We start from the raw sequence: 72,089 nt of genomic DNA on the forward strand, positions 1-72,089 counted from the left end.
TCCTTAGGGTTGGCCTCTTTACAAGCCCCTATCTCTTTTAAACCTTAAAATCGACCTTAAGCCTCCATTGTTGTATTTTTGAGCTCTTGAGAAGTATTTGGTGTTTCTATTGCTCACTCTGAAGGGATTGAATAGAAGTGAACTTACATTGCGGTGTGAAGTTTATAGATCTAGAATCATCACTCATCTTGCAAGCCTTTGGAGGTATCAAGTTCATAACTTGGCTTTTGTATGATTGGATCTCTTTATGCCTTGATTTTTTATGCTTTTGGTCCCTTTTTGGGTTGGTTGATGAGTTAAGACGTTTGAAGGGCTTATTCTTTTAAATTTGAGCATGTTATAAGGTTCTTAGGCATAAAGGTGCAAGCTTTATAGGGTTTATGGTTTCATGTATATATTAAGTAAGCTATTAAATTCTTTTGAGCTTTAAGAGCTTCATTTAGCCATGCATGAACATAAAGTTAGCAACTTCATGTGGTTAACCAGCTCATGGAAGTCAGATCTATGTTGTAGAGCAATGTCTTAATGGATTAAGGGTTAAAAGTGGAAGATGGCTGAATGGGGAAGTACGTTGGGTGTACAAGCCAGTACGCACCACATACAAGCCCTAAATCATGTACACTTCATGTACAGCAGAGTACGCCCCGCATACTCAGCATGATTGTGTTGGGTTATGAGCATTCTAACACTCCTAAGTGTACATGCAACCCTAAATACCTTGGATCTATGTTTTCTCTATTATACATGCAAATATGAACATCCAAGGTATTATCCTAATCTAGCATACAAAATAATGGATATAACAAGATAGAATACATACCTCTTTGATAGTATTTGTCTTCATGAAGCTTGAGTGCTTAGTGCCCCAAGTGTGACACCTCAAATGGTTCACACAACACCATAAACACTTGGAATAACTTAGAGAGAATTCTACACTTCATGAAATCGGCTAGCCCTCTCTAGAATCATCTAGTCACCGATTTTGGGAAGAATAATATCTTTATATAGTGTTACAATTAGGGTAAACCCTAATTGTCATGACTTTCCATTTCCTTGGATCCATGGGTTCAAATACACCATGGAGCATCCATGGAGCATCATATGGGTTTTGGCCCAACTAGATAATCCATGGAGCATTAGCCCACTATATAAGTATGGATGATTTACACAATCAACCCATATATTTAATTAGTCTTCTTTTGATCACTTAATTAATCCTAGATTAATTCTTGATCAATACTAATTAAATAATCTTATTATTCTTATTATTAATATACTAGAACTTATAATATATTAATAACCATAAGTTTCTTATTTCTCTCATTATAGTCTATCCAAGTGCATGATGCCATGCAACCCAAATGGACCATGTCGGGTCGGGTCAAGTCTTACCAATTATAGTTATGGACTTAGACATTAATCCAACAGTCTCCCACTTGGATAAGTCTAAAACTATTATTGCGTATGACTTCAGGAACCAACTAGCAATCGTAGCTCTCAAAAGCTTCTGTCGAACTCTGACCTTGTAGATGAACTCTGATTTTTGTCAACGACTTGTCCATTAGATAAGGGATCATATATTCCTCCATTCTAGATATCATATAGACTGAGACATGGATTATAATCATTCTCTCTGTCCATTTGTTGTTTCCCGATTTCCGATTTATGACGACTGACTAATTGAACAAATCAAATTAGTCCTGGCCCGGCCGAGCACTTCCATTTGTCATCATCAAATCATCGAGGGGCCCACAGATATCGCTTTCATCCCGAAGGTAAAAGGAATGGATAAACTTCGACTCATATGGCTTGTTCTACTACTTGTTGAATCATACACAAAGGCACGTTTTATAGCACCGAGTTACCAAATGCAGTTTCGTGCAATCAATGTACAACCAACTCATAGTAACAACTCATATCTCTAGGTTTGAAGAATATAAGATATTATCGTCTCATGATCACTCGTGATAAAATCCATGAAGTGATTCCAATGAGCGCGGGTTGAATCCAATACTCAGAACTTATGAGCACTCATGAGTGTTGTAGCCATTTGTCCAACAACTTAGACCTCTACAAGCCAACCCATGACAGTCTTAATTCATATCTACTTCCAACATATGACCGACTGTGGATGGTTTGAATAACTTAGTCATTCCGGAAGAATAACCTAGTTTATTCAGGAAGTCAAAACATGCAAAGTGAAACACAATAATAATTGAATCCAATATGGTCTCAGAACTTATGAATATAAATAAAACTCCTTTTATTTATCACCATATGATTACACATTATTCATTGTATATTGTTTCAGCTATCAACATTATTCTTGAATTTAAAACAATAGTTGTCCCATGCTCCAAGCATGCACACTATGTTTTTCTAAACAATAGTCATGCCATACACCAAGTATGCATACTATGTTTGTCTATGATCTTTATTTTGTGAACTAGACCAAATGAGCATAACTTCAATGATTCTCTTTTCACACTCCCAAATCCTTACTGCAAATGCAAGAATTCCAAATTCATGTCATTTACTGAAATCTGTTAGATTCTAAACTTATATGCATCGATCCTCTTGTAATGATTATGCACAAAGTCAGAAAGACTTTGCAACAATCATTACAGAGTATTCCAAAGGAAATCAATTCCTTGGAAACATCCTTCTTGCATTAAGTTTCCTTAATCTTAAACAGATTGGAAAAATTCTAACTTTGAAACATTTCCAGATTCCATTTTGACTATCACTTCTGAACAAGAGTTGCCTCCTTACAGATTATGTCAATATGGTCCTTCCAGAATTATCACTATACTTCCAATTGTCCTTGAGAAACCAGTCTTTGGTAAACCTTAGATTGTCCTCGACAATTGTTTAATCCTTTTAGTCATATCCAGTTCTAAACCTTTTCCCTTCTTAATCCCTAGGCATTTGGAAAAGTTTAGAAAGGATGAATATAGCACATGTAATCGATCCTATATCCGAAGCATATGGGACACGATTCATGATGTCTCACATAAAGACTAAACCAGTCTTTTGCTATAACATTTCCATTTCAATTTGCCAAGTTCTCATAATTCAGATTATGAAAAGGGATGCCGTAATCATAATCGAATTTAAGAACGCAAATAATGGACCCATATACAGAATTTCCTTATGTTAAGCCATTCCAACATGAAATTCATATATATCCTTGACTAAATGATTAAAACCTCACGATCTAAGCTTATAGATTTGAGATCAAAACAACTTTTTCCCAGTTGAAACTTTTGTTTTCTATAATTAACATTGCTAGCTTGCAATACTTATCGTAATTATCATGCTCCCACTAACATGATGATTATTAGCATAACACTTATGCTCCCACTAGCTTTGACATATACTCAGAAAGCTCGACTTCTAGAAATCAATACTTTATTGACTTTGTTACCAAAGTTCAGATTTCTGATACTAGATTGTTTTGATAAGACTTTATCAAAAACATACACCTTCCCTTAGATAGCTCATGGGTGTGTCAAAACAATTTTAAGAACTATGAAAAGGGATGCCGTAATCATAGTCTTGATCGTTTGACCTTTGCCATTTCTCACAAGTCCAAGTTAGTGTGCCGGTAAACCACACACGCTCCACTAACGACTTTGAGAATGCAAATATCACAATTGCTATCTAGCTAAAATCTACTTAGTGGAAGTGTTTCCTCACCATCATTTTCATGAATCGGAGAGAAACTCTATGACACTTAGATTTAATGGTGTATGTGTTCTTATCCACGTGAATTGTCAAAACCATAGTCACAAGACAAGGATAATGACAAATCCAAACTCATATGGACTGAACTCAATCTTAATTTCTTGCCACCTGGTAGCTCAAGGGCCTACCATTGCTTCCAAGTTGTTGTGCAACACATTGAGAACTCTAAGAACTCATATGCAAAGCCAACTTTAACTAGAATGGGCACAGAATATGTCAACACGATAGGTTATAAACCTCAAGTCGTGTGCTAGTGAAGAACTTTAGGTTTCATTCTTGATTAGTTCTTGAGACTTTCAAGACCTTTAAAGACTCCCACTGTCCTCTTGACCTATAAGACTTCCTTGTCAAACATCCAAGAGATAGTGTGGATTCTAATCAAGACAAACACTTCACACAATTGGCTGAAGTTGGTCTTTGTTTTATCCAAAACATCACAACTTACCAATTTCAAATGTACAAGAGTAGAAAACTTTTACTCTTACATTTGTCAAGTGTTTTAAACCTTATTTAAGACATGTCACTCATATTACAATCTTGGAGTATGACTCTAAGACTTGTATTGAAACGAAGTATGACTCGTCTTCTTGATTTAACCATTTCAACAATTCAAGATCCCTTCTTCTTAGTCATAAGAATGCACTAAGACTTTCTTAGAGAACAAATTTTGATATGGTTTCTTAATCATTAAGATGATCACAAAGCTGATACTAAAGTACTCTCCCATCTTTTCAGATTTGAGAAACTTTTATCCTTCTGCCTAATTTGATTCTTCTTATCCGCTCTGCTATGCATTGAAGCCTTTTCCAATGTCTCAGAGTTACACTTAAGCTTGTAAGTATAATCATATTTACTGAGCTTTAGTAAACTATGACGAATAGCCTTACATCTTTTGTGGTGGACTTAATCAGTGCACATGACTATGTGCTCGATCCCTTAGTCCATTACTTGACTCACACATCCATGTGAATAAGTAATTAGTCTTAATTTTCCAATACTTGAAAGTTCTCATTCATCATGCTATACAACTTGCATGATTCCAAGTCCCGGTCCAATTGAGACTTGGGTGATGAGAATCTTTCCTTTATTTGATAAATTTAGACATTACCACAAATGAAAGAATCAATTTCATACTTCCACTCTTGCTATTAATGGAATCATATAAGCAACAATTTTTCCTCAAATGCCATTGTAAGGATATTTTTAAAATAAATAAAATCAAAATTTTCTTTTATTTTAAAACTATGCGGAAAAACTTATCCTTACAATCCATATGAAAACTTGTTGTTATCTATTCCTAAGCAATATCTCATAACTCCTAAGAAGTAGCTCAAGAATCCGATCTTCAAACTACGCGATAGAAATCCATCTACGCGATCGGTTCAGCATATTCTTTCTTTAAGTTCCTTCACATTTCTTTGATTCTTAAAACATTACCATGTGACCCAGCCACATCATGTATCAGGAATCTCAGAATAGAAACTTAACAGAGTTAGATTAGTGGACTTTTACCTGAAGTAGAGTCAATCTTATTGACTTTAACATCCTTAGGTAAATTTGGCAGCTTCACAAATAATGACCCTTTCTTTGGCAATATAAACATATGGACCCTTTGATAATGGTACACAGGACTATTACAGACTTAGCTTTTCTCTTTACCATTTGTTCAACCGAGTTGACTATGGCCGATCCCTTTCCATTGGGAAGAGAATGCTTTTTCTGTATTTCCAGTGTCACCATTGTCAATGTCCATAAAGTTTCAGGAAGTTGATCTTAACAATAGATAAGATCATTAAGGGTCTTGTCATAGTCTATTTCATAGGTGTCCCAAAAGAACTCACTATGTGACTTAGAAAGTGATTAAACCACCAACTTTCTCAAGACTTTGACACCCAACTCTCCCGGCTTGTCAATATGTGACTACATCTCCAAGATGTGACCACACCAAGACCTTTTCTTGCCAATAGGGCTCGAGTGACTTTAAACTTTTAAAGAACTTGTGGGGTAGGGAGAATAATTTGGAGGAGGTGAAAGAAGTATGAAATCCATGGGACATCATCTTCATTTAGGAAAGCTTGTTTCAAAAGATTTGGGAAGATCATAAATGTCTAATCCAGACATGTTATGGGAGATATTCAAGATAGTTGATCTTTGAGTCCTTAATATGACACCCAATATGAAAATATTAAGGCTAGGACCCAACAAACTATTTTATAACTTAGAAGAGGTATGCCGTAATCCAAGCTATAAAACAATTTGAAGGTAGGTGAATGACGATTCACCAATTTCCACCAAGATAAACGAAGTGTATTATTAGGTTTTAATTGGTTTTGAAACTCCTAGATCTTTTGAGATTCATTGAACTGTTCAATGGCATGTTTCAATCTCGAGTGTGCCCTTCAGGTTTTGTGACTGGGATGCCGAGGATCACAAAACAAGGTGTGAAGTAACCATGCAAATTACTGGGTACCCTTAGGTGTTTATCCCTCAATCGATGTGCCGGTTAACCACACACGCTCCATCGATACTATGATAAACATTAAGTTACCCTTTTCCTACCTTGTTAAATACGAGTTAGTGTGCCGGTTAACCACACACGCTCCACTAACCGACTTAAACAAAGTGCAAAGTGTAATTTCATGGATTAGCACCTTATTCACATTTTTCTAAGTAACTAAGATTGGGTATTATTAAAAGTTTAGTTACTTAGTATTTATCATTAATACTTTTAATGAAGGGAGAATTATAGTCCTGTCAAACCCGTTCGGCTAACAACCCTCCACCAGTCAAGCAAGCGGTGGGTGAGAGTGGACACCCATTAAGTTGCCATTTTATAGGCAACAACCTTATACCCACCTTATAGACCGGCTTCGTGAATGAGGCGTACTAGCGGTAAGACCGACTTTACTCTTATACATATAAATATTATTAACTTATAATATTATAAAGTATAAGGGTTGAATTTTAACTTTTAAAATTCTAAGGGCTAACTTGGAATTAAAGTATTCATAAGAGAAAACTTTACAAATTCCAAAACTTGAGGGCAAGTTTTGAAACTATTCAAAACTAATTAATTCCATAACTTATGTATTTAAAGTAGTTTTAATCCAAAAACTCTTCAAGTTCCATAACTTGTGGACAAATTATGGAAGACTTTAAACTAATAAAGAATTAACCTTTTTCTTTATTTTATAACTTGTGGAATTAATTAAGGTTACATATTTTATTTATTTATTTATTAATGAAGTGACTCTTGAACCTCCATAACTTAAGGACAAGACTCTTCATCTTTTTTGTAACCTTTGCCAACTTTATGAGTTTTATGAGTCTTTAATGTGACTCTTCATGTAACTTAAGGATAAGTTACACAAACACATTTTATACTCAACTCTTAGATTAATTTGGATTGAAAACAACTTTTTCACTCAACTTTTCTATTAATCTAAGCAACTCATAAGATCAAGACAATTCAAATCAAACTTTTTCATGTAATTAGTCTAACCTTTAAACTAATACAAAACATGAATCTATTGACAATTATCTTGAAAATGGATTAGCATGAACATTACCACATTTAAAAACAAGTTTATAAGTTCAAAACAACTTAGGGTAATGTTCCTAGTCCATTTCTAGCCAAAAACCTCGAAGATATGCTGTCTGGGGTCCAACTCGTCGAGTGCATGAACACAACTCGGCGAGTTGGATGCATTTTGCCTTGGACTCGTCGAGTCCCTTCATGGACTCGGCGAGTCAGCTGGGCTGACAGCATCAAAACTCGATTTTTCAGCTTCTATTGCAGGTATAACAAGAAAACAAGCCTAGGCTCTGATACCACTGTTGGGTTATGAGCATTCTAACACTCCTAAGTGTACATGCAACCCTAAATACCTTGGATCTATGTTTTCTCTATTATACATGCAAATATGAACATCCAAGGTATTATCCTAATCTAGCATACAAAATAATGGATATAACAAGATAGAATACATACCTCTTTGATAGTGCTTGTCTTCATGAAGCTTGAGTGCTTAGTGCCCCAAGTGTGACACCTCAAATGGTTCACACAACACCATAAACACTTGGAATAACTTAGAGAGAATTCTACACTTCATGAAATCGGCTAGCCCTCTCTAGAATCATCTAGTCACCGATTTTGGGAAGAATAATATCTTTATATAGTGTTACAATTAGGGTAAACCCTAATTGTCATGACTTTCCATTTCCTTGGATCCATGGGTTCAAATACACCATGGAGCATCCATGGAGCATCATATGGGTTTTGGCCCAACTAGATAATCCATGGAGCATTAGCCCACTATATAAGTATGGATGATTTACACAATCAACCCATATATTTAATTAGTCTTCTTTTGATCACTTAATTAATCCTAGATTAATTCTTGATCAATACTAATTAAATAATCTTATTATTCTTATTATTAATATACTAGAACTTATAATATATTAATAACCATAAGTGTCTTATTTCTCTCATTATAGTCTATCCAAGTGCATGATGCCATGCAACCCTAATGGACCATGCCGGGTCGGGTCAAGTCTTACCAATTATAGTTATGGACTTAGACATTAATCCAACAGATTGGACTTCGGTGTTTGGGATTTAGGATTAGTTGTTTTGCGTCCTGTTAGGCTAAATTTTCCAAATTGGGCCCAATCCCATTTATGGGCCTTCTCCTAAGAAAATCTCAACATCCTAACCAAAGAATTCTAATGGCCCAAAATGGCCCAAGACAACCAATCCTACTCAAGCCCAAAACAAAAAGAATACAACCTGTTGAGTACTCGGGGTGTACTCAGACTGTACGCTCAACGTACAACTTAAAGGTATTGTACACGCAAAGTACATGCTTGTACGACTCTTGTACTCACATGCTTGGCCAAAATTTCCATTTCAACTCTTAATCCATTAAGACTTCGACCCAAACTCATATTTGACTTCCTTAAGGTGGTTAATCAGATAAAGTTGTCAACTTTATGTGCATGCATGACTTAATGGGGCTCTAGAGGTCAAAGGAGCTTAATAAATGACTTAATACTTGCATCAGGCCAAAACCAGCTTAAATTTTGTACCTTTATGCATAAGGAACCCTTAATATGTCCATATATATAAGGCTAAGCTTGAAAAATGGCCTTAACTTCCACTCACCAACCAAAAGGACCAAAATAACCAAAAACAAGCCAAGGAGTAGATCTAAGAAATGAAATGGCAAGGTTTGAACTTTATACCTCACAAACCACCAAAAGAAGGTGCTAAAGTTGGATCTCAAAGCCCTCCTCCAAAGAAAGAGTCTTCAAGTTTCTTCTTTCCCTTCAAGATGCACAAAATCCTCCACATAAGCTTTAGAAGAGCTAAAAAGCATCAAACAATGGCTAAGGATCAAATTAGGGTTTTTAAGATGTGAAGGTTGACTAAGAAATGATCAAAAGAGGCTATTATATGGCTTATATAGGGTAAAACCCCTAATATTTGGGTTTTCATCATGCTCACGTACGCTAAGCGTACTCCACGTACGCCCAGCATACGTAGATGAGCTCCGCGTCTACCACCTTCTAGTACTCCCAGCGTACTCCATCTATCCTGAAACTGTCACTTTTTCTCCCTAAGGATTAAATCCGCAAAAATTTCCACCCTAAGGGTCTAGACTGAAAAGCCCAATTTTCCAAGTGTTACAAGATACATTTTGGCTTTCAAAGATTCGTTACAAACACAGTTTTAAGTATAGATTTACTTATACAAAAATACATTTCGACTTTTAAAGACTCATTGCAAACACTGTTTTAACTATTGTTATACATATAAATAAAATACTTTTAGACTTATTAAAAGTATTATTGCTATTACTAGAAAACCAGTAACTCTCACCAACCTTGTGTTGACCCTCAAAACTACATGTATTATCAGGAAATCACTAAACAGACATTCAAGACGGATTGGATTATAGGTGACATAGTTTATTTGTTGTTGTATTATATGCCTATCTGTTAAGACAATTCATGTACTATTGTTATTTGTAAAAACTTTGTATTCGAACATAAGGATGGAACAAGAATGCTATTTTTTTTATTGTTGTACTTGTGCTATATACTCAGTTTACCACTTACCTATGATCCATGAACTTAGTCGCACAGTCCGGCGTGTTCCGTCGCCTCGGCCAGGGGTGTGACATATTTGTACTATATGTGGTTTCTCCCACTTTGTAGAAGGCTAGCACAAACCCACCGTTTTTTATGATCTCACCACTTCATAAGAAAGGAGTGATGGATTTGAATTGGAAGAATTTCTTTCGTGTGGACCTCATAGGGAGCCTAATAAAGTAATAACTTCCCAATTCCCGTGTAATCATAGAAAACAGTTAAAGATTAGATGCTTTTATAGGGCGGCGGTGGTAATATAATGTTTGAATAGAGAAAAAAAAAATGAGAACTAAGAACAATAAAAAATATGAACTTGCTATAGTTGTCTGGTAAAACTATAGCTTTTTTATTTTCTCTTCAACATTGTTGATTTTGTGGATTATTATTGATTATGATGATGTTGAGTCAGATGATAAGTTATGGATTGGTTGCTCACTTTCCCTTGTATGGTTTGAGTGCTCAAGCATCATTTATTGGAGGTATGTCCACATATCACTTTTCACTTCCAACTTTAAAATTTTCCCTATTATTGGCTATCAAATCTTATGATCACTTCTAAACTTAACCAAACTAGTGTGCATATATATTGGTGTACTTGAGAAAGTAGGCTTTGAACCACAATTATAAAGGATTGATAAAGATAAGAGTTTTGGTGATTGAATAAAAGTTGAAAGAAGATGGATGGATAAAAGATATAAAATACAAAGATTAAGGTAGAAAATAAAATCCTATGGAATTATTGTTTGTTTTATGGGCCAAGACAAGTCAATGGTGAAGAAAAGGCCATGGTCACCTCAACAAGATACTAAGTTGAAGGACTACAATACAGACAAATGTTATTGGAGGCAACTGGATTGCTCTTCCACATAAAGCAAGTATTTTTAAGTCTTTAATTTCATATTTTCTTACTTTTTTTTGTTCTATAACTTGATACTTGTGTCTTTTATAAGTTGATATTAAAACTTAAATAGGATTCAAAAGATGTATGAAAAGCTACTGATTAAAGATGGTTGGACTACCTTAGACCTGACATCAAACATGGTGAATTGTCTGATCATGAAGATCAACATGTTTCAATTTTATTTTAATTTGAAACTAATAGCTTTCTGTGATTCTTTTTCCTTTCAATTTGATGATAAACAAAGTAAGTAAAACTTTCTAATATGGCATGGAAATTTGTTGCAATCATCGGGGTTTAGTTAATTTGCATCTTTCTTGAAGCTGTCATTTAACTGTATATTTCTATAAAAAGAGCCACAAGTTGAAAAATATTATAGCAAAAACTTGAGAAATCAGATGATAATGATTGTTTCTTTTGAATGTGATTTGTTTTCAAAGTGATGGATACAATTTTACTCTTGCCTCTAAAATCTCCCAACATCTAAGTTATGGTACAAATTTAAAGTAATGGATTTGTGTTGAACAATATTTATTTCCATAATTTATTTGAATAAACCAATATTAATCCTTAGCAAAACCATGCACGTTAAAAAGAAAAGGGAAAAGGACCGGTGTTAATCATCGTTTTAATTTTGGACTTGAAAAAAAAAATCATTTGATATGGTTATCAAATGTTTCTTGAAACCTCAAAGACTAAAAAAATGTATGACTAATTATGAACTTAAATGAATAAATTAATGAAAATAAATAAATCCCCTTTTAGCATTAGAATGATCTTCTTTATCTATACAACCTATATATTTTGGAGAAAAGTCATTTGTATTATTTATTAATTGAAAATTTTCATTTCAAGATTTGGGACAAAGTAAGATGCTCCTGAATGAATGACTTAATGTAAAATACATAAATAATTTTTAAGGTCTATAGGTTTTATGGCTCAAAAGGGTTAATGACATCAATATAATGATTTTTTCATTCTGCGTTCAGGAATGAATTTTAGCGATTTTCGTTTCTGACCAAAATGGTCCTGAACCATATTTTTTTTCTTTACTGGATTGTGTTTTTTTTTGTGTTTTGTTTGTTCATCAATGGTGATTATTTAATTACATTATTCATATTCATTAGATTTTTTTACTAAAATACATCCCTGTGTTTACGAGTTTTTAATTTTATTGATTTTTTTTACATATACCATGGGATCATGGATGGTTTTGCTTGATGATGCAAATGTTGCTCTAAAGAACCTCAAGAGTCGGATTTATCAAAGTTCAAGGCGTTATTTTGTTGTCACCTCATTTTACAAGGTATACATTTTCAACTTCAATTAGTAAATAAAATAAGATGACCCATAATCTCTGTTGGGATTATTAGATTGCATCATGGGCTCGGTCCTTAGCCCAATTTTGATTGCCGGTATTGGGCCTGTCCAACCGTGCATATTTTGTTCTAGGGTTTAGTATATAAGTTGCATGCATGCAATCTTTGTAGTTAACACTTTTCATAATTTTTCTCTTTGAGTTTTGTAAACCCTAGCTCGCCTCTACAGTGGAAGTTCATCATCGAGCTCTGCTGAGGCGTGACTTTATTGAATCATAAGCACATATTTGATTCTATTATGTACTCATTCTCTTATTGTATTTGTCTTGTTTGATTTTCGTTTTCTTACCTGTGAAAGATCTAATCGATCTAGAGTTTGATTATCATCAATTGGTATCAGAGCAGGAGACTGTGTAATTCATACACATCTCTTATGTCGAAGAAGTTATTAGGGTTTTTAATTTCGCATTGATTGATATTAATTGAGTCGTCATTCCATATTGACGTATCTCATTAATCGTAGATCTAACCCTAACGATATATTACAAGTCTGATCTTTTACAGGTAATCGATCAAAAGTCATTACAATGTCCATGGATGATTCACAAACCCATCCGATCAACATCTCCAACAGCATTGGTTCTACGACAAGGATAGCAATCTTGTATACACAAGACTATGAAGTTTGGATGCATCACTTTGAACATTATGTGATTGGATCGGAGGATAATGGATACTTGATCTGGGAAGCGATCACTGTTTGCCCATTCGCTCACTCAAGCACCTCTAAGATTGTCAAAACTCAAAAAGAGTACAATCAGCTTGTTAACGATGTCAAAGATATTCCTCAGGATGAGAAGGAAATGTTTCAATGCAACATCAAATCCCTGAGGATGATTAGGTTTGCGTTGTAGTCAGATACATTTCGTTTGGTAAGTTCTTATGCCACGGCTAAAGAGATCTGGGACAGATTGAAAGAATTGTATTCCACTGACGAATATTTGGAACATTCAATTCAAACTCTCTTGCTATCTGAATTTGGAGACTTTAAGTAGAAGCCTGAAGAGAAACTTGTTCAAGCCTTTGATCGCTTCAATCATCTTTTAAGTAAGATGATAAAGCATGGGATTGAAAGGAAAGTTATCGAACAAAAGTTACTTTCATGAACGGTCTCAGATCCGAATGGATGACTGTTGTATCTACAGTTAAAGCTCATGAACAGTTCAAGTCATATTCTCTTGCGAAACTAGTGGGTATTTTGAAATCCCATGAAAGTGCATTGTCTAAGGAAACATATGTGGTTTACAGTCTGGGTTCTTTAGTGCTTGTCTCTAAAGGAAAAATCTCGGCTGAAGAAGAAGAGGAATTGGATCTTGCCAATTATGATCTAACTGGTGAAGAATATGCCATGATGGTGTCTAATCCCAGAAAATTTATTAAGAAGAAATTCCCGGCCAACAAGAACCGAAACTGGCAGGGTAGTTACAGCGCCGAAAAGATCAAGGAGGAACCGAAGATGGTGTTAAAGTATGAAGAGTCAAAGAAAGAAGCGAAAGTTGGAGGAGACTCGGGATTCAACTGCCATTACTGTGGAGGCAAGAACCATTTTGCAAACGATTATATGCTGAGAAAGAAAGAAGAAAAGATAAATGAAAAAGATGAGGAAGCGAGCCTCCTAAGAAGATTGGAGGAAATCAAGAAAAGAAAGTCTGCAGCTGACAATACTACCATGAATGCTTTAATTGTGCAGGATACAAACAACTGTGATGAATTCAGTGGTGTGGAAGTTTGGTCCACAGATTCAGAGATGAAGAAGTCAGGAAGCCCACTCATAGGAAGGCTATGTTGGTATAAGAAGAACATGTAACAGGAAGGTGCTTTGTGGTGATCGAAGGTGTGTCTCAAATGAGAGGTTATATAATCGACCGGGGAGTAGAAGGCGAGAAGGAGTGAGAGGATAGGTGTTTTGCTGCCAAACCTGTCAGCGCACAGATCAACATATGTGATGACTTGATCAAAAAGGTACAAAATATTCTTGCTTCTCTAAACATACCTGTTACTGACTATGAAAAGGAATTAAATAACTTAAAATCTAAATTTTCAATCATAAGTAGCAATCTCACCCAAACCCGTGTCACAAATTCTAACCTAACTGATCAAATTAGCAGGATTTCATCAAAGAGTGAGGAAAGGAGGATGTGGATCGAGCAAAAGGAGAAGGAGTTGATTAGGTCTAAGGATGATTCAATTTATTTACAATGAGACAATATTAAACTTCTTAAACAGCGAAATGTGTTTTGTTTAATTTCTAAAAGACTCTATTTTAACATCATTCAGTTGCATCTTGATTGTGAAATAGGAAAGAAGATACATCGCATGATTTTACCCTTCCTTGAGTTAAAGGAGGATGGAATCGATGCTGAAGCCTACAACTATGAAAGCGTTGCATCTTCTGACGAGGTTTCTCCAGCATATAAAATAGGTTTGGACAAAATTGAATCCTATATAAAGTCCAAACACCACAAGGACATGCTCAAAAATCTGTTAGACGAAAATGATAGATTGAAATTAAGAACCGAAACCGTACATAAATTTGACTCTTTGAATGCCAAATTAAGTTCAGAAAATAAAATTGATGTTGAGAATGAATCTCAACTTAATGAGGATGATTATCTGAGTGAAATCTCTGTAGAGGATGTGGTGGACTGTTCAGAATTTGACGAAAGCGAACCTAAGTCACGCAAATACCTGATTTCTAAAAACTCTGTTGAGTTTGCTCGCTCGTCTACTGACAAAACCAAAGTTCTCAAAGCTAAAGTTGTTGTGTACCAAAAGGTACAAACCACTCCAAATCAAGTCTACATAGTTTCGGGTGTCACTCCACAACAAACTGCAGAATTGACAATTATAATGGAAGAAGATAATGCTGGCGGATGTGACGAGTTTTTTGGTCAGCCCCAATAGACAAAGCTGATGAGACTAAGGGCCTATCTCAGAAAACCTCATGGAGAGTGAAAGGTAGATATGTACTAGAACCTCTAAATGAGCCTGCAAGATATGATGTGCCAAGCACAAGTGGAACCAAAACTTCAACGGGCGAACCTGTTCATACCACTAGCAAAACATCCTCAACAAAGAGTGACAACTATACTCCTGCTTCAAGGAAAAAGTCTAACATCCACAGGAATCCAAAACAGGTGGCTGATCAAAAACACAAACGAAATCTGAGATACAAGAAGAATCTCTCAGAAAGGAAACAGTTTTGGAGATCGCAAAATCCACACTATGTAAGGATTGAAAAGAAGCACAAATCCCAGGAGGAATCAAGGAACAGAAAGGGCAGTTTCGGTCTCACACCCGAAAGGAACCGAAAGGATAGTTTTGGTTCTCATGACAATATCAACCGAAAGGGTGGTTTCGGTCCTTCGAACGAAAGGAACTGAAAGGGTAGTTTCGGTCCGTCGACCGAAAGGAGAGTTTCGGTCCTCCATCCTATAACAACCGAAAGAGCAGTTTTGGTCCTCCACCCAATAGCAACCGAAAGAGAGGTTTCGGTCCCCCATACAATAACAACCGAAAGAGCAGTTTCGGTTGTCATCCCTCTAAGTTTAGTCAGACACACAGAATATCCAATGACACTTCTAAACCCAACACCTCTAATTCTAGTTTTCTTTCGTCAAAAGATTTAAAGGGAAAATGAAAGCTCTTTCCAAAAGATAACAAACGTCCAAAAGAGATCCAAAAGAATGTTGACGTCAACACCACAAATCCCAAACCCACTGAATCTAAACCAACCAAAGTTAAAGTTTTCACCATAAAAGAAAAGATGAAACAACTTTAATTAAACATACTTACTTGGTTGATATTTCTCTTATTATTCCCTGTTTTGTAAAAGGCTCACAAGGACCCAAGAAACTTTGGGTTCCTAAATTTGCTTAAAATTTTGCAGGTTATTCGTGATGAGCAGTTTGACGAAGAATGTTATATTGATAGTGGCTGCTCTCATCACATGACAGGGAGGAAGGAAGAATTAAGGGAGTTTCGATCTCTTAAGGATGGTGGCATTGTGAAATATGGCAACAACTCATTTGGTACTATCAAAGGCTATGGATTGATCACTAATGGCGAGTTCTCTATAAGAAAAGTGGCTTATGTTGAAGGGCTCCAACACAACCTTATCAGCGTATCACAGCTGGTAGTTGGCACTAGATTGAAAGTATCATTTGATGATGAAGGCTCAGAGATTGTCGAGAAGAGATCTAATAATGTTCTGCTGAAGTCAAAGTGAAAGGGGGAAATGTACCCTTTGAACCTCAACCCCATTCGAGGCAAACCAGCAGTTTGCTTACTCACTAAAGCTCACTCAAATGAAAGTTGGTTATGGCATCGAAGACCCTCCCATCTAAATTTCAAGGATATCAACAAGTTGGTTTTGGGCGATCATGTTCGAGGACTTCCGGTTATAAAATTTGATAAAGAACATCTTTATGCAGCATGTGAAATGGGAAAGCAGAGTAAGCAAAGTCATCCTTCTATTATCAATACTAAGGTGATAGAACCATTGGAGTTGTTACATGTTGACTTGTGTGGTCCCTCGTCCATTGAAAGCATTGGGGGGAAAAATACATTCTGGTTATAGTGGATGATTTCTCTCGTTTCACGTGGGTGTTCTTCTTGAAGCAAAAATTTGAAGCTACTCCAAAGCTTAAGCTCTTCATAAAATAGGTCGAGACTCAACTAAGGAAAATTATTCGTAACGTGAGAAGTGATAATGGCATGGAATTCAAGAACAGAGATTTTGAAGACTTTCTTGCTGAGAAGGGAACGACTCACAACTTCTCAGCCTCATACACTCCACAGGAGAATGGTATCGTTGAAAGACGAAACCGATCTCTATGTGAAGCAGCTCGCACAATGCTATGCTTCGCCTCCTTGCCGTTGTATTTTTTGGCCGATGCAATTGCTGCTGCTTGTTATACTCAAAACAGATCGTATTTGAACAAGCGATTCTCCATCACTCCCTACAAGATCTTGAACAATCGTAAACCGAATGTGAAATTCTTTCATGTGTTCGGTTCAAGATGCTTCGTGTTCAACACTAGAGAGAATCGAAACAAGTTTGATGCTAAGGCTGATGAAGGAATATTCTTAGGTTACTCCCTGAATTCCAAGGCGTATAGAGTTCTCAATAAGCGCTTAAAGAAGATTGAACAAACATACTATGTCACCTTTAACGATAGTTATGTTAAGAAGATGAAATCAACAGAAGATGCAACACAATAAATCTTTCCAAAGAATAGTCAAGTTACGGCCTCTATTTCAAATCTTTTCAAGCAATACTTGCTTTTGTTTGATGAGCCTCAAAAGGCAATTGACTCTGAATCAATGTCAAAAGACAACGAAGTTGATAATCTAAAACAAATTATTAACGACGCTGCTCAAAAGATGGTTGATGATCAAACCAAAGAAACCAAAAAGCCAGAAGCAAGTAAACCTTCAAGTGACCGTCCTAATGTCCAGGGGGAGGGTCCATCTCTTTATCATGATCAAGGTTCATCGTTCCAGGGGGAGAGCTCATCGTCTCATTCTTCAAGCTCTTCTGAGAGTCCAATCAAAGAAGGGAACACCAATCCAGGTACTGAACAAGCGTCATTCTTTGAGGGGGAGAACACTAATATCAATGATGATGACATTCTATCTGAATTAGAAGAAGAAATAAATGCAGAGTTGGATCCCACTTATGATCTAAATTACCCACATCTTATCAAATGGACCAAAGATCACCCTCAAAGTCACATTATCGGAGAATCTTTAGAAAAGGTGTTAACTCGATCTCAAATCAAAGTGAAACAAGATGCACTCTTTTCTCAAGTAGAGTTTTGCATGTTCAACTCCTTTGTTTCCAAAGTCGAACCGAAGACCGTTAACTCTGCATTTGATCATTCAGACTGGGTTCAAGCCATGCAAGATGAGTTAAATGAGTTTGAAAGAAACAAAGTATGACGTCTTATTCCAACTCCAAAGGATGCTTCGATTGTCGGTCTTAAATGGGTATTCAGAAAGAAGATGGATAGGGAGGGAAATGTCATACGTAACAAAGCACGGGTGGTAATCAAAGGCTACAGTCAGGAAGAAGGCATCGATTATGAAGACACCTTCGCTCCAGTTGTAAGATTAGAGTTTGTTCGTATATTTCTTGCCTATGCAGCTCACAAGAACTTTGAAGTCTATCAGATGGACGTCAAATGTGCCTTTCTCAACGGGGAACTTGAAGAGACTGTATATGTTGAGCAACCGCTAGGCTTCGTGAACGAAAAGTATCCAGATCATTGTTACGTTCTTGAAAAAGCGGTATATAGCCTAAAACATGCTCCCAGAGCATGGTATGAAACTCTCACTCGTTTCTTAAAAATGTCCAAATTCAAACAAGGTTCGGTTGACCCAACCTTCTTTCGCAAGCGAGAAGGTAACCACCTTATGATAGTCCAAATTTATGTTGATGACATCATCTTTGGCTCCACGGATCCTAGCTTAACAGCTGAATTCAGGAAGTTGATAGAAACTAAATTTGAGATGAGCTCAATGGGTCCAATTAACTTTTTCCTTCAATTAAATATTAGACAGGGACCCGAAGGCATTTTTATTAATCAGGAGGCATACACCAAGACTCTATTGACTAAGTTTCCTTACTTCCTTTTGTCACTATAAAATTTATCCCACCTACTTGTTCAACAGATCACAATGATCTCACAAGTACTTCATTCAGTTTCGGTCTTATGTCAAGTATCGAAATTATGAATTGAAGCGAAATCCACCCTTTATAACCTTCAAAAGATGCCTTTCAATACTTCTTAACAAGTTATTGATCGTTATTTAATGGGAAACCAATCAAGCACTTCAATGTCTCTCTTGACTTTGAAGGAAGTGATTCGTGCCCATAATCCATTGTTTTATGTCTATTTAAGGCATCACAGATTATCCCAGATCATTTTCTTTATTTCTTTATCTTTCACACGCTATGCACAAATTTTTTTAATTTTCCACACTCTGGTTCTTTCAAGGTTGTTCAATAAAGCATCATCGGCAACGACGATTCAAATGAATTTTGGAGTGACGATTGGGATAAAGTGGAAGCTGACTCATCGGTTTGGCGATTTGAAAAAACGAATTTATGGAATGACGTGCAAAAAAGAAACGTCCTTTCTCTTTCCTGCGTCATCATCAGTATGCCAACTGTTCATCCGTCAAGTCGGGCACTATTTTTGAAATAATCCAAGATCTCAACCGGATTTTTCTCTATCCTCTTTGTACATATAAAAGGAATTGGAACGGTAATCTTTAACCTTTTATCACTTCCCAAACTCTCTCAAAGAACAACACCGATTTCACTTACTGTTCATCATCTTCTTCAAGCTTCTACAATGGCAGACTCTTCGTCCGTTCATGATACTTCTATTCGTTAACCACTTCTCACAATCAAAACCCAACAGAACCTGATCATCAATCTCACTCTGTTTGTCTACGAACCTTACATGCTATACATTGTTGAGTGTCTCAAATACTCACCTCTCGTCGAAGCGCTGACCAAAGTTGAAGTCGTACCAATGTCGTACCTTTCTCTTGTCTACTCCACTGCCTACTCGACAAGGTTCATGAAAGGATTCACTTTGAAATCCATAATGAAAAGACCTCTCTCTCCAAGCACCGCTTATGCGCCCTAATTGGTCTTTCTCAAGAACAATCTCTGGTAAACCCTGATTCCATCACCACTGGTCAATTGTTTTCAATGTTTTATCAGATGGGGTATACTGAAACCCTCACCACAATCACCAAGTTCAAGAAGTCCTACCTTCCTCCTCAATGGAATGGCCTTTTCACATTACTGTTCAAGGGACTCTCTGAGCGCAGTGTCGGCTCAGATGGTGCAAGCAAGTCTTTTATAACTGTGCTATATGGGATGTACCATGGGACCAACTTGGATTTTGGAACTATCATCTGGCAACAATTGGTACAAAGCTTGGTCTCTTCATCCAGGCACTCTGAGATCTCATGTGGGCGATTTTGGTTAATCATCACCAACTGGGCAATAGACCGCCTTCATGTTCCAATCATGGCAAACTCTCTTCTCTCCTCCATTGCTACCTTTCACACAACCAAAATCATTGTCACCGATCCCACCAAGTACTCATTTATTGGATCTATTCCTGAATCTATGCTTGCTCCTATCTCTGCGTCGAGTAACGTTCTCCAACAATACATGAAGCATCCATCTTCAGGTCAAAGGGAGCTTACCCCATCCATGGTTCGCTCTATTGATGAGGCTGACAAACCACCTAAAAGGAGCAAGAAGACTGAGAATCAGAAGGAGGCACAGGTTTCCAAACCTACCAAGGGGCAAACCCTTAAGAAGCGAAAGTCTGATAAGGTTGTTACATCACCTGCTCAACCGAAGAAACAGAAGAAGCCCGCTAGGAGGCTTATACTACAATCCTCTTGTGATTCAGATTCAGAGTATGTTCCTCCTAAACATAAGAATGCTCCTCCTTCAGAATCTGAGAGCGAAAGCTCCGATGATGAGGCTTCGGGCTGAGGTGATACTCCGCCTCGCTCCCCTACACCAGAAATACAAGTTCGCTCTCACCCTCCGTCACCTCCACCTGTAACCATCCCAGTATCCATCCCTCCAATTTTCCCCATCCCCACTACACAACCTTTCGCTTCTATACCCATCCCTACTCCTATATTCACAAACACTACCACCACCACTATCACAACAGGTGCTCATTCTACCGCCCCCACTCCACCTGTTACAACCGAACCACCTGTCACAACCGAACCTACAACTACTACCAAACCCTTATCTCCTACTCCATCCACAGAAACAACCCCTGTTCTGGGCGGTGAGGACTTGGAATTTGATTCCACGTATTTTAGTCCTTACCGTGTACAGAGTGACGATGATGATGATGCGCCTATTACAAAGCGTCATCTCAAGGCAGTGAACAAAAAACTTGATCACCTGCTCTCATCCTCTTCCTCCGGAGCTCACTCTGAAGATGCTTTAAAGGCCTTGTTCTCATCAGTTGTTAAAGAACACAGTGTCTCACTCTCTGCTGCAACAAAAGCCATTGAAGCCTCTACTTCACAGTATCAACAAGCTCCACTTCCTGTTGATGCTTTTACTAAGGAGTGCAAGGAAGCGACCGCAAAAGTCGATAAACTAGTTTGTGAAGCTCAACTCTTTCTAGATTCCTTGTAGGCTACTGCTAAGAAGAATGCTCAAACCATCAACGCTTCGGTGGATAATATTCAACGGTCCCTTCGGCCTGAAAGATCCAACCTTGAAGCTACACACCAAGAGATTGAAGTTGCAAACATGTCTCTACATGCTAATTTTAATGATCGTCTTATTCAACTTGAGGCCGAATTAGATGTAGAGAATCGCATCATAGATGAGCTTAACAGGAGAACCTCACAGCTGAAAATGCAATATCACAAGCTGCGTACTACTACTGCTGAGGTCAATGACCTGAAATCATAAAGGGAGGCCATTCGGAGTTCTGTTGTTGATGTTCACTCTATCCTCCTTCATCTCCATGAAGGGAACGATCCAATCATCACTATTACGATCAAACGGCACTTGGCTGATAAACTCATGCCAGCATTGGACATCCTTAGTCGTATTGAGGGTGTTCGGGTGACTGGTGTCCAGCCGAAACAAGGGGGAGAAAAGAAAACTCAACCTCCTCCTGGACCGAAACCATCTACTGAACCGAAGGGTAATGAAGCTTCGGTGAGTAACAAGGAGAAAAAGAAGAAGAAGATTGGAGAGGATGACACAGACAATGAGGATGATGTCTATGCTAAGAATCCCGAAAACCCTTTTTCAGAAGATAAAATCCTCTCAGAAAGAGCTGGAAGAAAAGTACAAGAAACAACAGGCTGAGCTCGAGCAAAAGAACAAGGAGGCGGAGCTCCTACAAAAGAAGAAGTCCATGTTTCCTATCTGGACAATAGATTCACTTCAAAGGTGTGCTGTTAATGAGCCCATCATACTTTGGCTTGAGCCAGTAATTTCATTTGGGCTCGAGAACTCCAAGGATGCACAGTTCGACATACCAATCACACGATAGGCATTTATCTTCCATTGCTTCAATTCGACTGCTGCTATTCCTTCCCCATACCCGAAGGTAGATAGAGATCTGCTGGAGTTCTACTTGGAGTTTGCCCAACCCCAATACTTAACCTGGAGTTTGAAGAAGATTACTACTGTCAAGGTTTTGAAGCCCTACTCAGTGGGGAAGTTTATTAACGTTCAATTCAAAGTGACTCGAGGCATCGAAGGCTCAGTTCACAACTTCACCCTTGCTGATCTACCAAACCTTAACCCCCACGACTGGATACTCCTCAAAAATATTCTATTGCCAAATCCACAGGAGTACTAGCCAATAATTGACCATGTCAAGCGAATGCTTGTGTGCTACATTCATGAGGTAGCGAAGATGGACCAGGAGATTGCCTCTACCATTCACAAGCGAACCACGATCAAGCCTATGGGCAAAGCATGCAATGTCAACACTATGGTCAAGGGGAAGATTGATACGAAGTACCAAACTGTTATGTTCCTCAGGGGCGAAGGTCAGAAATGTCTGTTCGCTCTCGTTGACAAACACCTCTTCTCAACATCGTGCCTGCAGCATATCTTAGAGATCATTCAGAGGTGTGATCAGAACACTGCATCTGACAAGAAGTTGTTCACTAATATGCTGAGATGGTATATCCAGTTTCGGCAGACACTTCTTGCAATAATTCCTCGACTGTTCAAAGTAATAAAGATAGTGAAGCCAACACAGAAGAAATAATCTCTCGCCTCATTTGACGCAAAAGGGGAGATTGTTGAGATTATTAGATTGCGTCTTGGGCTCGGTCCTTAGCCCAGTTTTGATTGTTGGTATTGGGCCTGTCCAACCGTGCGTATTTTGTTCTAGGGTTTAGTATATAAGTTGCATGCATGCAGTCTTTGTAGTTAACGCTTTTCATAATTTTTCTCTTTGAGTTTTGTAAACCCTAGCTCGCCTCTATAGTGGAAGTTCTTCATCGAGCTCTGCTGAGGCGTGACTTTATTGAATCATAAGCACATATTTGATTCTATTATGTGTTCATTCTCTTATTGTATTTGTCTTGTTTGATTTTCGTTTTCTTACCTGTGAAAGATCTAATCGATCTAGAGTTTGATTCTCATCAATCTCATATATTTTTTTATTGTGACTTTATTTAAAACAACATCACATTTACTTTGGAAATTTTATCCAATATTAATAATACTGCAATAATTACGTAATTTTCAAATATAATGTCTTAATAACAAATAAATTTAGGATACTATAATAAACAAAATAGTAAAATTATGTTTCTATTTCTAAACTTTTTCCCATTACAACAAATCTCCAAGCTCTATTGTGATACAATGCCATTCAGTAGTAACAAAGTAAGATTTTGTATTTATGCGTCATACCTATTTTTTTTAATAATGTTAATATTATATATACCCTTTGAAATTCTATATAAATTTAATTTCTCTTAACATGATATCCAACAAGAATTTTGTTATATTAGATCAATATATATTGTCACCACTTGTTGTAAAAAAAAAACAATTATACAGTTATGAAACAAGGATTTCTAGGAACAAATTAGGCACACCATCTTTTTTGGTATGAGGGAACCAAGGAGGGAATAGAATTGATTCGTTTCCAGATGGACTGGAATAGACCATTCCGTTCTTCCAATGTACATTAGAAGTCATAAGCAAAGTACATTGTTATTATGTGACTTTTTAATGTTTGTTATATTGTTAATTCTGTAAAGAGGCATTATTATCTATTTCAAATGTTACAAAAATGATTTGTCTCCTTTATCTTACATCATTGGGTAAATTACACGGATGGTCCCTGTGGTTTAGGGTAATCTGCGTGCTTGGTCCCTAACAACTTTTTTTTTAACTCGGACCGTCCCTATTTTATATTTTTGTTGCACGTTTGCCCTTAATAAATATTTTTTTAATATTCTTTTATTATTTTCATATTATCAATATTAAAAAAAACTATCCAATAATGCCCCAAAAGCCTAAGCACGCCGTCAACTCTTCCCCTTCTTCTTCACTTCGTCTCTTCTTCCACTTGCATCACCTCCAAATCGACGAAATCATCTCCATAGCCACCATCGACTATCGACCGTTGAGTTATACTCCACAATCCCCTTATCCTTCTCATTATTGCTATATATCACCAACACCGAAGAACAACCTGTAACCAAGTGTCGATTACATCCTAGTTTTTGTTGTCTGCATCTCCCCCTTGGTCGATTACATCCTAGTTTTTGTTTTCAATGAGCCTCGATTACAAGTCAAGAAAAAAAATACTATTTACACACACCCTGTCTGAAGGAGAGCCACAAAAACAGTCGTTAATGGTGAAGATAAGTTCTAGGGTTTCTGAAGATTAATTGGGTGTTTATTTGGAAATTGAAGGATATGAAAGCAAGGATGGTGCATGTCGACGACGACAAGTGACCACTCTTTCTCCCTCCCCCCCCTCCCCCATCTCTTATCTCACCGATGGTCAATGGCATCAAACTGGTGTCGTCGATGACCACGTTTTTTTTCCCTTTCTTTATTCAGTTTGAACCCACTGAATTCCCCCTTCTCTCACATGGATAAAAAATCGATTTGGTTTGTCACTGATCTTGTTGGTCTCTAAACTATATTTTGGGTTTCAAACATCAATTTCTCGTCATCGATCTTCTTTATTTTCTTAAACTTCGATCTTCGTCTTCGAGACCACAATTACTTTTTAGGACTCATCATCGATTAGATTTCAAACATCTTGTGTTTTGTGGTTCAGATGCAAAAACTAGAACACCTGAATCTCGTTTTGTTCCAGGATTCATCATCATTTTCAGGTTTTTATTTTGGTTTTGGATTTGAGTTACAGGTTTGGTTTTAGATGTATATTCAGATTTATTGTTGGAATCTTAGATAGCTTTATGTTGAGTTTTGGGTAATTTACGTGGTAATGGATCTATGGCCGGAGATGATTATTGAAGTTGGTGCCGATGACCGGAGGTGGTGGCAAGACTATAGAGGAGTAAGCTGGGATCGGTCATTTTTCTAACAATATATTAATAATTTAATTTATTTAATAATAAATGGAAAAATATGAAAGGAATTAATAAAATAAAAAAGTTATTAAGGGCAAAATAGTATTTTTTAAGTTAGATATAGACCAAACGTGCAACAAAAATATAAAGTAGAAACGTTCCAAGTTAAAAATAATTATTATGGATCAAACACGCAAATTACCCTAAACCACAGAGACCATTCGTGTAATTTACCATACATCATTCAATCGAAACAAATCTTGAAAAAAATCATCCAAAGCAGCGCCAACAATGCAGCAGACCTTCCCTAGTTTAGATTTTAATACTAAAATGGATGTCACCACTCAAACCACCTAGGTGTACAAAAATAAACATTTCGGATACCATACTCATTATTTTGTAAGATCATTTTTGTGAGTATCGTGTTTTTAATCCAATTAAGTTGGTATAGTATAATATGTTTTCCAACCTAATATTCTTTTTGAAAGTATCAAATGAAATCGCTCACATTACTTGATCAACGTATGCCTGGTCAAGTGAAATGAAGTATGAACATGATTCAAAAAAAAAAAAAAATTTGATGAATTATGAATTTATGATTGTCTTTGTGATAAAACTTTAAAGCAAAATGTCCACAAATGTCTAAAATTTCCATAAATGTATAGTTAATTCAAATTGGGTTTCATCATCCCTTAAAAAATAAACCCCCACGAACCTCCCACTCTTCTGCACATCATGCACCAAACGCTATAGACAAATGTTAATTTGATGCTCATGGTCATGGTGGCCAGATTCAGATTTTCAATTCAGACAGGGTGGAACCATTTGACTTTTGGTGTCGCTGCCTACTACGTTCAACTGCTCTAATTCTTCGATACATCACAGGAACATAGAAACAACTCGGAAAAACCCTACACCGATCATCAACATCTCTGATTTCTTCAAAAGTTGACATTTTATTTCTGCTGTATTGGCATTATGTCGATCAAATCCAGGATTTAGGGTTCTTTACTAAACCCCCGATAATTAAGCAATGGGTTGGAAAAACCCATTTAAAGATGTGGCGAACTCAAAGCCATTGTTCTTGACGGTTTATGGTACTGTGTTGATCGGAATCGTCTTCTCTGCTATTTATGTCTTCTCCGCCGTCTACTCTCCTGAGTCCGCCTTCTCATGGAGCGTATCACAACGTACATCTCTTCCTTTCTCTCTGTGAATACACTTCTAATGATCTATGTCTATGTATTATACCGATGACATAAGAACTACGCATTTTCTTTAACTCTTTAATTGCCCTTTTACTTGAAATTCATCTGTCTTCCAAATTGGGATTAAAGTCAACTACCTTGGATTGATTTCTAGCCTTCCCTTAGCTTGTATGACACCAAAATCTTGTTGAATTAGGCATTCAAGACGAAGTATTTAGCTTTTCTTCTATGGTTTTCTTGTGAATGTTGCCTGTTAATCGGTGCTTTAGAACTGCAATTGAAGCTCATTCACTTCAAATCTTGAACTAATTTCAATCCAATTCTACTTCCATAGTTCCATGCCAGTAAATTGTTAAAAAAAAAATATACCATTTTAACATGTCTTCTCGTTTTATGTGTCATGATAGATGTGGCACCTTCTTCCCCAAATCAAACATTTGATTCTTCTTCTCCTTCGCTAAGAGTGGGTGGTGGTGTAATGGCACCGATGCCTCAGCCCCAAAACGGGAAACGAAACCCTATTTGGAAACCTCCCCCATCGGATTCAAAGATGCCCCCATTGGAGACATTTCGTTTAACAAAAGAATTGGTTCAAGAAAGAGTGAAAGATAACGTTATAATAGCAACATTTGGTAACTACGCTTTCATGGATTTCATCCTCACATGGGTTAAACACTTGACAGATTTAGGCGTTGAGAATCTTCTTGTTGGTAAGTTTTTTATTTTCACATACATTTACAAACCAATTAAAAAAAAAAAATACTAAAACCCATTTTCCAATTTGTTTTTATTTTCAAGGTGCAATGGACACAAAACTATTGGAGGCTTTATATTGGAAGGGTGTCCCGGTTTTTGACATGGGAAGTCATATGAGCACAATAGATGTTGGATGGGGTTCACCAACATTTCACAAAATGGGAAGAGAAAAAGTCATTCTCATTGATTCAATGTTACCTTTTGGTTATGAATTACTCATGTGTGACACCGACATGGTTTGGTTAAAGGTAAAATTTGTGACAAAATAGCACCATACTTTCACTTTATTTCCAATTTGATCACTAAAAATTAATTAACAATATCATTAATTTCACAGAATCCACTTCCGTATCTTGCACGTTATCCTGAAGCAGATGTGTTGACTTCAACCGATCAAGTCACACCAACGGTTTCTGATGACCGATTAGACATCTGGCAACAAGGTTAATATTGTAATTTCAAATTGGATTAAGGAGTTGTTTCTTTTTTCTTTTTTCCTATAACGTTAAAGTGGTTGAATAGGTATTGATAGGATAAAGTGTTGTATACATAAGGTCTGTTTGTTTGTTTGTTTTTTTTTTTTTTTTTTTTTAAGACTAAATGACCATTTTGCCCTTATATTCCAAGAAAAAGAAACATCCCCTAACATAGTTTCTTTCTTGAATTTTTTGGGGGTGGAAAGTTGGGGGTGCATACAATATAGGTATCTTCCATTGGAGACCAACAGAATCTGCAAAAAAATTGGCAAAAGAATGGAAAGAGATGCTTTTAGCAGATGATAAAATATGGGATCAAAATGGTTTCAATGATCTTGTGCATAGACAATTGGGGCCTTCTGTTGATGATGAAAGTGGACTTGTTTATGCTTATGATGGAAGTTTAAAGCTTGGCCTTCTTCCTGCAAGTATATTTTGTAGTGGGCATACTTATTTTGTTCAAGTAAGAGCTTATAACAAATACTAGAAATAATCTTTTTTGAAACTTGTTCATTTGATTATTTGATTATTTATCTTTTTTGCATTTGTGTAGGCTATGTATCAACAACTCAGATTGGAGGCGTATGCTGTGCATACCACATTTCAATATGCAGGAACTGAAGGAAAACGTCATAGGTTACGTGAAGCTATGGTGTTCTATGATCCACCAGAATATTTTGACTCACCAGGTACTTATTTTGTTTAAATTCTATAAATATCTGTTCATTTGTGGATTAAATAGGATGTAAAGGTGAAATTGTTATGATTTAAAATACAAGTTGTATTTGTTGTGTTGATATACAGGAGGGTTTTTGGCATTCAAGCCATCTATTCCAAAAAGCTTGTTACTTGATGGGGAACATAATCTTGAAACTCATTTCACTCTTGTTAATTATCAAGTATGGATATATGAACATATTTATGTCATGATTCGAGTTATTTGATGTTGAATTGATTTATGTGAGTGAATTGCAGATGAAGCAAATAAGGAATGCTCTTGCCATAGCATTAGTTTTGAATCGTACATTGGTGAGGAACTATTACAGTTTACTTTTTTATGTTAAGTTTTTTGTTGTTTGATTTTGAGCTAAATGCAAGAAATAGCAAAACACTTTCATTGATATTTTTTTGCATTTAACCTTTGGATTTTTAAATTCTAATTTGAAATGTTTTGAATTTTAGGTTATGCCTCCATTATGGTGTAGGTTGGATAGATTATGGTTTCCACATCCTGGAGTTCTCATAGGGTCAATGACAAGACAACCCTTCATCTGTCCTTTGGATCATGTATTTGAGGTACATTTTTTTGCAAATTCAGTTCTGAAAAGACCAAATAAAAACAACTTTAATTACTTGTTTTATAAGTACAATAAACTATAAATTATTAGTTAACAAAAAAAGATGATCTGTTCAGGTTAACGTTATGTTAAAGGCAATGCCTGAAGAGGAATTTGGGCATGGAATCAACATAAGAGAGTATTCTTTCTTAGATAATCCATTGATGCCTGCAAAGGTATGGATATAGGGAGAAAATGGTAATTTCACTTCAGATTCAGACATCGTTTTTCCTAAATTTCGTGCTTTCAGGTGAAGGATTCATGGCTCAATGTACAACTATGTCAACAAGGATCGGAAAATTGCCAATCAAACATTACAAACACAACAGGAGTACTCAGATTTCCCAGACACAGCAACGAAGAAACTGTATGCACGATTAAATTTTTGTCTGTAAATGCATCATCATAACTGGTAAGAAATTTGAGCCTGATTGTGACCTAATAATCGTATAAAAATATTCAACAGTTGAAAACGGTGTTCTCGCCATTGAAGGATGTGAAAGTGATCCAGTTTTCATCGATGCAAGATGCCTTCGAAGGATTCACTGACAAGGCAAGCAATCGATTTAGGGTTTTTAGTTTTGACGTGATGAGATTGCTGAAATTGATGAAATTTTTTGATGTGATCAGATCAGGGAAGAAAAATTCAGGAAGCGAGTGAAGCGATATGTTGGAATCTGGTGTTGTGTTGACAGTCATACGCCGGGTCACATATATTACGACATGTATTGGGATGAGAAACCCGATTGGAAGCCTCTCCCTCCTCAAACCCCAGAAGATGATCATCCTCATTGGTGAATCGTGATCCATCCATGTTCATAGATAGAGAACTTTCATGTATACACAGAGGGAAGGGTGATCGTGATCGAATGATTGATTGATTATTGGGGATCGGTTTTGAACAGTAATGTTATAGTAATTTGTAGCCTTCTGGATTTGATCTTCTATATTGTCCCATAATTTAAGGGATATGCATAATCATATCATAACCATGGTTTCTTAAGATAACATAAATGATGATGAGCAAGGGTTTTAACTTGGGCCCACCTAAAAAATGGGTCGAACTATTTACTTAATAACCCTCAATTGTGGTTTAACATCGGGTTTCATTAATAACTCATGCATAGAATATGTCAATTGTGTTGCTATAAATAGAAACCTAACAAAAACCAAACATATATACAAGAGATCCTATAAATTCGTCCCAATAACATGCCAACCACAAAACAATTTCACGTTAAAAAATATTAGTGGTTTGTTTATCTTATACACAAAGTTAAATGGCAATAAATGAAAATTAAGACCTCATTTGTTCTTATTGCAATAAGGTATTAGACTCCCTTTTTCCTCTTAATTATTCATGTTTGAGAACTCCATGATTCTTCACATGGTTTTATAATTTTTAAAATAGACGTCTCGTATGATCTTTGTAATCCTTTTCAAAAAAATCGGGTTTGTATCATTAAGGACAATATGTACTTGATTAGGAGGTTGCATGCATGTTTTCCTATAAATATGTGAATGTTATCTTGTTTGATGTTTTTTCTCCTTTATACCTAATGGTGTGAGGATGTTATGTGATAATTTGCAGGGTCCTTGTTTCTAAATATATAGATTTTTTTTTACTTAGTAACGGGAGGCTTTGTAAGTGGACTTCGATAATGGCCAATCAACCTAACTCAAGTGGGGCGGGTGGTAGTGGTAATCCCCCATCATCGACGCAACCTTCACCAGGGGGATATCCTCCGCCCGGAGAACATACTGCACAAGGGTATCCACCCGGAGGAAATCCTCCATCATCTGGGCAACCTTCACCTGGTGGATATCCTCCACCTGGAGAACATTCTCCACACGGGTATCCACCTGGGGGATACCCTAAGCACGGAGAACATCCTCCACAAGGGGGGTATCCACCACCCGGAGAACATCCTTCACAAGGATATCCACCAACCGGATATCCTCCGCAAGATTACTCACAAGGGTACCCACAAGGATATCCTCCCCACCAAGGATATCCTCCTCAACAAGGATATCCACCACAAGGATATCCTCCTCAACAAGGTTATCCTCCACATGGATATCCTCAACAAGGCTACTCGCCTTATGGGTATCCACAAGGAGGTCATCCTGGTGCTTATCCACCTGCAGGTTATCCTGGTGCCCCTTCTGCGGGTGGATACCCACCAGCGGGTTATCCTCATAGTGGATATCCTCAAGGTGCTCCTCCTGGTCAACATGGAGGTACTCCTCCCGGTCAACATGGAGGTAAGTGTATCGAGTTTACTGTAGAGGAAAATAATTCATTTACCTTAATGATTCCAATGAGCAAAATAAAACAATATATCTAATTCTTTACTATGTAATTCACTTATGCATTTAGCACAAAAAGGAGACAAGCTCCCTGGTGGCGTAATGGGAGTGCTTGCTGGTGGAGCGGCAGCATACATGGCTCATGGTCATTATGGGCATGGTGGTCATGGTCATGGTTATGGCCATGGAAAATTTAAGCATGGCAAACACCATCATGGAAAATACAAGCGTGGGAAGTTTGGTAAGCACAAGGGTCATGGAAAATTCAAGCTCTGGAAGTAAATTATGGAAAATCTTGGATATGGTGAAATTCTATACATGACATGAGTTACGTAAATTAGCATAGACACACATATTTTCTTTTGAATTATAAGCTTATTTTTTTTTTTTCTTCATATTATCATTGTATATAAACCGACTACATGTTGTGAAATATTCGATGATAAAAAATGCAACATCCAATATATATATATATATCAAATTCAAAATTACAACATACATACCATGATGTTATCCATGATGTTCAAATCGTTTACTATGGTACATATATGTTCAAAATGTTTTAGCGTTGTTGTATTAAATGAAAATATTGATAATCTAACTAACCGAAGTCTAACCATGCCTAAGAAAATGACTTAAATGAGACATTTTTAATCTAAAAATATAATTACTAGATATGTATGGAAAAGAGAATGACTTAAATAAGACAGCTCAAAAATATATGTTATAATGTAGTGATCTTATTCCTAACATAATAAATCATCTTTGTATTTTCTAATTTAATAGGTGCCAACGCAAAGTCCTTAATTAATAACCAATCTGTATAAGAAAAAAGAAAAAACAACATACTTAATACGCAAATGTCAAAATACATAAACTCCAAGGATCAGACTCACGGAGTTAGATAAAGTTGTCTAAAAAAATATAGATTATAATTAAATAATACTATTTTCTAAGTTTACCAGCAATCCGTTGTAGTCTAGTTGGTTAGGATACTCGGCTCTCACCCGAGAGACCCGGGTTCAAGTCCCGGCAACGGAATTTTTTTCTCTTTCGAATTTATTTTGGATGAGGAGGATATGTGTCATTTCACTATCATTTGGCAGTCGACCATTGATTTTTATCGAGTTTTTGGCAGTCCAAAACTCTCTCTATAAATAGATTATCATTGACAAAACTACAAAATTAGTCCTTGTGGTATTCAAAAAACTTTGGATAAGGTCCAAAAAGTTTTTCGTTTGCATAGACGGTCCATAATCAAAGTTTTTTTTTATTGTTTTTGGTCTAAAAAAAACTTGAAATGATGGTTATACCCTTTTACATTCATTTTCATATATTTTTTTAATTTTTCAAATACTATTTTAATTTAAAAATAAAAAGAAAAGAAAATAATTACTCTCTCTCTTTCTCTCTCTCTCATTCTTTGCTTTCACCCTTTTAAATCACGAGATCCCCATCTCTTTCATCCCTTTTCCATCCTCTTCTTCTTCTTCTATGTTATTTTCCGACGGATTTCGCCGATGGTTGTATTTTAATCTCAACAATAACAGCAGCATTGCCGACGACATTAGTTTTTGTCTTTGGAGCTAAACCCTGAAGATTTATTTATATATCTCCTGTTAATTTCATTGCCAGAGAATAAAATATTAGGTCTGGAATGGCAGATTCTGGTAAGCCCATTTCGAGTTTGGGATTTGATACACTGTCCGATCGCCTCCGAAAGTCACTGACCTGCGACACTCATGATCCCGCCGATAATACCAATAAACCTGACTTCAGAGAACTCGATTTGGGTTCTCCAGTTTCGCCTTTGAGGGCTGGACCTGGACCTCTCTCTCTCTCTCTCTCTCTCTCTCTCTTTCTCTTTCTCTTTGTGTGTGTATGTGTGTGAAGATGCAGATCTGATGAGGAGAATAAAGGAGAAGTACACACATATCAGGGTTAAGGATATTTAAAACAGGATACGTTGTCATATATCTATTTCTTAAACATCTGAACAAAAAAATCGACCCCATCGAATGTGGATGGAACGTGGTAGAGGGCCGGCGATCTAATATTTAGAGCAGCGCCGACTATGGCGATGTTGGTTTCACCGGACGGTAAAGGCGGCAACGTCGGTTTGGAGGAAAGAGAGGATTGGTGGAGTAGAAGGTCTGGATCGTTTTTCAGCATCAACAGGGGAGCACATAAACACAACTCATTAAGAATCAGTGATGATAGATGATGAAGATCGATCATAAGTGTAGTACCGTAGATACACCAGTATTGAATTCCAGTAAAGACGAAGGTGTGGTGGTAATTTTGCTTGAATGAGATGATGAAAGGGGAAAGATAATGGTGATTATTTTGTTAAGAAGATGGTGGGTGATTATGAATATACACCCATAAATCAATTTGCAGAAACAAAACGTACACACAAATCGATTTTAGGAACCATCATCAAGAAAAAAATGGAGTATGTATGTATATGTTATTGACTTTGTTTTGGGTGGAGAGAGAGAGAGAGAGAGAGAGAGAGAGAGATTTATATATTTTTTAATTATTTAAATACCAAAATAAATAAAGAAAATAGAAAAAATAAATGAAAAAGGGTAAAATCGACTTTTCAAGTTTTTTTGGACCAAAAACAATGAAAAACTTTGATTTTGGACCTTTAGTGCAAGCTGAAAACTTTTTGGACCCCATCCAAAGGTTTTTGCAAACCATAAGGACCAAATTTGCAGTTTTGTCATTATCATAAATAACTTCTTTAAATAAAGGGGTTGAGATTCTCGATCAAACCTAACATACTTAATAAAGAGACTTGTGGATGGGGATCCGATTTCAACAAATTTATTAATAGGTGTAAGAGTTTATTTAATTATCTTTTTTTATTTAAATGGTTCAATCCATTTATTTAGTAGGTTTGTTTAGGAAAAATAAAATGGTCAATCGATTTCAAAAATTGGATATATTCCTGGCATCTCTCATCCCTTCAAGTCCATCTTAACAAATAAACCCAACTTTAGGCTATGGTATACAAATGATAGAACATATTGCATTAATATGTCAAAATCATTATAAGTTAACAAGATGATATATGTAATTTTCCATTAAGATTTTTGTGCATGATATTCATCAACAAAAAAAATCTAGTTCATGGGTGTAGTGGTTTCACAATGAAAGTACTTGAGTTCCATTTTTCATGTCAAATCTAGAGCTGTGTTTTTAGCGAAGATGCTACGAAACGTTTGGTAACTTCAAAATAAAAAATGAATTTATATAAGAGAATCATACATAATACATGTTTTGTACATAAGACGACTAAACAGATTAGAGACTAAAATATCCGATCTCGGCTCCTTCCTTGGATTTCACCTTGTTGGGATCCCTATCCCATGCCCCTAAGCGGCACCTGGTTTGACAAATAATATCCAACACCGACTAGGGCGGGTCAAACTATCACACCCCTAAATAAAGGATGACAGAAACGTCCGGGGATGGAAGACTTCATTTATAGTATCACAACAACGAGTATAATAGTGCTCAAAGTAAATACAACTATTATAAATATAATCGAGAAAGTTACATAGTTTCATGAGTTACATGTTTCAAAATCGTCTAAATTATAATGATAAAATGTTTTGCCTGACGCCGTAACGTCCTATCATCAAAAGCTGGTAGTTACCTGTTTTATTGATTATGTAGGGATGTGATTTAGAACCAGAAAACCGGAGCGGAACCGGAATCGGACTAGACCTGAAACAGTTAGAACTGGAATATATAAAACCGGTTCCGGTTCCGGGTTTAAAAATTGACTTCATCCAGGTTCCGGGTAATCCGGGTTTGGGTCCATCGGGTCCGGGTAAATCGAGTCTAAAAACCGGAACTGGTGTTAGGAACCAGAACCATTTTTAGGGTTGGAACTGGTTTTTGTGAAATGTTTAAAAGATGCATATATCATTCGTTTTAGCTCCAATTGACATGCGGTTTTTCCAACATGTAGTTTAGAGTTTGTATATGATTTTAGACTATAAATTTGTCATTTTTAGTTTGATATTCATTGACTTATAGTCCCCCAAAGTCGAAATATCAAAGCTGGAAGTTTTTAGTTTTTCAGTTTTTTTATATTCAATGAAAGTTTTAAAACATACATATCTAATTCGTTTGACGTCGGATTGACATGTGGTTTTTTCCAAATTGTAGTTTACAGTTTGTACATGAGTTTAGACTATAATCTTGTTATTTTTGGTTTAATATTCAATGATTTACAGTCCTCCGAAGTTGGGATATCAAAACTGAAAATTTTCAACTTTTCAACTATTTGTTTTTGTACTTTGTATTTTGTGAAAATATTAACACATGCATATCTCATTCGTTTAAAGTCAGATTGACATGCGGTTTTTTCTAGAGTGTATTTTAGAGTTTGTACATGATTTTAGACTATAATTTTATTAATTTTGGTTTTATATTCAATGATTACAATCCCCCAAATTCGGGATATCAATATGAAAATTTCAAAGTTCAACCCACTAAGTAGTAATTACCAAAAAAAAAAAAATGATTTTTCCGGGTTTTCCGATTTTATACCCACTTTATCCGGTTACAACCTACCAACTTTGATGTTTCTGGATTTTCCGGTTCTAAACCCATTTTACCTGGTATTGTACCCGGAACCGGTTCTTATATACCGATCCGGTTTCCGGTTCTAAAAAATTCCGTTAAACGGTTCCGGGGTTTCCAGGTCCGGGTCCATCCGTTCTGGGATTGGACCCACTTTCATCCCTATGATTACTTGAGAATACAAATAATTTTGAAAGTGTGTCAACAATTAAGTTGATGAGTGCATAATCTTTTAAATGTAGAGTTTGAAAACCTTTGTTTGTAAATGTAGTGTATACTCAAGAAAAGTCCAATATTTTCCTTATAAAATGATATGTATTCTTAAATCCCAAGAGCGAGTGTATGTGTGTTATTTCGTACTTGTAATAGTGTATGCAAATTTAGATTAATAAAACCCCTTTTTAATGTAGAAATTCCCGTAAACTATATGTGTCTTTATCTCCCTATGTGAGTCGCTATAACCATACTATGACAGAGTAGACCTGCTGCGACGTTCTTCAGTCGTCGGAACTGTTATGACATTTGTCACCCCCGACCGGCCAGTCAGGTTGTTGCAAACAACTTGGGTGTGGGTTGTCAATCCCAATATAGATCTATATACAATTATCACGCTCTCCCTACAAGAGACTCCGGTTATGACTTTTAGGAATTTTAACCCGTACTCTAAGAGTACAATCCATATACTCCCGTACTTCGACACATAATAGTGTCAAAAGGACTTTATACATGACAATACTTCTGGCACATTATATTACCATGATATGGGTAGGGCTCACACCCCAGATCATAATAATAACCCAACACAAGCAACACCTGAGATGCAGAGCTTTGAAAAAGACTTGGTACATAGAAAGTATTTTTGTACATATGACATACTCAATCGATCATCAGTCTCCTCGAACAGAGTTTCTACTATTTATTCTGATCACACACGTACCCCTAATACGATGTTACCCAATATCCAAACTTAATTGTACTAAGCATCTCTTTTAAGTCTTATTTCATTACTAGGTAAGCCTACAATGCTTATAATCAACTTTCAATACTAACTCTGTTTCGGCAACACTATCCTAATTTAGTGTAATATTTTATACAGAGTATTAAGTATTCTTATTCAAAATACTTCTATAATTATTATCATGTAAATATATCTTAACACATATAGAACCAGGTCTGGTTCGCATAGTGTATATCATCAAATATGCATATAACACATATTTCCATATAATAAGCATATAACTCACATATATATTTTCAACATATATTTAATACTTTTATTAATACTTGTATTAAAATCATGTTCATGAAAGGGACTATGTACTCACCTATTAAAGTGACGACTTGAAATTCGGGCAGCGCTTCGCTTCTAGCAACTGTCTTTTCCTTTGACGTAACCTAGTGTCATTATCACTAAGTTTTAGTCTAATATTTATTACAACTAATTATTAGTCTAGATTTATCATTAACTCAAAGTCTACGTCCATATTTATTAAGTAAGGAACAACTAGGTAGGATCATATTGGAGGTAGGGTCCGTTTGATATACGAAGTATATTGTTTGGAAATCCCACTTTAAACACCTTACTAAATCACAGCCTAGACATCATCACCATAAGTAGATCAATCAGTATAACGACTTTGAATCACTAATAAATCTTGTTTATATGTGCATAATAACAATAATGTCACACCCCCAAACCAAGGATGGTGGAAACGTCCGGGGGTGGAGGACTTCATGTATAGTATCATAACCACAATTTCAATAGTAATTTAAGCAAACACAACCAACATATATATAATTGAAAAAGTTACATCACTTGTATGAATTACATGTTTCAAAATCAATTACAATATGTTGACAAAATATGAAAAGCTTGACGCCTTAACGTCCCATCCTCAAAAGCACTTGATTACTTGTTTAGTGTTTTCCTGAGAATACAAGTTGTTTGAAAAGTGTCAACACAAAGGTTGGTGAGTTCATAAGCTTTTATTAATAAACTTAGTAGAAGTCTTTCACATGTAAATGTCGCGTTTGTTTCAGAAAAATCCGATATTTTCCTTGAAATCCGAAAAATGTAGCCTTATAACCAAAGACTAAAATGTATAAGAAATCATCATTTCTTAGTAGAAATGTCGTGAGTTTAAAATGATATGGAAAGTAAATTTCTTTATCAACCTAAAACCTACTTCGGTTTTATGAAACCCCGCAAACTTTATGAATTGTTATCTCCCTAGGTGAGTCGCTATAATCATACTGTGACTATGTGAACCTGCCACAACGTTTCTCAGGCGTCGCGAAAATGAAATGACATTTGTCACCCGTAGACCTGCAGGTCCCACTGTAGCTAGCAGCAAGGTGTGGGGTGCAAACCCAATATAGATTTATATACAAGTATCACGTTCTCCCTCAAGGAGATTCTGATTATAACTACCAAGAATTATATCCCGCACTCGGACGTACGGGGATAGAGAGAGTCTCACAACATAGGTTAACAAGTTTACGTGAAATGTGTGTGGATATAAATCTTTCTTGTATGAATGTACCCTTTTTGTACGAGTGTGTTGAGTGATGTATCATAAACTATACCTATTATAGTTTATCTAAAATGTATATAATATGTATGAATTCTTTTATGAAAATGTATTAGTGTTGTGAATTTATCAAACTATACTTTTTATAGTTACATAATACGTGTTCTAAATGAATGAATAATATTTAATATGAATGACTTAGTTTCAGTTCATAATGATAAACTAACAAGGAAACACATTCAAATATTAGAACTTATGATTATCCACTTTGCTCAACATATTACAAAGTGTTATGATATTTACATGTCGTTGGCTAACTTTAGCAATCCTGCCCTGTTTTGGAAAAATCATAGAAAAATCATACAAAGTCAAAAACTAGATCCGTAAATTCTGAGAGTTCACAAAATGTGTCTAGTTTACTCATAATTTTTATCACGATTTTAATGACCTCCAACTTGGGTGAAAATATCCATAATCACAGACTGGTCCGGATTGTTGTTCGAAATGATAGGCAGTTTTGTAAGAATCACCATAAATTGTAGAAAAATAGTATGGAGATGTGCAAGTAGTCATTTTAAAGCTACAAACTTGAACTATTTGCACCTTGTACAGTTTTGAAAACAAAAATGTTTAAGATGCCCAAAACAGTCCGTGAATGGAGTTGAACTTTTCTGATGAAGGCTGTTAGAAAAATTTAGTTATGTTCTTAGTGTTTTAACTTGTATTCCCCCCCCCCCCCCTGAAAACTTGAGAAAACATGAAAATGTAGGGGTATGAACTCACCTTAAGTGATTTCAGTAGATGATTGTTGAAGAATGGAAGTGTTTAATTCAAGAACACTTGGAGATGCCTTGAAGGTTTTCGAGAATCTAACATTATAGTTATGGAGTTTGTGTAAGCAATCAAAGATTTGAGTAGAAGGAAGTGAAATAATAATAGGGAGGATGAATTTTTACTTACCAAGAGTGGAAGAACACTTGAAATCAGCCTTGAATCTCGAAAATTTGTGTAGAAAAAGTTTGAGAGAAAAGTGGTGTTTGTTACTTAGTGGAATGAGAGAAATGAGAGAAAATGAAGAGTGTGGTTGTTTGTTCCAGCTCAAAAAAAAACGTGGGAGTGAGTGAAATTTGAGTGTAAGGGGACATTGAAGTGACATAGGTAAGGTGGGGAGGTATGGCTGGTCATAGAGTGGGTGTGGGGTGGTTGCTTGTGTCATAAGTTAAGGCAAAGTCAACACTCCACCTTAAATAAATCCCCCATTAGATCTTTATTATTTAAATAATGATTTTCATCAAAATATGTTTAAATTATGAATATTTAGAGTTTATTATGTTAAAATATAATTTCTAGAGAAAATCCCGCTTTAAAATCACGAAAAACGGGCTTAAAATGTTAAAAATATCAAAAATGGGCTAAAAGTGACAATTTCCCGAAGTCTGGCCGAGGTTCGGCCTTCTGGTGCTGAACCGAGAGAGAGGGAGGCAGAAACCGAGAGAGAAAAAGAAGGAAGGAAGGAACCGAGAGGGGAGAAGAGAGAACAGAGGGGCGCGAGTAGAGACAGAGCGAGGAGCGAGCGACAGAGACAGAGCGAGAGAAGGGAAGAGACAGAGAGGCGGAACAGATGAGGCGACCGAGAACCGAGGCTCGGTCCTCGCGCCCTTAGCCAACAGAGGCTCGGTTCGGAGATAGAAGGCAAGAAGTCAAAAACCGAATGAACTGTAGTGAACAGTACCTTCGGTTCGGTTCAGCAGCCTTCTTCATCAGGAGGGTTCGGTTCCTAAGAGGGGTTTCGGTTCTTAAGATCTGTTTTTCGCGTTTTCGCCCCGTTTTAAGCCGTTTTTGACCCGGTTAAGAGCCGGAATGACCCGAATGATTCTAAAAAGTTACGGGAACTATTTGAGGGAGATTTGGGAGAGATTTCTCATACTTGGAGAGATTTGGGGGAGATTTGACATTCTTGGAGAGATTTCTCATACAAAGAGGTATTTGAGAGAGATTTCACATACTTGGAGAGATTTGGGAGTGATTTGACATTCTTGGAGAGATTTCTCATACAGAGAGATATTTGAGAGAGATTTCGCATACTTGGAGAGATTTGACATTCTTGGAGAGATTTCTCATACAAAGAGGTATTTGAGAGAGATTTCACATACTGGGAGAGATTTAGGAGTGATTTGACATTCTTGGAGAGATTTCTCATACAGAGAGATATTTGAGAGAGATTTCGCATACTTGGAGAGATTTGGGAGAGATTTGACATAGAGAGAGATAGAGTGAAAACGATTGAGAGAGGATCCATGTGTGACAATTGTGAGTGTCCGGCATCGCAATGCATGGTTCGTAAACCCTGTTAAGCCTTGTTTAAGGATCTTACACACTCCCGATGAGTATGCATCATTGTTTTTATCAGTTTAGTTCATTGATTAGCACTAGGGCTTAGGAAATTTTTAACACAAGACTTTTCTCAAGTGATGTTTTCCCATTAAAATAGCAAGTTATACAGTATGAACATAACACAAACCCTAATACACAAGGTTTAATCGAGTTGACCGGCTTGACTTGATGACTTGACTTGACTCAAGATTGACGATTGTCACAAATAATGAACTTAAACATAAATTATACTTAAAGTATTGTAAGCATAACTCACTTACAAGGGGATTTAGCGAGGAATTGGGCTCTGCACGGGCAGAACCTCTGAGCTAAAAGCACTTATTCTTTGGGCCTTCTGACTCTCCGGTACTCGCTACTAACACCTAAGAGGTGCTAGGGAAAGGCTTAGAGGGTTTGGGGGTGCTTGGGAGAGAAATGGGTGAATAGGTGTGGAGAAACGAGGGAAAAACAACTTCTATTTATAGGCTGCCAACACTCACGTACGTTGGGCGTACGCAAGGGCAAGCTGGGCATACTCATTACGTGGGGCATACATAGAGTCATGCTGGGAGTACTCAAGCCATGTGTTGCCATATCGTTCCAAGCCGTGGGGAAGAAGGTGCAGTCCAAATCTTGTCACATGTCACTTCCGAAGCTTAACCCAAAAATTAATTATCTTCTAAATTTTGTAACATTCGCATACGAGCTACGTTTTTAGGTTCTTTATACCCACGCATAGGTAGAGACTAGCGACGTGATCTACAACTTTCATTTAGACTTCGTCGGCTAATTTTGATTTAATTTTTAAAGTTATATTTTAACAAACTTAGACAGTTAAAGTCCGTTAAAAATTCATAGCTTTGTCATCCGACATCCGTTTTCGACTATATTTATATCGTTGAGCTCTTATTAACGAGATCTTCGATTCGTGTTTAGGTTGTGTCGGCTAAAAATCGATCGATCTAAAATTCGATTTCCAGACTGTGTACTTTATGCTAAATCTTAGAAAATTAATAACTTCCTCAAATGGAGTCATATTTGGTCTTTATCTATATGCACGATCTCTGTTTAACGTGTACTACAACATTTGTTTAGGTCACTAAGGCTAAAAAGTATCCTATCACAAACTCACTTTTTACGTTACACAGAATCGTGATAGTTTAATCGCAAAACTTCGACATATCACAACTTTTTCGTTATAAGTCAAATTTCAGCGTTCTTTATATGTACAAAATCCTTGTGACAAATACTGTAACTTTGGTTAAGATTATTTATGTTAAATAATATTCTATTAAAAAGTTAGTTTTAACGTTTACTGTCTCTAAATTGACTAGCCCGAATCTGCAGACGTTACATCATCTGAGTCTCTCACCCATCCATTTCAAACCCATCATTTTTCTTACTTGAAAAGATTTTGCAGGTATGTTCCCTCCCTCCCCCCCCTCTTATTTATTTGTTAAATAGAATATCTTATTACGTTTGCTTCTCCTTTTCACCCTTCTGTTTTCTCTCGTTTGATTTCAAGGTGGGTAACATAAATCGGGAAGATAAACCACACATACCCTTTTTCTCATTTATTCACTAAAACAATGAGTTCTTATATATCTCTTGTTTGATTTGCAGGTGGGTAACATGTGAGATAGTGGTGTTCAATGGAATGATAGATAGAGATGGAGTGTTTGATTTTTGATGGACATGAACCAGTACATACTGTTGATGATTTATTATCATCAATATTATTTAAGTGTAATAGGATTAATTTCTTTTTGACCAAAAGTGATCTTGTTGAATATTGAACAAATTAGGATGGTGCAAGAGTGCACACATGTTCAAGTTTTCAAGATTCAAAGTACATTGTTATTTAGGGGTCAAAGGGGCAGAGCCCCTGGCTGGGGTCGAGCTACCAGGTTAGTGCATAATTTTTTTATTTGGGTTTTGTTGTTATATTACAAAATGCGTCAAAAAATCTGATTTTTAGAAAATGGACTCATTTTGACCCTATTCCCTAAGATCTGTTTTTATGAAAGTTTTGGTAGTTTTATGAAAGTTTGTAACTGTCTTGTGACAATATTCGGACATGAATCATATAGTCGTACTTTGGTTATTTTCTAGGACACTTATTTAAGAACATTTCACATACATTTTCTTATTTCATAATATTTGAATTTCATCTGATTGAGTGAATCACGACATTTAGAGAATCCAAGCAATCTGTTCATCACCTATTTCTAAAACATACCAGAACACAAAAGAAGATTACTTTTAAGATCAAGCTTTGTTAACAAAATCAATTACTGGGCGGAGGACAATTTGATGTTCCAAGATTCTTCAACCCTCTACCGTCTCTACTACCGATCAAAAATAACCTTAACAATGTATCCTCCAAAACCCTAACAAGTTGTACCCTCCATCCCTTGCTTTCGCCTCTTTACTATCACCAATTAAATATTCCACCACTTCCATTTCCCCTGCATCAACAACAATCATAAGAAAACAATATTCCTTCCATTCTTGCTATTCTATCTCACCAAACTCCAACCTAGTCACCCAGAACCCTATGCCATTGTCGTTGGTGCCAAGCTTTAAAGTGATTTCAGTGCAAAACTAGAGAAAATTAAGCATTTGAGTCATAATGTTTATCCAGGTCTGGAGCATACATGTATATGCTTAAAATGTTGCAAGAAAATTGGTGAAAGGTAAAGGAAATTGTAAAGACACTCATAAGGAATTGCGAAGATGCTCATGAGGTGAACAATTTCTTCTAATAGGTTTTATAAATCATCATATTTATGGTTAAATTTTTGATTGTTTGAATTTTACATAATTAAGCTTCATTTTGCCTTTAGTATATGTAATGATGGGGATCTTGTGGAGATGGTGAAACAAGCTCCAGCCTATATTAGGTGTGTGAGAGAGAAAGATTTTAAAAATTTTAAAAATTAAAAAAAAAACTTTTAACAAAAAATCTTCATGGACATCATGTCAGCACCATGTAGATCACTTCAATTGATCAAAATGTCATGTGGACGTCAGCTCATCTAAGCAACCGGATAACCCATTCATTTTTAGGATATTCCCCTGTTTAATCCGTAATTTAAACGTTTAAGGAGCCACAATGAAAAAAAAAAACTTCAATGACCATTTATAACCAAAAATAATAATTGGTTTGATTATAATAACATTAACCTTTACTAGTATTATTTGTTTTCAATGTGTTTTTATATTTTTTACGGTTTTAAAAAAAACTTATAATTTATGAATTTAAGAAAATAATAACCTAGTTTATAAAAGATAGTTTTAAAACACAACTTTATACAAAGTAATTTAAAAAAGAAAATATTTAAAAAAAATCAAAATTTTAAACAAAATTCACAAAAACATTTATACAGGAATTTAAGAAAAAATTATAAAATTAAAAAAAAAATTATTTTTTCTTTAATACAGTTTAAAAAAACGAAATTTTATAAAAATTAATCGACTCTTGTAAGAATAAAGAAATCACCCTCTCTTGATTTAAAATTTCACTGTTGGGAGTTGGGAGTCGACGCTGGCCGTCCCCAATTCATCGGTCCGAGACTCCGAACCAAATTTTACAGAGCTCCGTTTGTAGCTTCTGGTTACAGAGATAAGTCCATGTCATAATGCCGCTTTCCAAACTTTTCTTTTTCTATGTGTAAAGCGAACGAGAACCGCATGATTCATGTGGAACAAAGACAAAACTCCAGCAGAAAAGATACGTCTGGTCAGCGATCCATGAGAGACCAAATAAAGATTATTACTCAAACAAATCACTAATCCACGGCATCACTTCCGCCGCCGCCGTTCGATTCTCATAATCCGTCGCCGTTCAACGCCCGATCAGATTTCGTCTATCATCTTCTTTCAGGTCAATGTTTACACCCTCTCTCTCAAGCTGTCGCATTTTGTAGTTTCTATGTTTGCGATTTTTCGTTTTCAGTTCTGTTATCGTAGTTAGATTCGTTATGATATTATTATATACTAGTAATTCTTAATCCTTGACATATAAACGCACTAACAGATCCATTTCTTGTTTAATTAGTGAATTAATTATTCCCAAAAGGTAACTGAAAAGTTTTGCTTTATGATGCAATCTCAGAACTTTTTCCCCTAAAAAAACCCCCATATTAGTGTTTTTACGAATTTTACTAATTCAGATCCTTCCATGATCCTTCATTTTGGAGGTTATGACTTATGATTAAGAGTAACTTTTTGTGTTACGAATTTGGATTTGATTGATTGGTCTTTTTTTCTCTTTCATTGGACAACAAATACCTTTTTCTAGTTGTTATTCATGTGTATGGAACTTGATCATGATGGTTGACCACTAACCTAACATAACCTTTTTCCACTTAATGATGTTTTGAAACACTTATTTAGTTTTCATTTGCATGAAACATTTTTGGTCTGTAAATAAGTTGATGGCTCTTTTAATTTTAACTATGGTATTATATAATATATCTTCTTTTTCTAGTTTATGATTATTTAATACTTAAGACTTTAAATAATTCAGCAGGTGACATCACTTGTTATGAAACCTTGTTCTTGTTGTTTTTTATAAGTGGAGTAGTTAACTTGTTCTTGTTTTAATACATGTATAACTATCATATATGACTCCTAATTTAATCTGCATTTGTTTTAAAGCTGTTGAAGTAGGAAAAAGGTTTCAAAAGGCTAATGGATTATGGTCACAATGACTGTGATCCACGAAGAAGTGGATCTTTTAGTCGAATCAGCAGTACAAATTCTTCATTCAGGAGGCAGTCTTTGAATTTCAACCAATCAGGAGCTAATGATGACAGTGATCAACTATCAGTTTCAGAAGCAGGAGATATTGGAGATAGAGCACTTCATAGTAAAAGACATAGTGGAAATGAAAGTGGAAGACCTGTGTTCCCTTTTGAAGAAAATCTTGTACTTCCTATTCAACAACATTCTTTTAAAGAATCACATTCACACCTCCCAACTCCATCTCCCTCTTCACCAGATGCAATATTACATGACAAAGGCCAGAATCAAGTAAGTTTCTTTATATCATATCATATCATTGACTCTTTGATTATAACTATAAGTCTATACTCTATAACAAAGTCCATGTTTTATAACATTTACACTTGTTCATATTGTTCATATGTAGGATTGTAAAAAAGAGCTTCCATGGTTCATGACATATATTTCATCTCGTGTTCATCTAGCTGTACTTGGCATTCTTGGGGTAATGTAATAAGTAATAACCTCTAAACCATCTTTTTCCAATCATTAATATAAACTTTTTTTTTTTTTTTTTAAAATGAAGGTATTGACAAGGTACCTACTAGAAAAACTATTTGGTCCTCAAGTGGTAGGTGCTACAAGTGACAATAGCTATATGTATGTAGACCTTCCTCCCAATATGGTATCATTCTTTCTTTCTTTCACTCTCATAATAATGACATATCATACTTTCTAACAAATTATATATATCATCTTATAATTTTTTTTTGTCATATAATTGAAGATTGGTTCTTTCTTGATGGGTTGGTTTGGTGTTGTTTTCAAAGGAGATATCTCCAAATTCTCCCCTGAGCTGGCAGTTGGGTTGACCACAGGTTACTTAGGGAGTCTGACCACATTCAGTGGTTGGAATCAGAAAATGCTTGAGCTTAGTGTCAATGGTCAATGGGTTTTCTCTTTTCTTGGATTTCTTTTAGGTAATTCCACATTTTACATAAATCCAAGCTTTGCTTCTTTCATTCATGCTTTTGCTTAATTGCTTAATCTTTTCAGGCTTGTTTCTTGTTGCATATTCATTCATATTCGGGGTGGAAACAGCAAAGGGTGTGAAATGGGTCTTTAACAAAACAAATCTAAATTCCAAATGTGGGTTTGAATTAAAGAACAACATTATAAGTGAAAGTATACTGATAGTTTTAATGATTACATTACTTGGGTTGTTATGGGGGGTGAGTATAGCATTATTGAAAAGGGATTTTGAGAGTGACAAAAGTACAAGTCATTTATGGTTAGGGTGTATAGTTGGACCAATCGGTGTATGGATCAGATTCTATTTAGCAAAATTCAATGGAAAAGGATTAGGAAGAAAAAACATCATGAAATGGATGCCTTTTGGGACATTGATTGCAAATGTATCAGCCTCCTGCATCATGGCAACCTTTGCAACATTGAAGAAATCTGTAAATCTTCTTCTTCTTTTTCTTCTTTGTATGTTTTGAATGGTGTTATGGTTGTTAAAACATATGTGTTTTTTTTTTTTTTTTTTTTTTTTTTTGACATTGATAAATATATAGGTGAAGGATGAACATTTTGGTATTGTGGCAACAGGGATACAGTTTGGGTTATGTGGTTGTTTGAGTACAGTTTCAACTTTCATTGCTGAATTTGGAGCAATGAGAGAGAGTGTGGATCCTTGGAAAGCGTATGTGTATGCATTCATAACTATGATTGTATCATTTGGTTTTGGGACCTTGATTTACTCGGTTCCTATATGGGCCAAAGGTTGGTCATAGTCACAGATTCAACACATAACCAAATTATACGACCTAACCATAGTTGGAAGTTGAAGCTTGTAAGTATGATGACTAATTATTATGTGTGATTTTAGTAACATTTTATAAATGTGGATGCATATTAATTAAACTTCTTTTTATTAATGAACCTTGTAGACATGTGTGGTGTGCATTTCACGTTGAAGAAATGATTCGATGGTTGATCTAGAAGAAGTCAAGTAATATATGACTTAGGTCAGTCTTGAACCTCAAATCCTAAAGCAGTTGGTTGAGGGGTATCTTTTCAACAAATCCTGATACTGTTAGGTTATAGGCCGTTTGGTAGAAGAATTGTCGTGGGTATTTGAAATTTGTGTAGTAAAAACCATTTAATAACCTTTTTGAATAGTAATAAGTGTTGAAATAAATCTCATTGGGATGTTCTCGGAAAAAAAAAGGTGGAGTACTCTACGACAAGGATATATTGGAGTTAAAACCAAACTTTTGAAATAACGAGTAATAAACGGGTTAAAGAATAGTATGTAAAAACTTAAAATGAGATCACTTTAGCAAGGAACACAAATATATTTGCTATGCGGTAATATATAAAATGGGTAACAAATCATTTATAGTTTTCTACCATTCAAAATACATTTATAACAAAAAAAATGTTATTGAAAAGTAAGTTGCTATTACTTCTATTAAAAAATTTGATGATGACCTCATATAATTCGTTTAATGGGTGCATAAGGATTAATGTCATAAAAAATATGATGATCACCTAACAATTATGACATTAACCTTTAATTTACCAGCCAAACAACTATAAAACGTCACAAATATATTTTTCTTAACAAAGTAAAAGTAACTTATATCGTTTCATATTGAAAGTTTAGCTTAATTATAATTTTTAAGCAATTAAAATAGTTTACCTAGTTAAACAACATTAAACCGAGGTTTTGAAAACCGGACCAGTTGAACCGAAACAGATGGCTTTATCGTTTCGGTTAGTTCCAAAAAAAATTGGCTATTTGAGAACTGATCAAAACCATCTGGTTTTGGTCAAGAACCGATCCAAACCGCTAAAAACTAATTTCATCTTGAACCGATAAGAGACATTTATTTTTAATTGTTTATTTAATTCTTTTAGAGTAAATTGCAGTTTTGGTCTTGTGGTTGACATTGTTTACCAATTTTAGTCCAAGTTTTGAAAAAGAAAAAAAGAAGTTAAGAGGGTAAGATAGTCTCTTAACATGGACCAGGGATCAATCTTGCAAAGATTTGGTAACCATGAGTACTAACAATGTCAAATTTTCAAAACTTGGACTAAAAGTGCGGAACATGCCAACCACAGGGACCAAAACTGTAAATTAGGAAGGGTAACATGTACGTTTTTGTTACAGGCTTACAGCATAGAAGATCGCTCATTTTCTCCTCCGCCTGCTCCACCCGCGAGTTCCTCCATCAATGGTTTCACTTTCACTTCTCGTTTCTATTAATTAAATAGAGTTATACCAAAACAATGCAAAAGCCAAAAGTCCACAATGCCATTTAACGAGGAATCCGTAAAAGTTTTCTGATAGGACAGTAGGGGCTAATCCGGAAATATCCTGAATATCTTTGTTGTTTGAATGTAGAAGCTGAAAATTTCTAAAATCATAACATCAAGGTTTATGTAAATAATTAATTTGGTATAATAATAAACATAATACTTTTTTTTTTTTTTTTTTTTTTTTTTTTTTTTTTTTTTTTGCAAAATCATCACACCAAGACCTCCTCTCAAGTATATCTTGCAATAGATGCTATTTTTTATATATATAAAAAAAAACTTAGTAGACATTAATACAGTTGCAATTTTTTTTATGAAGTCTCTTAGTTTAAAGAAAAAATAAAAAAATAAAATAAACATACCAATCAGGGTCATATGGGGCAATGATCCTGTTAAAAACTTGACCTAATGTCTTAATGCATATTAGTAATTTGACCATGATAGAATAACTTGAAAACTAATGTAAGTGTTATATTGTCACTTGTATTTGGTTTTATTGTATATGCATATATGTTTCTTAATAAATTGAAAACTAAATGCAGGTGCATTTGGTTGGTTTTTAATTTTTGGTATTTTAATCAATTGGTAGATATGGTTTTGACAATTAATTTTGCAAAATAATCGAACTTGTAATAAACTTTTTATTTATTTGTTTTTTATTTATTTATTTATTTTAAATCACGTAAAGTTGCAAACTTTGCGTGCATGCATGACCCTACAAGCTTCAAAAGGCAAATCCAAGCTTTTTATGAGGTCATACACTTAATGGGGACCTCAATCACTTCATCCACAAAAACTTTATGCTTCTAATACGTCCACAAGGTCTAGATCTAAAGTCCTTTCGGATCATTAAGCACAAACACATGGAGTTTGGTGTTTTAGGGATTGAAAACCACCAATTTGGGACAAAAATGGTATCTAATGAACTAGTGATCAAGGTATGAACTTTTCTACCTGAATGGAAGCTTTTCACAGTGTAGATTTCGGATCTACTCCCTTCCTTGCACTCTTCAATCTCCTCCTTCTTCTTCTAAGCTCCAAACTTCCTTCACCAAGTAAAAATCACTCACAAGAACAATATGGGGGCTAGGGTCTCTCACTACAGCTCTCTGGAAGTGTTAGGGACAAGGGAGGCCGAGTTAGTGTGCTTAAATAGGGTGCCAACACTCGGGTTAGGGTTTTTGCCCAACAGGGCCTACTCGCCGAGTCGGGGAACCGACTCGCTGGGTCCCAGGCTCAGACTTCGTGTCTCATCCCGCTCCTACTCAGCGAGTCGGTCCTTCAACTCGCTGAGTCCAAGGCAAAAATGCATGAATTTAGAATTATTAATTACAAGAAATACGTACCGGGAACTAGGTGCTACAAACTCACTAAACTTTGTGCTTTCCCAGTTTTTTATGTTTTCAGGTTCTATCGTTGATTATAGAAAGGCAATACATGATTGTACACACTCATTAACAATACTGACGATTCCACGTTTCTTATATTACTCCGATTTTCGATAAATATATTTTGAAATAAACGTTTTTTCTTAATAATGGATTTACAATTAGGGAGTTTTACCATTAGGGAGTTTTACCTAATTTAAAATTTTTGTTGTGAAAATGAGATATTACACATAAACATCAACAACCCTATACACTTCATCAATGATTGTTCCACGTAAGCTATCGTGAGAAAAACCTAAATAAAATATTCATAAGTATTGAATGTTTACAAAAACAAAAATGACTTATTTTGAAATAAAAAAATATTAAGGACTAAATGTTTACAAAAATATTAAGGACTAAATGTGCATAAAAATATTAAGGATTAAATGTGTATAAAATAAGAAATATATTACCCTATTAAGTCATTTTTCCCGGTTAACCTGGAGTAAGCGGTCATAAGGATTGAATGTGTCCAGTTTAAAAAGTTGAAGGGAGTAACGTAGTGACTATCGAAAAATATATTACCAATTTAATTAATTATCCCTTTTCCTTATTTACCCTTGCAACCCACCGCTTCCATTTTTATCTTCTCGCAGCAACTCAAGAAAACACATCTCCATCATCAAACCCCTTGAACGAACTCCACCTTCGGCCACTCCAGTGCCTTCCTCCGCCACTCCAGTGCTTTCCTCCGCCAGCGCCGCCGGTAAGCTTTTCTTTTCCAGCTTTGAAATCGATTTCCTTGGAACCATCTTTGAATGGACGTTTTCCATGGAACCATCTGTGAATGAAGCTTTTCTTCTTCATCTCCGAATCGATTTCCATGGAACCATCTTGGAAGTCGATTTCCAAACCGCCCCTGTAATATTTATGCTGATTTTTCCATGGAGTCTTTATACTGATTTCCAAACAGCCCGTGATGCTTTGATTTCAAAATCTTTATCATCTTTGTGGTTTTGTTAATTTGATGTTGGGGATTAGTGGAAATAATGTTTTACAGTACATTTACATGAACCATGGAACTTTTTTATGATGAAAGTTGACCTTTTAGTACATTTACAGCTATTGCAACCCCTAAAGTCGACCATGGTTTAAATATTTGTATGAAAAAGTCGATGGTAGTTTATCAGCTCTGGCTTCTTTCCCTTCAAAATTTCCCTTTCTTTATCTAATTTCAAGTCCATTGTAGTTTATCAGTAGAAGAGTTTTTTTTTTCAACATGTTTCTACTTTACTTGCATATGAACCATTTGATGAAATGCCCAAATGAAATCCTCTTTTGATCAAACTCATAAAAGTAATAAAGGATCAGGCTCCCCAAGTTGTAATTTGGATTATTCACACCTATAGATAACTTGATTTTTTTTTTTTTTTTTCCATATCTTAATTTGGTTAGAAGCTAAATGGATAAAGATAGACTCACAGAAGAAAAAATACAAAGATTTGAGGAATTTGTTGATAGGCGCCTAAAACCTGACCTTGTTCGAGCCATTGGTGAAAGGTATTTCAAGCCTTTTTAATAATACACACATTCAGGAGTTAGTATGATAAACCCTAGTTTGATTTCTATTGATATTACAGGGACAAAGTTTTTGAGCAACAGAAAGTCTTGTATCCTTCACTTTCTTGCTTCTAAAACAACTGAATTTACTTTCTCTAAAATCATTGCACAAAAACGTGATTTATCTAATTTGTGAGGTTTCACTTGACACCATTTACTTGTAGCTCAGATCTTAGAAGAAATTTGGAGAGTCTTGAAAAGAATAGTGTAACAAGTCTCAGGTCAATGGTCAATCTTGGGTCTGAAGTATACGCACAAGCTGATGTGTACGTATTCCACAACTTATTAAATCTGTTTTTAGTTGATAGAATTAGAAGTTTTTACTACAAGTTTATGCTAAAAACTGTTGATGTATGCAGACCTGATACACGCCACATATTTGTAGATGTTGGCCTTGGATTTCATGTAGAGCTCACTTGGTCTGAGGCTTTAAAGATCATCCCTGCTAGAGAAGAAAAGTTTGCTAGGTATTTATTTATTTTTAAAAAAAAAAAGAAAATTGAATTTTGTGTTTTATATATTCTCTAATGTATTGCAATTTTAGGCAAATTGAGGAATACACTCGTCTCATTGCACAAATCAAAGCTCAAATTAAGATGGTAAGTTTTCTATAATTACAATTATGCCATTCCAGCTGAAATATTTGCACCAAAAAAGTTAACTGTTGAATGATACTTGTTTTGGTTACTGTAGGTTTCACAAGGTATACGAGAGTTGCTACAACTGCCAGCTGAATGACTTCACAGAGTTAAGAAATTAATCGGTAATATATTGTTAGTGTCAAAGAGAAGGCATAAAAAAAAAATTCCAAATTGTTTAAATCAGAATTGCTTATTTTTTCTAGAGAAAATTAAGGTTAATGGTTAAATAGCTTTTTTAAGAGTTTTTGAAACTTGAAAATGTGTTTGAAGTTGTGATTGCCAATTTTGAATCTAGTTTAAAAGTTCAAAAAGTGGCAAATCTACCATTGGACCAAAACTGAAAAAGAAGTTACACCAAATGGGCATTTTGTGTTATATATCAGTAACATTAAAAAAAAGAGTAAATTGCAGAAATGGTCCTTGTGGTTTAGTCGGATTCGCATGTTTACTCCAATCTTTGAAAAATTGATAGATTATGTCTATGTGGTTTCTAAACTTGCATTGTTGGTCTGTGGTCCCTTAAATCCAACCGTTGGCCAGTTCAACTTTTCTAACTTGACTATTTTGCCCTTATGTTATTTTACATGTATTATTTCACATAATTAGTTAAATTAGAATACAAACAAAACCTATTTCATCTGAGAGATTTTGGGAAATCATCATTCGGGTTTGATAGAACTAGAATCCATCGTGCATCCTTATCAATGGAATCAAATTTATGCTTTGAGATAGAATCTTGGAGTTTTTGTAAAAGAAACCCTATAAACTTGAGTCCTCCATGATCAAACTAAAACAATTGATTTTGCAAAAGAACTTGTAAATTAGAGTCGTCCACATTCTCACAAACCATTCTCCATTGCAACCATACTTTGCCTTTACGAAACAATCTCTTATCTGAGGGAAAATCTGAATCAAATGACAATTTTGACTCATAGACAATGAGGATATGACATCTATTGACGGCTTAGGATCGATTTTATGCTTTGGTTCTTCTAGTGGGATGGAAATAATGTCGATGGTGTCAATGATGATGCTCACATGATAGAGATGAGGTCTAGGCGAGACGATGAAATTGGTTTTATTTGTATTATAATTTAATTATTTATGTGAAATAATACATGAATAAAAAAAAAAAAAAGATAAAGGAAAAATAGTGCAAGAAACCGGACATAATCTATCTGACTAAACCACAATGACCGTAATTTACTCTTAAAAATATGTTTTTTATATGCGAAAATTTCAAAAAACCTACTACTATTATGACTTCTACCCAAAATGTTAATGAGATTTTGTTTTTTTAATTGTTTTTTAATATACGCTTCTTCAACCTCCGTACCAAGAGTGTCATTCTTTCAACATGTTGGTGGCCATTTTTTAATGTTCAGATGAAAAAGAAAAATACAACAATGGTTCGTGTTCTGAAAGTTACAATGATGAGATAAAAGAAAAAAACAACAATTGTAATAAATAAGAAACCAATCCTGCGCCTAACTCATTTGTTATCTTTCACTAATTGATACCATATCTAAATTATCCAACAAAATTACTATACTACTTGGTTCAAATTAGTCGTCAATGCCTCCACCAAAACCAAGAATACTAGTGCAGAGCATCACATCTATAAAAAGCACGAAGTCCTCAAATTTCAAGTTACTTAACATCACGCCTCTAGTCCTGTCTCCCAATACAGGCTACTAGCTAATAAAAAAATCTTTGACCATCATACATTAATGTCTTTCGTCTTTTGGAGCTATTCTGCACTGTTATCTCCATTACACCATTTAAGAAAAAAAATCATTAAACAAACCCTAGAAGAAAATAACATATATTACTCCAAAAGACACCAAATTGACATGAACGAATTGATGAGGAATGTTCAGCTTCACATCATATATAATGAGTAAGGATGGAGCATTGACTGGTTAGGGTGGGGCCATGGTGACAGGAAATCTTGGCGATGAAGACTTGGGGAAAGTTTTTGATACGATAGAGACGCTGATATGATAGAACATAGGGGGACTGTCAATGATGGGGGAGGAGGGTGATCGATGTTGTTGATGCTAACAGTTGGGATATTGGTGGTGAGGGTGAAGAGGAGGGAGTGTGTTTAAAGTTTCCGAAATAAATAATAAAAGAAATAAAGAAAGGGTAAATAGGCTATTTAACAAGTATTTAACCTCTATTTTTAACAGAGTTAGCAAAAAAAAACTAATTGTGCTTGATTTTGAAACTACAAAGACCGGTGTAATGCTATCCAAAATATTCTGAAACCTATCATATCATTTTTTTTAAAACCACATGGACCAAAGACCGGTGTAATGCTATCCAAAATATCCTGATACCTATCATATATATATATATATATATATATATATATATATTTTTTTTTAAAACCACATGAACATTTTTATTTGAGAGAGCTATGCTTAGGTCAGTTCCTTCAAGAATTGGGTTAGCGATCCTCCTTAACAGAGTCGGGAAATGAACAGATAAACAGAATCAGGGTCATAGTACTGAACTGGTTTAGTTAGACCTTACCTTTAATTTACTCTTTGTCTTTTAGCTAATGGTAATAGAATTATCAAATTTTGTCTTTTATTCATATACTAAAAATCACAATTATAACATAACTTTTCAAAATTTATAATATTACCATCATCATCCTCTTATATTGTGTGTTTGAACTTCACCAACAATTTCAACTACTAATTAACATTTTTGAGGACATATTCTATTTGATTTACCTCTAAATGAAATTATAATTTTTTTTATCAAAATAAATCCTGAATATATTAAATTCATAATTTTTTAATCCATTTTTGGTTGTCATCCATATTTATATATAAAAGACATTTTTTTTTTCTGAAAAAAACCAACTCTGTTTTGTTGTATTTTTTAATATCTAGGTTTGTTTTTTATCGAATAAAAAACCAAATATATAGCAAAATTCATCATTTTTTTGTAATATACATATATATATATATATATATATATATATATATATATATATATATATATATATATATATATATATATATCACCTTGATCTCATGAGATTCACTGTGAATGTAAACAATATATAATTCACTTTTAAGCATTCAATATACGAATCTAACTGCTATTATTCATATTGTGAATCTAATATATATATATACACATACATATATATATATATATATATATATATATATATATATATATATATATATATATATATATATATATATAAAATTCAATTTCTACAATTCACATTGTGAATTGGATTTACAATTATTTACAATGCGATCTAACTTATTATTATTTAGATTGTGAATCTGAGTTGTATACAATTCAGTTTTTAGTATCTACAATATGAATTTAACTTACTATTAATCAGACTGTAAATGTGAACTATACATTCACAACATAAATCTAGGCTAAAATTTTGAAATAAATTCTTTTGTATAAATCAATATAAATGTCTATATAAAGAGTATAAAAAACCATGAATTTTGATATAGTTATTTTATTTTTTCAATAAAAGTTTGTCTAAATATTAAAAAAACAAACAAAACAAAGTGAATATATTTAAAATTTTTTTTTGTATATAAATATGGATATCTATAAGAAAAGAATAAAATTATGAATGGTGTATTTAGTTTTTTCGATAAAAGATTAGTTATAAAAATAAAAAAAAACCAAAAACAAAAGTTGGTTTTTTGTTATTATTGCATACACCCCATAAGTGATAAATTATATGGATGAAATTGGTTCTATGGTTTTAAATGGTTCCTTGTTGAACTTTTACGTAAACACACACATACACACAAATATATATATATATATATATATATATATATATATATATATATATATATATATATATATATATATATATATATACACACACACACACACAAACACAAACCCGGTTAAGTTATTGAAATTTTTTGAAGATTTGCAAAAATTTGAGAACTTTTAATTCGCTTAACATTTTTCAAAACTAAAACCACCATTGGACTCCTAGAGCTACGTATAAGCCAGATTTGGGATAAAAAAGATTTGAAAGCACCAAAAAGCACAATTTTTTTTAAATGTGCATGCATGCACATTCATAAACACATAAAGGTTCGAAGTCTGGATCTGGTTTAGATTTAGATGTAACTCTAGGAGTCTAATGGTGGTGTTGGTTTCAAAAAATGTTAGCCAGATTAAGAGTTATCGAGTTCTCACAAATATTTAAGTTCTCAAAGCGCGCACGCACACATACACATACACATTCTCTCTCTCTCTCTCTCTCTCTCTCTCTCTGTGTTTATAATATATATATATATATATATATATATATATATATATATATATATATATATAGTGACGGAGCTTGAATTTTTTCTTTGGGGGGCCGAAAGTATAATAAGTATGAAAATTGGAGAGCGGGGGGGTCAAAGCCAAATTTTATAGCTTTTGGGCATAATATGTAAAAATTTTAATACTTGAGGACTAATTATAACAAAAAAACAGGGGGGGGGGGGGCACAGCCCCACCTGGCCCCAAAGAAGATCCGTCCCTATATATATATATATATATATATATATATATATATATATATATATATATATATATATATATGAAAATTGGAGAGCGGGGGGGTCAAAGCCAAATTTTATAGCTTTTGGGCATAATATGTAAAAATTTTAATATTTGAGGACTAATTATGACAAAAAAACAGGGGGGGCCACAGCCCCACTTGGCCCCAAAGAAGATCCGTCCCTATATATATATATATATATATATATATATATATATATATATATATATATATATATATATATATATATATATATATAGCACTCAAAATGAAGAAGTCAAAGGTTCTCTTTCACTTTAGTTTATATATTTCTTTCCTCCAAAAAGCCCCAAAGTTGGCCCGTTTATGACTGTTTTCATTTCCGGGTCATCGCATGAATATTACATAAAATCCATTATTTACCCAAAATTATAAACGACTTTCCTTTATATTAGTAAATTATATATATATATATATATATATATATATATATATATATATATATATATATATATATATATATATATATATATATATACTATTGAAATTAAACCAAAATACAGATTTTTAACAAACCAACTAAAAATTGATGTTGCATATATTTTTGTTTTCTAATATGAACTGAACTTGATGTAATTGGGATAAAAATGAATAGTTAAAGAGGAAAAAATCAATCTTATATTTCCATAAAAAAACAAATCAAACACGGAATAGATGTATGGTTTGACATGTTTTCACATATAATTGAGGAATATAACGGATAGGTATGTAATATCATATTTTTAGCCGGCTATTTTTCCTAAATATTGCAATTTGGTTTTATTTGAAACATAAATTATATTATAAAGATTTATTAAACATAAAAATAATATGAATTTTTTCTGTATATACATGTATAATTGAGTATGTTTTTCTGCATATAAAGTTATCGCTCCTCTAAAAATACAAAATTATCCACTATATCCAAAAAATTCGAATGTTATATACATGAAAAGGACGAAGAAGAATATTAGTCGATCATTTTACTTTGACATAGAAAACATCCATTAAGAGAATAATTATGGACAGTTTTAACAAACTAGCCATTTTCTAGATGACAAAATGCATACAATAACAATCATTTTTTCACAAACCTTTAGTACGATCGCTAATGTTTTTATAGATGTGAACTTTTAGTATTTGAAATCTAGTTATTGTGATGACTACTAGATATAGAAATACCATATAATACTTTCATTTAAAAGTTTTCATTGCTATATTAGTTTATGGGTACTTTTTGTTAATCTTATGATTTATATTTTAAATAACCTGTTTACGGAAGGACTATAAGATGACTTTTCGCGTTCTGAAGCGAGAAGCCAAGAACCTTCTATTCTTTCTAGAAGTACGTTAGAAAGAGTGAATCTGCTTTTCTCGATGATAAAAGTGCTTAAAGATTAGAGGAATGATAATGATTCCAGCTATATAACTTTCTTGTGCTACTTGACCGAGTTGGCACGAACTTTTTTCACGATTTATAATGTAAAAAGCCGTTGATCAAACCCGATTGTATCATTCATGATGTCAAAGAGCCGTTGATCAAGCCCCACTCACGATCCCAGAATGCAGATTCCATTTTCAAGATGTTAAAAACCGTTGTTCGGATCCCAATTATGATCCCATATCACTAAATCCTGTCTTAGTGTATAACCATGCTAACGTTAACAATAATTGCACATTAACTGTTCAATGATTTGCCCATTAGAGATTTTGTTGTTTGCGATAACATGTTATTAATGGTTTAAAAATTTTATCTCTAAAATGCATGATATCTGATGACCAATGAGATGGTGGATGGTTATTGGTAATTTGTTTGGTCACCCATTAAAAGTATTGGTAATCTGTTTTACCTTTTGGTTCTTTATTGGTTGTGATCATTCCATTTCCAACTAGTTTGTGACAAAGACTTTAGTTGAGTTGAGACAACACTTGAGATGGTGGATGATTAGTTTGAATTTTAGCACCAAATATTGCTTAGTGGGAAAGTGAGTGGATTTTTAAAACTATTTCTACTATTTGTTACTTGTAATTCTTATATTAGTTCTACTAGATCACATGCTTTAAAGACTTAAAAAAAGAGGAAATTTTGACTTGTTTGGGCGTGCATATATAATTTATAAAGAACATATATATATATATATATATATATATATATATATATATATATATATATATATATATATATATATATATATATATATATATATATATATATATATATATATATATATATATATATATAATCATAATTCCTTATATATAATATAGCTTTGGCCTTTATTTCTATTATTCTCTTTGAAATTATTTGTCATTTTGATCTCTCCACCATTCTTTAATTTTAAATCGGTTGATATACGAGAGTCAGGTATTATGCTGAGGCCAACTCACTGGTTCAAACAGAACCTAGCCAAAGAGGATTAATATTCCTTAAATTATGCTCATTCACCGAATGAAAGTTGGATATGTTACACGTGTTTAGCTCCTTCAGACATTGTAATAGCTAGGTCACAGAGAACCAGGAAGTCTAAAGTGCCAAAAATATTCTTGGACATGAAATCATGATCACCCATTTAGAGATTAAGAAACATAAGATCTAATTTGATACTAAACAATATAATGCATGCATGTTCTTGGACAAAGAACACTTTAGGGCAGCCTGTATATATTCTCTAGCTCTACCTTTAAATGGTTATATGTAATAGGCCTAAATTAAGAAAAAGATTTACTATAAGTTTGATACGTAAGTCTCATGTTCTTATGATGTGGTGTTAGTTTCATTTCACAAGGTGGGTTGTTCAATATGGAGTTTGATCTAAAGTAAAAATATAGGAAGGAAAATAGGGATATATGTTAGGATTAAAGTCTTTGACAAACATGAACAGGATAATACTAATCAGGGCAGGTCCCGAGAATTCAAATACCCGGGACGAGCCGAAAAAAAAGCCCTTAGGTCTTAAAGTGTAACGAATTAAAATTACATAAACTAATATTTTTTCTAAAATGACAATAAACTTTATAGCAATAAACATAGCAAATCATAGTATTATAATGAATAATTACATATCGTAACAGTTAACCGACGATCCATAAAGCTCTCCTCGCGTTCTTGATAGAAAATTGGTTGAGCAACTCTTCGCAGTCTATACTCTCTAAGATTTCGTTCTTGATAGATATCATCGCCAAACCACTAAATCTTTCTTGGGACATTGTGGAGCGTAAGTAAGACTTCAATAACTTCAACTTAGAAAAACTTTTTTCTGCAGATGCCACAATTACTGAAATTGTCAACAATATTCTATATGTAATGCTTGCATTTAGGAAATAATCAAGTTCTTTCAAAAACTTCAAAACATCTATAGGGTTGCTAAATTCATTGATTTTCAATATCTCAAATAATTTCAACTCCGTATAAAGTTCATCGGCATCAATATCTGATATTTCTTCAAACTTGAGTGCCTTTTCAAGACGATGACAAGACGACTTAAAATCTTTATCTTCAATTCCCTTCAAATTATGTGGAAATAAAAAATCAAATACTTTGTCATACTCTTTGAATTGTTCAAATCTTGTCTCAAGAGAAGAAATAGCTTGATCATCAATGTATAAGAAATAGTTAACTCTGAAATTCTCTCCAGGTGTAAATTAAACTTCTTCTCTACTTGAACTCTCATCAAACATTTTTTCCTTTCAATCAAATGCTTTTGTGGAAATATTGAATCAATACCTATTTCAATAGCATTGTATTTAGCTTCATCAACCGTTTTAAAAAAAACCAGTTTCTCTATAATCCTTGAAGTACCCAATCAATTTGTTTATTTCTATAATAGCATTATCAAGATGCATATCCTTTGACTGTAACTTTTTACTCACAATATTCACATGGTTTAGCACTTCATGCCAGATAACAGTTGATACAAAAAATTCAAAGTCACTGAATTCTTTTTCTGATAGTGAAGTTGCTTCACTTGAAATTGCAGCATCATTATCTTTTTCTCCAACTTGAAGTAAAGCTTCTGGTACGTCAACAAGTTTGACACAATGAATTAAGACTCCAAGTTTTTACATTATCTTTTAGGATTTCCCAGCTCTTAGTATAATTCACAAATATAGCATAAATGTGTTGGATGAATCCAAAAAAGTTCTTTCCTTTAACACACTTGTTACCCACATCACATAATGTTAGATTAAGAGAATGACAGCCACAATGAGTGTAAAATGCTCTAGGATTTATATCTAAAAATCTCTTTTGCACTCCTTGGTGTTTTCCTTTCATGTTTGCTCCATTATCATAACCTTGATCACACATATCATCAATTTCAAGACCAAAAGACTTTAACTCCTCAAGTGTAATATAAAATAGTCCTTTTCTGGAGGTATCATCAACATTCAAAAAACGTAAAAATGACTCCTCGACAGTAATGGAATTATATGATAACTTTAAATACCTCACTATTATAGTCATCTGTTCTTGGTGACTTGAATCGGGAGTACAATCAAGTATGATTGAGTAGTACTTTGCTTCCTTTATTCTCTTGATAAGTTCTTTTTTAATTTCTTGAGCTATCAAAAGTATTAGTTCGTTTTGGATCGTGTGCCCAAGATAATGCACATGAAGCTCGTCATTTGTGATCCGCCACACATGCTCTTTGATAATTGGGTCAAACTCTTCCAACATTTCAATGACACCCAAAAAATTTCCATTACCTGTTAAATATATTTAACAAATAAGAAGTGGAATCAATTATAATAAGTAATAAAAAGGTATTTGTTGAAATTGGAAAAAAATATACAATCTATAGTTACCTTTTTTGATACAACTTTTCATTTGATCCACGAAATGCTATATTATGTTTAGCAAGAAACTTCACTACTGCAATGATTCGCAAAAGGACTTGTTTCCAGTAATCTCTTTCTTTTTTGAATTGCTCATAATGAACTTTATCAATTGTTTCATTCAAGTTCAATCTTTTACGCATATCAAACCACTTATTCCTATTTGTTAGATGATCCAAAGAAATTTCGTGTTCTTTAACTCTACTGGTAACATGGTGCCGATCCGAATAACCTTCTTCACCTAATTTACCTTTAGAAATCCCTTTTCTAAATACTTTACAACAAAAACAAAATACCTTTTCGAGCTTTTTCGAATATACTAGCCATTCTCTATCACATTTCTCCAAATTTGGTAAAGTTCTTGTATATAAAGCTACAGAAAATCGTCTGCCAGATTTATCGTAGGGACCATACATAATACTAGTATCTCTTTTAGGACCTTTCTCAACCAAAAGTTTAAGCTCTTCATAATTAAGTTTTTCCCACCTTATTGGATCACATATATCAACAAGCTCTTTAACAGGCTCTTTCTCTTCTGCATCTTCTACTCTTCTTTCTACATTTTCTTGGTGTTCAACATGCTCTTCAATAGGCTCTTCAACAGGTTGTCTATGAATAAACTTATCTAGAGCACAGAGATCGACCTTTCTCTTTTCTTCTTCTAGTTTGTTTTGTTTTGTTTTTTTTTGTTTTTGTTTTTTGTTTTTTGTTTTTTTTTTTGTTTTTTTGTTTTTTGTTTTTGTTTTTGTTTTTGTTTTTGTTTTTTGTTTTTTTGTTTTTTTTGTTTTTTTTTGTTTTTTTTTTGTTTTTTTTTTTTTTTGTTTTTTTTTACGTTTTTGACTACCGGATAGTTGTTTAGACTTCATCATTACAAGTTCATTACTTTCAACTTTTAATATACAACTAAATACAAAAAACATAATCTAATAATTTGATTTCAGAATCTGATAAACTTTAACATAATTTTAACATTCAATCAAATAAACAATTTTGGATTTTAGATAATATCATAATAATCACAATTTCAACATTCAACAAAATTTCAACACTCAATCATATAATCAGATTTTTGATTTCAACTTAATTTCGATTTTCAATCAATAATCACATAAACAACATTTAATCATAATTGAATTAGTGAATTTTGATTATGATTCAAGTTCAACTATTCTATAATGATTCAAGTTCAATTGCTCATCAATCATCATTCAATTATACACTATTAAAACTAGGGATGTTATTTGGGTCGGAACCGGACCGGACCGAACCGAACCGAATCGAATAAACCGAAAACCGAATAAAGCAAATTGTATGAACCGAAAACCGAACCAAATAAGCAATACGGGTTCGGTTCGGTTCGGGTATTATTCGGTTCGGTTCGGTTCCGGCCCGAATAACCCAAATAACATGTGCAAGATGATTAAGGAGTCGAATAACCCGAATAACCCGGATATTTTGTAGTCGAATAACCCAAATAACACTTGTAGTCGAATAACCCGAATAACCCGAATATTTTGTATTACTTTTGAAGCTTATGATTTCATAAGTATATAACCCGAATAACCCGAATAACCCGAATAATATGTACAAAATGATTTTGTAGTCGAATAACCCAAATATTTTGCATTATTTTTGTAGCTTATGATTTCATAACAAATCTTTTAAAGAAACAAATTAAACACTAAATATTAAACATCCAAAACACCCAAAAATCTATCTATAAGTATATAACCCAAATAACATATACAAGATGATTAAGGAGTCGAATAACCGGAATAACCCGAATAAATATTGTATTTTTTTATAACTTTTGTAGCTTATGATTTCATAACAAACTTTTTAAAGAAACAAATTAAACACTAAATCGAATCACGCAAGGCCGCAAGGGAAAAAAAGACTCTTCATATTCGGTTCGGTTTTTTGGACCGAATAACCCCTTATTCGGGTAACCCGGACCGAATAACCCGAAAACCGAATAAGCCTTATATAGATACCCGAAAACCGAATCGAATTGCTTATTCGGGTCTTATTCGGTTCGGTTCAGTTCTCGGTTCGGTTCGGGTTTTCGGCCCAATTTCTCATCCCTAATTAAAACTATTAATATGATAATTTCAATAAGTGTTTAATCAATTAGACAATTACCTTATTTGAAGTTACGAACGATCAAACTTGGGTGCTTCTCTTCTGCCGCAGCCTCAATTAATGAATTAATCAATAATAAAATTGATGAATAATCTCTAAAGAGTAAAGCCTTGCTGCCGCTGCCGACTTGCTGCCTTAATTTGTGGAATAAGAAAACCAGAATAGATTTTGCCTAAGAATTAAAAAATGGGTTGCAATTGAAATATATTAATTTTTTTTTGGGCCCCTTAAAAAATCAGGCCCTGGTTGCCCCCTTTACCACCGGCTATTATACTAATGCGAAAACAATAAGAACACAAAAATTTAACGTGGTTCACTTGATCATAGTCATCAAGCTACGTCTACAGAAAAATTTAAAGGAGACTTTATTGATGATCGTTAATACACATTTTCTGGCATTACAGTTTGATAAAGTCAAATTTTGAGATGGTTAATCTCCTTTCTACTAATGAAATTAAGAACACAAACCGAAACAATTTTTTCTATTAATCCGATGCAATTAACTATTAGCCTAGCATGTATGTATGTATTTTTCCTTCGGCCCAAGCATTGTATTTGTATTTTAATCTAGTCCATTGTATTGTAGCCCATTATGTATTTATCAGATCCAGTTTGAGTGTCCATGCTCAACCTCCCGCTCAAACTGCGGGGATGTATTAGCGTAGCATGTATGTATGTATGTATGTATATTTCTTTAGGCCTAAGTATTGTATTTGTATTTTAATCTAGTCCATTGTATTGTAGCCAAATATGTATTTATTAAATTATATTAATGAAATCATAGGCCAAAAAGGCAATTGAGGGAAAATAACGTTGTTTCATTAACAAGTTATATATAATGAAGGAATTAAACTATATAATCTAGGGATTGGAAACGTCAACATGTTACTAGAAGGAAATGGCTAACATTAAGGTCCTAAGAAAAGGGAAACATGATCCAACACTATATGCGTGCAAAGGAAACATGAGAAAAATTATTCTATTGGAAAACGAGGTTGTATCAATACTCTGCCCCTAAAAAATGGACCTGTTCACAAGGCTAATGTCATTTTGTTACAGGTAGAGCCATGGTGGATCGTTGGCTGATTGAAGAACGAGGAACTTGGGCCGGTTGCATGGGTGGCCGGTTTGATGCTTGGCGGGATAGTTGTAACATAGGCCTCTAACCCTTCAGGATAGTTGTAACATAGGGCCATGGTATTCTTTCATGCCTTGGGTTTCCACATTCAACAACATAATGCCCAAAGTCTTGACAATTGTAACATTACACTTTACTCTTATCTTGACTTTCAGATGGTCCACGACTCTTCTGCTGGTGAGAACCACGACCTCCATGGCCACCATGGTTGTCGGTGGTGCCTCTTCCGTTACCTCTTCCTTATCCTCTTGAGCCACTACCACCTCCATGGTTTCCTTTATGTAAGTTCTTGGAGTCCTCTTCGTTTTCTTCTTGTTTTTTTTTCCTGTCCACTCTTTATGAGTGAGAAGGAGTTTTCTTTCTTCAATTTCAGCATGACCCTTCATGTGTTCTTCATGAGCGTTTTACCTCTCTACAACCTCCTTAATTGTCATCACATTCAAGTCTCCAAACTACTAAAGAGTTGAAGTAATTTGTAGGAACTTGGATGGAACGACTCTTAGTAGCTACTTCACTACATACGATTCTTCTACTGTATCTCCCACGGCACGCATAGCGCTCACATTGTCGCTCACTTTCACAAGGAACTTGTCTACAGCCTCAGGCTCTTTCATGTTCAAAGCCTCAAATTTAACCTTCAAGGTTTGAATTCTTGATGTCTTCACTCTATCCTCCCCTATGAACATCACTTTCAAGGTTTCCCATGCTTCCTTGGCTGATTGCTTCTCCGCTAAAGCCAACAATAGATCTTCTGGTACAACTTGATAGATGGCAGCCAATGCCATCTTGTCTTTCTTGACTTCTACAATAGTATTTGTTGTTCTGGGTTCGACAGCATCCCAAACCCCTTAAGCTTGCATGAACACTCTCATTTTTATAGCCCAAGCAACATAATTGTTTGTTGAAAACATGGGGTAGTGAAGTGTAAGCTGCCTATCTTTCCATTGTTGTTGTTCCCTGTCATTTCTTTCACTCGTGGCTGATACTTGGTATTAGAGTGGAGACTTAAGGAGGTAGGAAGGTTTTATGACTTAAAACAAAAACAAGGGGCATGAGAACAAATGGGCAAAAGCTGCAACTTTATTCACTTTCATAGTAAAACAGAATATAGTACATACCACCAATATACATTTTGCCCTTTTAAACTAAACAAATGCAGAAAAATAGGAAACAAACTCCACGTTACCTCTAGCCTCGGTACTATAGCCAACACGACTTAAGAGTTATTCAAACTCTAACTAGACCACAACTTTCTGCAATAATAATTAAATAAAAGAAAAAAAAAACAACTCAAATATGGTGATTAAGTCAACAATATTGTTGTTGTTCCGTGTCATTTCTATTTGAGTTGTTTTTTTGTTATTTATTAGGGATAATGACTTGAAAGGGTAACGAGCTTTCGATTTTTGTCACATTTAGTCACTAAACTTTTTTTCGTTATCTATTTGCCATTGAACTATTGAAACTATTCACATTTTACCCTTATGACCGGCTGTTGCCGGTCATAAGGGTAAAATGTGAACAGTTTCAATAGTTCAATGGCAAATAGATAACGAAAAAAGTTTAGTGACTAAATATGAACAAAATCGAAAGTTCGTTTCCCTCTAAAAAGTTCAATGACTAAATGTGAACAAACTTCCTCTTGTATTATGTTTTAGCAAATTATTTATTTTTGTTAAATTGTAGCAACATTTGTTGATGAAGAAATCTATGAAATAAAAAAAAAAAAACAAAACAAAACTCTGAAAATATATTTTAAAAAAAAAACAAAAAACCAAAACCGAAATAAAAAACCAATGGTTTGACATTTTCCAAAATAAAAAATCAAAATTTCCAATCTGATTTTGGTTTTACAAAAAAATGGATCATTCTCACTGATGTGAATTATGACCATTGGTTTGGTATGCGAAATTTGTGACATCCCATGAACATGTAGTTACAACATCGTCTGAACTCGTAATTCATAGTAAGGGGTTAGAGTATCATCGCATGAATACGTAGTTACAATATCGCCTGAAATTGTAATTCATCACCTACAAGTTATGGGCCTGCTGGTGTTTCCACTGGGCTGTCTAGAATAGTCCGTGGTCGCCATCTATACTCTGGTAGATGACTACATCGCCACATTGCTGGTTAAGGTTATGGTATCTCCTTTCATCCTACATCACATATTCATCATCATCTATTTACCTAATTATCATCACCTTTCTATCATCACCTATCTCTCATCATTTTATTTCATCACATTGCTGGTTAAGGTTATGCTTCATAACTTCGAACCACAAGGTTTACTCTACTAAAGTTTCATATTCTCGTCTCTCTGGACCTAGAAGGGTCCAGATCTATCACACCAAAAAGCTCAAGATAGCTCTTCCTCTCACTCTACACACTCAAGCTCGCTAGGGTTCTCACTTATAGGAAAAGTAGTCGCAATTGAAGGTCATAAGTTCCTTTAAATATGGCTCGGGCCCAAAGATTTAGGGTTTCTGCCAACAGCGCGGACTCGTCGAATCGCCTCACCGACTCGTCGAGTCCATTCATTAATCCAAGTCATCAGTCGCGACCTTACTCGACGAGTTGAGGCGTCAACTCATTGAGTCTCTCTTCTTAACTCAAAAGAAAAGTACTTAAATTATGATACCTGGAAATCCGGATGTTATATTTTGTTTTTTTATTTCATAGATTTCTTCATCAACAAATGTTGCAACAATTAAACAAAAATAAATAATTTTCCTAAAACATAATACAATAGGAAGTTTGTTCACATTTAGTCATTGAACTTTTTAGAGGGAAACGAACTTTCGATTTTGTTCATATTTAGTCAATAAACTTTTTTTCGTTATCAATTTGCCACTAAACTATTGAAACTGTTCACATTTTACCCTTATGACCGGTAATAGCCGGTCATAAGGGTAAAATGTGAACAATTTCAATAGTTCAATTGCAAATAGATAACGAAAAAAAGTTTAATAACTAAATGTGATAAAAGTTGAAAGTTCGTTACCCTTTCAAGTCATTATCCCTATTTATTATTACAAAAAGTTATGGTCCAGTTAGAGTTTGAATAATTGTTAAGCCATGATGGCTATAGTAGTGAGTCTAGAGGTAATGCCGTGTCTATTTCCAATTTTACTACATTTGTTTAGTTTAAAAGGGCAAAATGTACATTGGTTGTATGTACCCATCCTGTTTTACTGTGAAAGTGAATAAAGGTGCAGCTTTTGCACATTTGTTATCCTATCCCTGTTTTTTGTTTTAATTCATAAAACCTTCATACCTCCTTAAGTCTCCTCTCCAATACCAATATTTGGTATCAGAGAACAATCTAACCTGATGCATATGGTCATTAGTTAGATAAGCGGGTCAACTATGTTAAATTTAACTTTCAGTACAATTTTAACCCAAGTTTCCTATGTAAGCCGATTATTTCTTTATTTAACCTTCTTAACCACAAATAACTATTTATATGAAAATTTTATACTTTCCACCTATACTTATTACTATTATTTATTTTAATTTTCTTTTTCCAAATTACATCCTCTATTCCTCTTAAAGTTGGATTGAAATTTTTTAGCGTCATATATATGAATCAGTATTGGATTGGAGTTTTCAGCCGTTTGTGTTAGGCATTTAGCCATGTTATTAACTTATTATAACAATTTGAAACCATGTTTTTTTTGAGTTCGCTTGTTGTCTTCCTAGAGTATGTTCGCATCTTGGATTTGGTTCTTTCCGCGATCACATACATTAATACATGAATAACATCCGATTTAAAATTCTTGTAGTATCTACAGATAATATTCTCTGATAATTTGTCTCGTCCCATAAAAAGTCGTTATCAAGTCTCTTGATATTAATCCAAGCTAGCCTTAAGAAACGTTGGCCTTGTTTATCCTCTCTAATAAATGAAAATAGTTTTGCCACATGTCACTTTCTCATTAACTTGGACACATGTCATTTTTTGGTATTTTTGAATAAATATTTTTTCCATGTGTCATTTTCTCATTGTTTATCTTTTTTAATTAACACATCATATTTACACCTCAATTAATAATTGTCTTATTTAAAACTAACCATTAAATTATAATATTACAACTCATATACTATTAAATATGTTTCCTTTTAAATTCAAATTTTAAATTTTAAATTTTAAATTTCAAATTTATATAAATTTTTTTTAAACCTTCATATTTAATTTTTTTTTTTATCCAACCCGTATAACATACAGATCACACAACTAGTTGACAAACAAATATGCAAAATTGAAATTTAGAACATTATATTTATTATCACCGAGGATTCTTTTATATCCTCGAATTCAAATTGCTGAGTTAGATATATATATGTGTAAATATTTTCCACATGAGTGGTGATACATCTACATCTCTGGAAAATTATCAAAGCTGTAGCAATTTATATTGGTCTAAATCTAATATTATTTCTCTTCAGTTCCGACAAAATGGCAAAGCTCTTGAAATTCCACTTTTCCTCGAGAAAATTGGTCCTAAAGTAAACCTACTTCACCGGACCTTTTGCAATGCCATATAAGCCACAAGTCGATAACCAATCAACATCATTGCCATAATCAACAAATCTACAGGTAGATCATGTAATCCCACTGATTTGACAGCCGGAAAATCTGCAACACGACAGTACACCCCTTTTGAGCATTCGTATAACTCATTCTCGTTGTACTGAACCCCAAGAAGAAGTTTGAAACAGTAGTAGCTATAGCTCAAGTATTTTAACCAAACTATGAAAGGAGGGATTTGTTGTATGTAATATCCTCCAGCAATAAGGAAAACCAGGGTTGTAACCGAAGCCAAAGTTGTGGCTTGTTTGACATCCATAAGTATCGCACCAATGGCTAACCCAAGACTTTGGGCTACAAGGACGTTGTAAAGTACAACAAGTAGGGAAAGGACAAAAGTTGCTGGATCGGGTTTCAGCCCACCCATCCAATAGAGTATGAAGGTGAAGGCAGTTGGGAGGGCTAGTTCAAGTGGTAGGTCTCCGGTGGTTCTTGCAAGGAAGTAAGAGGAGAGACGATACATCCCAGATGAGCGTTCTTTTATAAGCATTCTTCTTTCTTGTGGAAAAGTGAAAACCGCATTATATAGCGGGTAGAATCCCCAAAAAACAGAGAAGAAGAAAAGCATTGCTATCTGTAAAAGATAAAAAAGAGAATTTTATATAGTTTTAGGTTCCCTGTTATATGTATAATAATTTGTACCAGATATATATATATATATATATATATATATATATATATATATATATATATATATATATATATATATATATATATATATATAGATATATATATAGGTATGTATGACTTTTGTGATTATATATAATGCTTACCCTATCTTCAATATGGGATGTTGGAGTGTTCCACCATAGGAGCCCAGCCAATACAGCGACACTTATGACTTGAAAAATTCGAAGCCTATTGAACGCTTCAAATCTTCTTTCTCTCACCCCCCTCAAAAGGAGCACCTTAAACTGATGCCACCAGCTTGTGCACCATTGTTCTGATTTCACAGTTCTTATCGAACCATCTTTGGTGTGGTTATGTTTGCTAGCATCTTGGCTGCATAACTCAGCTTTCAGTCTTGTTGAGATGTTCGCTTCATATGAAGTGATGAGTTTCTGCCTAACTGACTTCCGCTCTTGCTCTGTGTTTTCACCTTGTTCGTATTCATGCATGGAATCAGGTGGAATTCCTGTCGTTTAAGTGTTTATAAGCTCATGAGTAATAATAAATGGTTTGAAATAGATTTGAATTATGTCAACTTGTGAACATAAGATGCTTTGTAATGATAAAGGCGGCTTTAATTAAATACTTTGTTAATCTATCGATGCAGTAGTAGTGTAAGGTGGGGTCTTGCTCTTTTTTTTTTTTTTTTTTTTTTTTTGTTTTCTCGGAGGTACAATAATGAACACCCACTTTAATTATTTACACAAAGGAAAAAAGATGAAATTTACCATTAGCAAGATCTAGTAATAGATCAGCTGGGTTGACTGTGATGGAAGTGGAAAACCCGATGGATGAGAAATACTCCATAGCTGTAGATGCAGGTCCATAGTAGATAGGTGAGCCCTCAGACAACAAGATTAATTTATCGAACATGTGGTAAAGCCGGCTTGATGGCTGATGAATTGTGGTGACCACGGTTCGTCCTCCACTAGCAAGCCGCTTTATGGTGGTTATGATCCGTTGAGCGGTGGTGGAGTCTAGACCGGAGGTCGGTTCATCCAGCAACAACAAGCTTGGGTTGATGAGCATCTCTTGGCCAATACTCACCCTCTTTTTCTCTCCACCTGAAATACCCCTAAATAGTGGGCCACCTATCATGCTGTTCTGGCACCGAGTTAGCCCTAACTCGGATATAACTCGCTCTACATGCTGGACTTTCTCATCTTGAGTCAAAGTTTTCGGTAGCCTTAACATAGCAGTGAACACAAGGGTTTCAGTGACAGTTAAATGAGGATAAAGAACATCTTCTTGTGTCACGAATCCTGTTCGCCTTTTAATAGAACCAGAAAATGGGCGACTGTTATATGAAATCTTTCCTGATAGGTTGCCAGCTAGGCGTCCTCCTAGAGCCGTTAGGAGGGTGGTTTTACCACTCCCTGATGGACCAAGCATTGCCAGTATCTCTCCTGGGAAAACCTTCCCTGTCACCCCATTCAGAATCGTCTTCTCTTTCGTCCTCGCTGTTCCACCACAGCATGTACCTTTTTGCTCCAACTTAACTTTATAAACAACATCTTCAAACTGCAGATAAATAACAAAATCAGAAAATTTGTGATTCTTTCCTCTCTCTGTGTGTG

At 34.7% G+C, this 72,089-nt stretch overlaps 6 protein-coding genes and 1 non-coding gene across 10 annotated transcripts in view; 5 read left to right on the top strand and 2 right to left on the bottom strand.

The window, feature by feature from the left end:
- Positions 1–25,957: 25,957 nt before the first annotated feature.
- XEG113 (xyloglucanase 113) lies at positions 25,958–30,152 on the top strand. Its single transcript, XM_078983133.1, has 13 exons — positions 25,958–26,468; positions 26,894–27,196; positions 27,285–27,490; positions 27,580–27,685; positions 27,925–28,181; positions 28,272–28,407; positions 28,523–28,617; positions 28,694–28,747; positions 28,901–29,014; positions 29,133–29,231; positions 29,306–29,422; positions 29,522–29,608; positions 29,686–30,152. Exons 1-13 carry the CDS (start codon positions 26,312–26,314, stop codon positions 29,851–29,853), a joined length of 1,899 nt encoding a protein of 632 aa, XP_078839259.1. The 5' UTR covers positions 25,958–26,311; the 3' UTR covers positions 29,854–30,152.
- Positions 30,153–30,307: 155 nt separating this feature from the next.
- On the top strand, positions 30,308–31,820 carry LOC145033437 (uncharacterized). Its single transcript, XM_078982052.1, has 3 exons — positions 30,308–30,383; positions 30,647–31,320; positions 31,436–31,820. The coding sequence occupies exons 1-3, from the start codon at positions 30,346–30,348 to the stop codon at positions 31,645–31,647; spliced, it is 924 nt and encodes a 307-aa protein (XP_078838178.1). The 5' UTR covers positions 30,308–30,345; the 3' UTR covers positions 31,648–31,820.
- Positions 31,821–32,333: 513 nt separating this feature from the next.
- Positions 32,334–32,406, top strand: TRNAE-CUC (transfer RNA glutamic acid (anticodon CUC)). The gene has a single exon. It is a non-coding gene; the product is annotated as a tRNA-Glu (tRNA).
- Positions 32,407–44,398: 11,992 nt separating this feature from the next.
- On the top strand, positions 44,399–49,097 carry LOC145034665 (camphor resistance CrcB family protein). Of its 3 annotated transcripts, XM_078983135.1 has the most exons (9): positions 44,401–44,757; positions 45,534–45,908; positions 46,027–46,104; positions 46,186–46,284; positions 46,387–46,579; positions 46,656–47,062; positions 47,177–47,454; positions 47,552–47,629; positions 48,778–49,097. In XM_078983135.1, the coding sequence occupies exons 2-7, from the start codon at positions 45,567–45,569 to the stop codon at positions 47,393–47,395; spliced, it is 1,338 nt and encodes a 445-aa protein (XP_078839261.1). In that variant the 5' UTR covers positions 44,401–44,757; positions 45,534–45,566; the 3' UTR covers positions 47,396–47,454; positions 47,552–47,629; positions 48,778–49,097. The 3 variants fall into 3 exon arrangements, with proteins under 3 accessions (XP_078839262.1, XP_078839261.1, XP_078839260.1); XM_078983134.1 differs by lacking the exon at positions 48,778–49,097 and having other exon boundaries at positions 47,552–47,802; XM_078983136.1 differs by lacking the exons at positions 47,552–47,629; positions 48,778–49,097 and having other exon boundaries at positions 44,399–44,757; positions 47,211–47,379.
- Positions 49,098–50,900: 1,803 nt separating this feature from the next.
- LOC145034666 (Prefoldin chaperone subunit family protein) lies at positions 50,901–52,936 on the top strand. 2 transcript variants are annotated; one of them, XM_078983138.1, is made up of 7 exons: positions 50,901–51,059; positions 51,749–51,853; positions 51,934–51,963; positions 52,078–52,179; positions 52,273–52,380; positions 52,458–52,512; positions 52,607–52,936. In XM_078983138.1, the coding sequence occupies exons 2-7, from the start codon at positions 51,756–51,758 to the stop codon at positions 52,649–52,651; spliced, it is 438 nt and encodes a 145-aa protein (XP_078839264.1). In that variant the 5' UTR covers positions 50,901–51,059; positions 51,749–51,755; the 3' UTR covers positions 52,652–52,936. The 2 variants fall into 2 exon arrangements, with proteins under 2 accessions (XP_078839264.1, XP_078839265.1); XM_078983139.1 differs by lacking the exon at positions 51,934–51,963.
- A 7,275-nt stretch (positions 52,937–60,211) lies between these two features.
- LOC145035233 (uncharacterized) lies at positions 60,212–61,814 on the bottom strand. The gene is made up of 4 exons (XM_078983812.1): positions 61,304–61,814; positions 60,913–61,152; positions 60,799–60,863; positions 60,212–60,643 (listed from the first exon to the last, which is right to left on the bottom strand). The coding sequence occupies exons 1-4, from the start codon at positions 61,812–61,814 to the stop codon at positions 60,212–60,214; spliced, it is 1,248 nt and encodes a 415-aa protein (XP_078839938.1).
- Positions 61,815–69,507: 7,693 nt separating this feature from the next.
- The window catches only part of ABCG14 (ATP-binding cassette 14), a 2,910-nt gene continuing 328 nt past the window's right edge, over positions 69,508–72,089 (bottom strand). Inside the window, exons 2-4 of the mRNA XM_078983140.1 lie at positions 71,241–72,033; positions 70,617–70,978; positions 69,508–70,417 (exon numbers count right to left, since the gene is read on the bottom strand). Of these exons, the coding sequence (XP_078839266.1) occupies positions 69,773–70,417; positions 70,617–70,978; positions 71,241–72,033 (1,800 nt within the window). The 3' untranslated portion in view covers positions 69,508–69,772. The remainder of the gene's footprint in view (positions 70,418–70,616; positions 70,979–71,240; positions 72,034–72,089) is intronic.

The sequence above is a fragment of the Lactuca saligna genome, chromosome 3 (assembly GCF_052625555.1).
Source record: "Lactuca saligna cultivar CGN05327 chromosome 3, ASM5262555v1, whole genome shotgun sequence".
In the NCBI taxonomy this organism is placed as follows: domain Eukaryota; kingdom Viridiplantae; phylum Streptophyta; class Magnoliopsida; order Asterales; family Asteraceae; genus Lactuca; species Lactuca saligna.

Excerpts from the sequence above, each read along its gene's own strand:
- LOC145034666 (XM_078983138.1), top strand. The coding sequence starts at position 51,756 with ATGGATAAAGATAGACTCACAGAAGAAAAAATACAAAGATTTGAGGAA. Across the intron at positions 51,964-52,077 it reads TTTGAGCAACAGAAAGTCTT|CTCAGATCTTAGAAGAAATT; the intron begins GTATCCTTCACT and ends ATTTACTTGTAG. Across the intron at positions 52,180-52,272 it reads GTATACGCACAAGCTGATGT|ACCTGATACACGCCACATAT; the intron begins GTACGTATTCCA and ends TGATGTATGCAG.
- LOC145033437 (XM_078982052.1), top strand. The coding sequence starts at position 30,346 with ATGAAAATTAAGACCTCATTTGTTCTTATTGCAATAAG. Across the intron at positions 30,384-30,646 it reads TTTGTTCTTATTGCAATAAG|GGTCCTTGTTTCTAAATATA; the intron begins GTATTAGACTCC and ends GATAATTTGCAG. Across the intron at positions 31,321-31,435 it reads TCCTCCCGGTCAACATGGAG|CACAAAAAGGAGACAAGCTC; the intron begins GTAAGTGTATCG and ends TTATGCATTTAG.
- LOC145034665 (XM_078983135.1), top strand. The coding sequence starts at position 45,567 with ATGGATTATGGTCACAATGACTGTGATCCACGAAGAAGTGGATCTTTT. Across the intron at positions 46,580-46,655 it reads TTTTCTTGGATTTCTTTTAG|GCTTGTTTCTTGTTGCATAT; the intron begins GTAATTCCACAT and ends TAATCTTTTCAG. Across the intron at positions 47,063-47,176 it reads TTGCAACATTGAAGAAATCT|GTGAAGGATGAACATTTTGG; the intron begins GTAAATCTTCTT and ends ATAAATATATAG.
- LOC145035233 (XM_078983812.1), bottom strand. The coding sequence starts at position 61,814 with ATGTTGGAAGAGTTTGACCCAATTATCAAAGAGCATGTGTGGCGGATC. Across the intron at positions 61,153-61,303 it reads TCTAACATTATGTGATGTGG|AAGCTTTACTTCAAGTTGGA; the intron begins GTAACAAGTGTG and ends TTGACGTACCAG. Across the intron at positions 60,864-60,912 it reads CAAGGATTATAGAGAAACTG|GTATTGATTCAATATTTCCA; the intron begins GTTTTTTTTAAA and ends CTATTGAAATAG.
- XEG113 (XM_078983133.1), top strand. The coding sequence starts at position 26,312 with ATGGGTTGGAAAAACCCATTTAAAGATGTGGCGAACTCAAAGCCATTG. Across the intron at positions 28,408-28,522 it reads AGAATATTTTGACTCACCAG|GAGGGTTTTTGGCATTCAAG; the intron begins GTACTTATTTTG and ends GTTGATATACAG. Across the intron at positions 28,618-28,693 it reads TCACTCTTGTTAATTATCAA|ATGAAGCAAATAAGGAATGC; the intron begins GTATGGATATAT and ends AGTGAATTGCAG.